Source organism: Chenopodium album, chromosome 8 (assembly GCF_948465745.1).
Source record: "Chenopodium album chromosome 8, dcCheAlbu1.1, whole genome shotgun sequence".
NCBI lineage: Eukaryota > Viridiplantae > Streptophyta > Magnoliopsida > Caryophyllales > Amaranthaceae > Chenopodium > Chenopodium album.
Genome location: NC_137841.1, coordinates 9,569,182 through 9,641,049, shown reverse-complemented (window position 1 = coordinate 9,641,049; position 71,868 = coordinate 9,569,182). Strand labels below are relative to the sequence as shown.

Below are 71,868 nucleotides of genomic sequence, written 5' to 3'. Positions count from 1 at the left end.
AGTAGCTTCCGTCTACAAATAAACGATTCTAAGTTAGATAATTATACGACTATATATAAAAAAAATTAAGGGTGTGATTAATTTATCACAATCTATAATCTAGTCACCCCAAAAACAAAATATAAACAACTAATTATAGAGTTAGATGGATCGTATTATATCATCATCATCTCCACCATTATCATCATCACCATCACCATCACCATCACCATCACCATCACCATCACCCATCATCATCATCACCGACATTATCATCATCACCATTATCACCAATCTTCTAACCCCAAGATCCACGCATACCCAACTCAAAGTCTCCTTTTTTTTTTTTTTTTGAAATCAATAAACACAAAGTCTAAATTCAACGGACCACAACAAAACAAGATGGAAGACGAGTTGCAGATTTTCTGAAATGGCAATTCGGCTTCAAATATTATTATTTTTTTTAAGACCTCCATTTGAGTAGAAAGGAATTGAGAGAATTGAAAAGGATTTAGTATACCATAGCTTACCAAGAATTTTTTTTTTTGGAATCGTGGTGACAGAGAATTGAAAAGGATGAAGCATATATTTATAAATCAATCTTGAGAGTCTTGAAGGTTCATGGGATAGGATCAAATTTTAAAAATTGAAACTGATTTTGTTACCAGCCTTTATCCGTGAAACCACTTTTGCCATTTTTTTTTAAATCCGAAAATAAAAATAAAAATAAAAATCATACAATTTGAAAGTAATAATAATTAGTTTAAAAGTTTATTTTTGAAAAGAAATTGTTGACTAAAAGTACTCCAAAATTAATACTCCAAAATTTGGGGTATTATAGAGACCCCTTGTGAACTCATGCCCTGAAATTTATAGTCACTGATAGCTTTCTCAAACTTTCTTGCATAAGGTTCATTTGTCGTTGCTTCACAGGATCATCGACCTTAAGTGTGAGGAGCTTCAGTGTTTCAGTCATGGTAACCAGTTGGTTCCTAAGCTCATTGACTTCTTCTTGAGTTGCCATTATCTTCTTAGCCTTCCTCTTTTGACGAATTGTTTTATCGAAAAGTGAGACTTGAATAAAGAGGTTGTCCTTGATTAATCGTCCTTCTCTCCTGGACCAAGTACTGTGGAAAAGGAATTTGGGGATATTTATTGTTAATTATTTGACTCAAACTTTATTCAACATGCAATGGACGGAAGAAGTGAAGAAAGATTGGAATAGAATGTGAAGAAAAATGATGTAGATGGAGGGATATGAAGAATTAGGAATAGGATGTACCCCCAACTTAAATGACGGAAAAAACCGACTCATGCATGAACCTAAGACATGGTCATGGTGATATGTGCTCAAAGTGTGTGCTAAGACTAGTGAGCGTAGGTGACATGTTAAGGCTCGTGTCATGACCATGTGGCTAGACTATGTGATTAGACTCAACTAATGACTCGACAAGGTGTTATTGACAGCGAAAATCAGCCGAAATAATTAGCAAACTGGTTAATTAGACACTAGGTGATGACTCGACCAATAATCCGAATTGTCGGCAAAATGACTGGACTGACGTCGCACTGTGTTGCGTAGCGCCAGACGACAGAGCTGTCGCCAGGTGCCACACTCCACAGAGTGGCGCTACAGTCCAGAATTTGGCGCTAATGCTGGAGCTTCAGTCTGGGACTGTTTTCGGTGTTATTAATCAACATGGGTATGCCTAAAGTCGTACTAGGTCAATTCTGATTAAAATATTAGACTTTATTTACTCAAATTAATTAATTAATTAATTAGGCAAAGTTCTTTTAGTCAATAATTTATTAAATCTCAACACAAGTCAAACAAACGGTTAAGAAAACATAGAATATATGCACAACAAATAATGCATAATTAGTCAAGTAGGCACAATATGATGCAATGAGTTTGCAACCTAACCATGGCTCTAGTTCTCTAAAGTTCGGGTTATGGTTTAGTCAAAGAGGGTCCATGGTTAATTGTCCGGATGCACCGCGTGAAAGCCTAACCGTGAAGGGTTGGCGCGAGTGGATGGGACACCGCGAGTTTTAGAAAAAACTCGCTTCCATGGTTTGGTGAATTCAACATTCTCGGATGTACCCTTTGTTGATCAGAGCGTTCAATCAGGTAGATGGAGCATGAATTCCCAGAGGGTTATGTCCATATGTAGAACACATATGGGTTTCAGAAAAGTGAGAAAAAATTCAATCAGGAAGTAGGATCGAGCAAACAATACGAAAAACTGGTCGAAATTAGAACGCATATTTCTGGCTCGGTATTGGAAGAATTTGGCGCCAGCAAACAGAGACTGGCGCCAGGTTTTAGCTGTAGCGCCTGGCGCCAATACTAGCGTCTGGCGCTACAGTTAAAAATCAGGCGCCAATGCTCTGGCCCCTGGCGCTAATTCCTACATGCCTCAGCAGCTTTCTGTGCTCGATAAAATTTTCCAGTTTCGCGCGGTGTTATTTCGGTCCTAGTTGTGAGAGATATTTCTCAAATTTCCTACGTGTAAAATCCTATGTTTTTAACTCATTACGGATGGTCTTTCCAATGAGATTTTTTTTATGCATATGACAATAATGTTAATCAAAATTACGCACATGAAATACTTAGAACGTTTCGAGTCTCATCCACTCATTCTATATCATTGCCGAAACAAATTCAGGAATTAAAATAGAAATCCTCCCTAGTAGAGTCGCCAAAAACTGTAGGGAATATTTTCAAGTGTTAACCTCTAGCTTGAACCCCACTGTGATCATACACTAAAGTACGGTGGCGTCCAAAAGGGAAGAAGATAGAGCAAAAGAGTCGCCAACAAGTTTTAGGAACTTGTAAACCGTTCACAGGGTGAAGGTTACACCCCTTAACGATCCAAGAGATCGTCAACTCCATAAGGTCTTGAACCAAATAAGGGTTCGGGGATGAAGGTACAAATCCAACCTAAAAGAGATTGAACCTGCCCTAATATATAATAGGCCTCTACTTTATTCTGATCGTATTCATGTGCGCTTTCTGACTAACATGCAATCAATAGGTTTAACCCTAAACCTGTTTATCTATGTTGGTTGAATTTAATGCACAAATAAACTATTATTGGCGATCACTTGAATTATAATCAAATTGACCCTTAACAAGATTATTAATTATCTTATTAAGCGTGATTACAAGTACAAATTCCCTTTAAACATATGCATAAAAGGTGTGATCAAGCAATAACAATAAATATCAAGCAACATAATAATCATAACAATAATAAAAATAACAAAATTATAATCATAAATAATAAAGGATAATCATAACAATAATCATCATAAAAATAATCATAATTAATAATAATAATAAGGAAATTTTCACATTTGCTACCACCTAAAGCGCCTCGCTTTAGATTTGCTACCTATTTAATTTTTTTTTTCACTTTGCTACCACCTAAATCAGACTTTGTTAAAAATCACTACCACTTAACGGAATCCGTTAGGGTTTCCGTTAAGTTTATTTTAAAAAAAAAAAGAAAAATTAAAAAGATTTTTAAAAAATTAAAAAAAACCAGCAACCCCACCCACCCCCTCCCCTAATCTGCCACCCTCTCCCTCCCCTAATCTGCCACCCTCCCCCTCCCCCCTTCCGGCGGCCAGCGCCTAAAGATTCGGTCGGCGCCGGCGACCTCACCCCCTCCCTTTTCCCCACCCAAAATTGACAATCCTAATCCTAAGCCGACACCCCCAAACCCAGATCACCACCGCCACCATAACCCCCAAAACCCATACCAACACCACCGTAACCCCCTTTCCCCTTCCCTCCACCGGAAATCGGCCCCCCTCCCCTGATTCCCCCATCGAAATCGACCCCCTCCCCTTCCCCTACCCTTTTCGGCCATCCCTAACCCAAAACCACCACAACCGAAACCCTAAAATTCGTTTAGGGTGGTTTTGGGGTGGTGGTTTAGGGTTAGGGACGGCCGAAAAGGGTAGGGGAAGGGGAGGGGGTCGATTTCGGTGGGGGAATTAGGGGAGGGGGCCGATTTCCGGTGGAGGGAAGGGGAAAGGGGGTGGTTTTCGTTCGGGGTGGGGGTCGGAGCTCAAGAACGGGAAAGGGAAAGGGGGGATTGGATGCGCATAGGGTGGGGGAAAGGGAGGGGGTGGGTTCGCGCGGCGGCGCTGGCGCCGGCAGGGGGAGGGGGGAGGTGAGGGGTGGCAGTGAGGAGGAGGGGTGGCTGCAAGGTGTTGGAGGGGTGGCTAAACGATGGAGTGGGCCCACTAACGGAAATAGTAACAGAATAAGGCATGTGGCAGTGATTTTTAACAAACTCTGTTTTAGGTGGTAGTAAAATAAAAAAAAAAATTTAACAGGTAGGAAATGTGAAGCGTGGTGTTTTTAGTGGTAGAAAATGTGAAAATTTTCTAATAATAATCATGTTAAGGCATAGCAAGATCCTAGGCATGATACTAACAAAATTAATAACAAACCCTAGCATGTCACTAATAATAAAAATCAAATATTTAGCCCTAACATGATACTAACAATGAATATTAGGAAGAACATAAGAGACATCATAATAATCATATTTAGCATTAAATTTACCCTAGACATGATATTAGGAATCATAATAACAATCTAAACATGATTTCTACATCATAACATCAATTAAACCATTAAAGCACTTACTTTGATGCCTCGTACCTCTTTCTAATAACAAAATACACACGTTAGTAACTTCAAGGAAGATATTAAACAAAACAATTAAATTAAATAATTGAAATAGAGATTTGGGACCAAAACCTCAGAAATTAAACCTTTCACGTCTAGGGCGAAGGCAACTTCGAACTTAGCTAGGTGTTTCTAGATCTTGCGAATGCGGAATTTTGTATGTAAAAAGCTAGTTAAGAGAAAGAAAGAGAGATGGCGAATGATTAGAAGAGAATGAGAGAGAATTGATGAATGAAAACTGGTTGTAGGTGAATCAAAACGGAGTTTTTACGACGTTATTTATAGAGAAAATCAGCCAAAAAGATAAAAATATCAAAACAGAGTCTGGCGCACGTGAAACAAGGTTGGCGCCAACGCTAGCTATTGGCGCCTAACGCTAACCCTGGCGCCAGGCGCCAAGGCTAGCGCCAAGCGCTACAACTAGCGTTTGGCGCTGACCTGGAAATTTACGCGTTTTCCTAAAATCAGATAAAAGTTGCCATACAGGAGGATAAAATCGTATTTCCCTCAAAAATGCTCTTTGATTTTAATTAAAACTCTGAAAAGTCAACAAAAGTCAATTTATCAATGCTAATTGAATTAGGAATGAAAAGAACCTTCTAGAAGAATCTAGAAGACTAAAACCCATTAGGAATGATAAATCTATATTAGGCCCTCCCCTAGATCATTGGGCCGCATATAAGGCTCAAACCGGGCCCAGTTTAGTAAATTGGCCATAACTTCCTCAATATTCATCGGAATTGGGCTTATAATATATCGTTGGAAAGCCCTTGTCAAGCCCCATCCAACTACACTACTATTGGACCCATATCATGGACCAACCAAACTGGATTGGTTGTTTTCTTAAAATAAGTTTTTAGAAAACAGAGAGAAGACAAAAGAAATTAAAACTATCCGCAACACTAGACTTTTCACACTTTCACTTCATTCGATTATGATTTGACGTGAAAGGTACTCATCACTGGGTTTGGTTTTGGGGAGACACAAATGGGTGTCTACAGTATGCAATGTAACATGCAGCTTGTTTTATGTATTTATAGAAGGTGAGAAAGAAAGTTCGAAGAAAGCTTATTTATGGATCTTAGGGTATCAAACTCTTAAATCATCTAATCTTTACTAAAGAAACGAGAGCTGATACACATACAATAATTGTATGCGGTCCCTACATACAATACCATTAGAAATTTATGGATTTGTTGAAAATTGTGCCGGAATAATATTGAATCATTGATTTACATTTATTATTTGTAGGATAGTGAATATAATATTTTTTGGTGTTCCACCCGGTTCACCCTATGGGCTAATCCAGATTATTTCTGGGTGGTTAGGTTTCAGACCTCTCCCAATTGTTGTTGTGGGGGATCAAACAGATGGTCCTCCCTATCAAGTGCAGTTCCAATCACCACTGCATCTAGGGGTGTTTGCGGTGCGGTTTGTAATTTTTCCAAACCGCAAAGCAAGATGCGGTGCGGTTTGCAGTTTAACCGTATTTTATTAAAATTGTAATTATCCTTTTTAAAACAAAACTTTTATTTTATATTATAATTATTAGTTGATACTTTAAATATTAAACTCTTTATTAACCTTTAATTAACTAATAGTAAAAAATTAGCTCATATATTTTAGTTCTTTTATATAATTTTAACGAAAATATAGTATAAAAATCGCAAATCGCATTAAAGTGCAGTTTGCGGTATTGTTTGGTCTCAATAATTTGGGAAACCGCAAACCTCGGTTTGGTCATTTTAAAGAACCGCACCGCAATTTTCAAACCGCACCAAACCGCAAAATTGCGGTTTGATTTGCGATCTAAACCGCACTCTGTATAGCCCTAACTGCACCAACAACCAATGATATAACTTTTATTTTGGGCTGTTTTTGTTTGGAATATTTAATCTAAAGAGAGAAACTTTGATTGTAAGTATTCTTAAAAATATAAATATGTATGGGATATTATGAGATTAATTTCAATGTGTGATTCAAAATATGAACTTTTACTATTGTTTTTTGCTTCATATGTGTTATGCTTTTTTAAATTTTTTGATGCTTATATATGTGCATTATAATTAGGGAAAAAAAAGTAGAGAAACAGATAGTGTGAAAATTGGTTACGATTGACATATTTTGATTCATACTTACCTCCGTTTTTTATTAGTTGACACGTATTCCTTTTTAGGAAGTTTTTTTTAGTTGACACGTTTTCTTTTTGGGTAATTTTTATACATTGCTTTTTAAGTATACCCCACTTGCTTCATCATTCTCTCTCACTCTCTCTCCCCTCAGAATAAATGCTGCTTGAAATGGTGAGGTGTTCTTTCAAAAAAAAAAAAAAAAAGAAATGGTGAGGTGTTGTAGGGTTAAGTGAGTTAACTCAACATTTGTGCTCTGGAATAGTAGATATGCATACCAACAGAGTATGACTATGGGCCGTTACAGTTAACTTATTGGAGTATAACTTAAGGTTAAGGTTCAGGTTCAAAGCATAATTATTTGTGGTTATTGGGAATTGATAAAGAGGATAGATGTTTCATGTTTGGTTAACACACCGAAATCCTCATCCTCAACCCTTAAAATGTTCCCTTATGAATAGTGACCACATGTGTGGGGGACATGTGTGACTGTTTTGCTGGTTTTTTTTAGATAAACTCACACGGAGTCACGCCTGTAACTATTTCTCTGATGAGTTTCCTACTTTCCCCTCTCCTTTCTTTGATTTCTCATCAAACTTTGTCTCTAGAGCTTTCATCACTCATCTCATAGTATAATTTAAAGTTTTTTTTAACCCATCTCTAAATATGTTCCAAAATTTGAAAAAACCTAATTTTTCAGAAAAAAAAAATCCCATATTTGAAGAAATTGAGAGAAGATGAGGCCTTAGAGAAAGACAATTATGGCGTGGTTTAGAAGGCAACCGCTGAATTGAAGGCGTTTCTTTTGGTTATCAAGTCAAAGAACACAATTGATGAAGGACGTCGAATTTGCGCTAGCTTGTTAAAATCCTACTCGCAATGAAATTGGAGATTGCTGCAAGTTTCTCAATCTTCCTTAACATTAAGAGGTTTGATTTGAATAGGGGTTTTGAGATATTGGAGTTGAATACATTTTTTTCATTTGATTTTTTTCATTTAATTTTTTTCAAAAAGATTTGATATTTAATTGATAAGAACTTAATTGAGGAAAATCTGGGTTTAATTGGATTGGGGTGTAAAAAAACTGATTGTTGTTATAATTGGATTTGTTAGAAATTTTGATGATCTTTTGATTGGGTTTATTTGGATTTGGGTGAAAAAGCTGGGTTTAACCCAATTGAATACAATTTTAACCAACTTTTTTTTTTTGGGGGTTAGAAATTTGAGAATTTCCACACTTGTATTTTGTCAATTTGTTTGTAAATTCGGATTTTGTATCAATTTTAGTGTAAATTTTGTTAATTTCGTTGAATGTTACTAACAAAATACAATTATGAAAAAAAACTAGGTTTAATTGGATTTGGGTGAAAAAAAAAAAACTGATTTTGGGATTATTTTGTTGGGGGTTGGTTAACAAGTGCATTTTTTGTGCAGTGATTGATTTTCTGGATTTTGTGATAGAAATGTGGATTGTTGATGGTAGTTAGTTTTAATTTGTGGGTTGAATTTTGAATTGTGCATAAAAAAGGAATTTACCCCCACAATTTAACCCCCAAACCCTCACTCCCTTTTCTCTCTCCTAAAAACAATTCACTCTCCACACCACCACCACCACCACTACCACGTCCTTTTATCACCCACAACTTTTAACCACCTTGAAATTCAAGCTTTTATCACTACCACCTCCTCTTTCAACCACCCACCACCACCTCCTTATACCTCCAATTTCTCAATCTACACCGTTAGCCGTGGAAATAACGAGGAAGAACAAGGGAATGGCGGTCGCTGGAGACAAGCTTTTTTTTTTATTCTTAAATCGGGTTCAAACGCCCAAAAATTTCGACCAATCTAGGCTCAAACACCCAGTTTGTTCGAACGACCGTATGGTTGTTCGAAATTTCTGGGCGGTTGAGATGAAACGCCTAGAAATTTCAAACAACTGGGCGTTTGAGCCTCGGTGGTTCGAAAAATTTGGGCGGTTCCCCCTTTTTTTTAGAAATTGGTTTTTAATTAAATGGTTTTTAGTGTTGTTGTTTGATATTTATAATGTCTACTGGGATCTATGATGAGATACGAATTAATTGATGTAAATCAAGGGTAGACTTAGAAATATGAGGGAAAAACTAACGATTAATCTATGATGTAAATCATGCGATTAATCTATGATGTTAATTTTGGTAGTATCATGATATACGAATTACTCATAGTTTGGCGTTAGTTTTGATGGTGTTTGATATTGAATTATATTAAGCACTAAAAATCTGTTGTTGTTTGAGATTAGTTCATTGTGTTGTAAATATATAAGCTGGGATTGAATGTTGATTCGTATCACCACTTGATACTTGATAGTGTATGTCAATATGGAAAAATCTTGAACCTTTGGAGACCAGTATCAAATTCTATTTGAGGGGAGTAATTTTTTTTAAATAAGGGTAAATTTGTAATTTTATTTTATTTTGTGGGCATTAGTTATATATTCGAGGGCGACGTTTATCTTTCCACTAAAAAATTCTTGATATTTTTTTGGGGGTTGATTTTTATAAATTTTGGGTTTGCAGACTTTTAACTTCACACCAAACGTGGGAAGTAAATTCCTTCATTAAGAAATTATCTTCCAAGAAATAGAATTTTTTTTTAAGAATTTAATTCAGTTATTGGTCAAACAATACTCTATTGTTGAAATCATTACAAAATGAAAACAGTAATTTGAAAGTTGGTACTAGCAAACAGGAAGTCAATGGAATATAGGGTCTTTGTTCCATTACTTAGTGGGGTCCAGAAAAGCTGTGATGCATTTAAAAATCTATGTGGTGATTAGTTGTTGTTATTAACCATAATTAATTATATGAGGTTGTGGTTCAAGTTCAAGTTCATAGTTGTGATAATTTCTTAATGCAATCTTAAAAAAGCTGCAACTACTTAGTAGTATTGTTTCTGCTTTCTTTGTTCCTTTATTTCCCAATTTATAGTTCAACTAGTGATTGTTGGTGTTTCTTGTTGAAGCTAAGGAAATGGCAGCTGACGCAGAAGTAGATTTTAAAGGTCACTTGGAATTATGGGAGGATCTAGAGGCATGGATTACAAATAACCCTGCTTCTCGTCTAGCCTTGGTTACAAGCTTGAAGTTGAATTTAAGGTTTAAGGATGTGAAAGAGATAGGAGAATCGATAGGTGAGCTCACACAGCTCATCCAGATCCCTGAAACGTGTGCCTAACGCCATCACTAGGCTTCACAAATTGGAGCACTTGGTATTTTATGGTTGTGAATGTTTGTAAGAATTGCTTGCAAATATAGGGCAATTGGTGAGCCTTACCCATCTCAAACTTAATTTTTGCAAAAAAAATCAAGTTCCTTCCTAGTACCATTTTAAATCTATCCAGTTTAATATCTTTATCTCTCGAACACTGTGTATCCCTTGTTGCATTGGCGGCAAATATAGGCCAATTGGCGAGCCTTACCCATTTCAATCTTAAATATTGCACGGATATAAAGTCACTTCCTATGAGCATTGTAAATCTACCCAAGTTGTCTTCTTTATCTCTATCCTCTCTTTCTCTCTATAAAATACCTTCTAATTTGGGACTCTTGAAAAAAAGCCTTAACAGTCTCGACCTTTCTTATTGCAATAACATCAAGTACCTTCCTAATAGCTTTGCAAATCTATCCAGTTTGACATCTTTATCTCTCCAATACTGTGAATCCCTTGTTGAATTGCCGGCAAATACAGGCCAGTTGGTGAGCCCTACCCATTTCAATCTTAAATCTTGCAAGAACATAAAGTCACTTCCTATGAGCATTGCAAATCGATGCAAGTTGACATCTTTAACTATCAATAATTGTAAATCCCTCACGGAGCTACCTTCAAATCTAGGAAAAATGAAGAGCCTTTCTCATCTGGAGCTTAGTAATTGCAACAAAATCAAGTCCCTACCTAATAGCATGAAAGATTTATGCAGCTTGGATACTTTATCCATCATCAGATGTGATTACCTCACACAATTGCCTATTGATTTGAATGTGTTGCACCTTAGGGTTATAGATTGCTGTCCCCGCTTCCTTCCTACCGGCCTAATCAACCTAAAGTACTTGAAAGTCACCGTCTGTAGCTGCTCAAATGGATCCATAAAGCCTACAACACCTCGCCATTTTAAGCTGCTCAATGCATCACAATTTCATAATAAAAGTACCGGCCAGTTTAAATCAATTCGTCAACCTTCAGATTCTCTCTCTTCATGGTGATAAGAATACAAGGTTTGTTGAATTGCCGGAAAATTTGGATGGGTTGGCCCATTTATGTCTTCTCGATATTCAATATTCCAGTATCTATCGTCTTCCTTGGAGCATCATGAAGCTACACAAACTCCGACATCTAATGTTGCCCAAATATTTCAGACTCGAAACATTGCCATATGACTTGAATGATTCGGTCATCATTTCTGTTAAACATAGGCATGTTCGCAAATCCTTGGGAGAACTTAAAACAGAGATAGGACAATTGCCTGATCCTTTTGGTGGAGGTAAGTGTTTCAATACTTTTACTTTCACATTTTTCTCCAAATTTGTTTGCTCTGCTAGTTACAGTGTTACACTATGTAATACTCCGTATTTTAATAGTCGAGCTTATCTCTTCTCTCTCCCTCTTACAATGGCAGAAAAAGGAAATGATGCTGCTCAAAATCCTTTTATTATATCTCCTCCCAGTTATCTCCTATTGGTGGGGGATCCTTCGCAATGGAATATGAACAACAATAATTCACAATTGGTTCGATTTTTGGACGTGGAATATGTTAATGAGGAGTTAAAAGATTCAATTACGCAATTTAATGAGCTCACCCACCTCTACCTCTACATCATTGGTAATATTTTCCTTCCGGACAACTACTTTGTCACATTGACAAGGCTTACACATCTCTCTCTTGACTTTAATGTGGTTAAAATTGATGAGTCCATTATTCATAGCTTGAGCAAGCTATCCAATTTTAAAACTCTACATCTGGATTTGTGTGATATTGAACTACCAGAAAATTTTAGTTTGCTTGTCAGTCTTACATGTCTCTCTTTACTATTTTGCAAAGATATGAGTTCACTCTCTGATAGCTTAGCAAAGTTATCAAACTTGAAGAATCTGAATCTCTATCACTGTCAACATTGCGAGTCATTGCCACCATATCAGAATCTTGACAAACTCAGGCTTATTAATTGCTCCTTCAAGTCACTTCCTATTGGCCTACATCACCTGGAAATCTTAATTTTCTATCCATATATTGAATTGAAATGTATCTTTGAAAAATGTTGGAATCAGTTGGTCAACCTAGAGACACTCTCCATTACATGTTCTAAAATGGAGTTCCTTCCTGAAGAAATAGCAACACTCTGCAACTTGCAAAAATTACAACTCAAAGACTGTGTCAGACTAAAAAAACTGCCGTCAAATCTACATGAGTTAGTCAATTTGCATACTCTTGATATCAGCGTTACCGGAATCAAGACCCTTCCTCTTAGTTTTGTAAAACAATGCAAGCTGCAACACTTAACTCTCCCCAAGTGTTTAAACATGCAAAGTTTGCCTGGGAAACTAAAAGAAGTGTCCATCATTAGTGATACAAAGGAAGCATATTACAAGTGCATGGGCTACGATGCTTCCCTTTACCAAACCTCAGCAGATACCTCGGATGAAAGCAAAGACCAAGAAATAGAACTATGTGTTGTTCCTGGAGGTAATTAAGTGTTGCCAGTACATTTCATAATATGTGTTGCAATTCTTTTATCTTTCATCATTGATGACACGGATGATGCATACTACTCACATTTGAACAACTCTCGTAACAAAATGTCAACAGAAAGCTGCAATGAAGACAATAATATTGTGTCAGCAGTGGAAATTCATGAAACTGTTCCTGATGAGCAGACATCAACAGATCCTTACAACAGTATAAGTACGGGTGAGCACATCACAACAGAACAAGGTGGTGTTTCACGGATTTATAAAGGTACGTGTGCTTCCAAGCAACACTCCTAATGATAATGGTAAACCCTGCATATAGCAAGTTTGAAATCATCAGAAAGTGATAAAGCCTTCTTAGGTTGAAAACTTTACTTTTTTTTTTTTATTTTTTTGTGCAAACAGATTCTCATTCTAATGTCAGTAAAGATCCGATTGATGAGAACTTACAGCATACTGCTTTATATTCACAAAATCAGTTCAATCCTTTGGGAAATGGCGGATTCATGATAAACCTGCCTGAAACATGTTCTTTCGGTGTGAACAACCAACATGCTATAAATGGTGGACATATTGCCACCCTGACTTTAGAAAATGAACATGGGATTGCTCCAATTTATCAGCATGTAGCTTCGTGTGGTGATAATAGTTTTATTGCTTCATGGAACAACGATCCTGCTTTTGAATTTGGACATAAAAACATTACCTCTAAAAGTTATGATGCTGATGCTGATGCTAATGCTATTAGAGAAGGGAGAGAAATTGATGCAATTCTAGAACTATTGTGTACCAACAAGAGACTTGATGCTCCTGAGAACCTTGATGGTTAGTTATTTTCTTATTTTCCCAACCTTATATAAAGAGAATGAGGGAAAGGTGAAAGGTTGTTCTCTTATGAGAAAGTCTCATTATGAGGTCTAGTAGATTTCTAATTTGATTTCTCTGTCCAAACAGATAATTGTTCCAGCAGAAGAGAAAATACAAATCCAGAAGGTCAGAGTATCCCTGCTACACATACTGATCAAAATGACATTATGACTACAGAAATTAAACAAGGAAATGGTGATAACAGTCATCATGATTCAGAAAACGAGTAGAATCAGATCCCTCAAAACAATAACGTTAAGGGTAAGAAAGAAAAAGAAATTATTTTGGAGACACTACAACCATTTTGGCCCGAAAACATGACAGTGGAAGAAGCTGCAACTAAAATTGGAAGTGTGTTTGCATTTTGTTTATAATAGACTTGTAAATCTCCGAGACCATGCATTTACATACAAATTTTAAATATTTACTCTTGCTAAAACTGTGTAGTGTGCACTCATCGAAGAATATTAAGTTAGTTGCTGTTAAAACTATTATATCATTATTAATCAGTATACTTACCCTCGGCTAGTGGTTCAGTAGGAATAATCAGGCCATTGATAGGAATTTGGAACTAAAATAATAAAGAACATTATCCTAGAGCAAACCATAAAAACAATGATTGATGAGTTATCATGGACATACACTTATTGGTTTGATGAAATCTTGCGTTGTATCGTCTGTAATCAATCACATTGTTTTTAATTGGAAACAGATTCTTAGTATATTGGCAGTAAAGATCTTATCAATGAGAACAACAAATATGTCACTTGCAATTCCCAAAATCAGTACTCTACTTCAGGACGTGGTGATTTTGAGACAATCTTTGATTATCACTTCAGAAAGGTTAATGCAGACAAGATATGTGAAGGTATGTTTTCATAATTTACAATGTATCAATTAACTTTACCAATAGATAGTAAGGCAAATATTCTTGTCTTTCATTGGAATGCTAACCAAGCTGACATTTTTAGGTCTCACAGGATATAGGCTGAAGTATAATTGTAGCATGCAATCCCCTCCTACTTATCTGATCAGTGCTGAAAACTTAGATATGTCACTCTGCGTTTGGTTAGAAAAATTACTTTTGAATTTGAAATATTTGCCAAGCCTACGCCACCTAGCCATTAAGGATTGTAAGCAACAACATCATGTCAAAGAATTGCCTGCAAATTTGAATAAGTTTTCCAACCTTCAGACACTTTTTATTCGGTGTAGCAATATCAAGTCCCTTCCTAGCTTCATTGGACTACAAAACTTGCAAAAATTATACATTGGAGGAGACGGTGCCAGCAGGCTCAATGAGCTTTCTGCAGATTTGGATAAGCTTTACAAATTAGTGGCTGTTGATATTCATGATACCAAAGTCAGGTGCCTTCCTTGGAGCGTCATGATGCTTCAAAAGTTGCGATTTCTATTCCTGCCACTGGATTTCAGACTCGAAACCCTGCCATGTCAATTGAATGAGTCTGTTGTAATTACATTGGACAGTATGCACATTCGAAAAACCTGGAAAGAGCTCAGAAGTGAGTTGAGCCCATTGTCACTTCATGGTGTTGGAAGTAAGTGTTTGCCAATGCTAAATTCTTTCACTAATGATAGTTTTGTATGGTCCACTCTTGTGTTTATATCAGCATTCGTGATTAGTATTTTTGTGGATTCTCTGCAATTGTTTTTAGTTTTTCCCTTTTTCTGTAGTAATTGATTAATAATTTGTGCTTCTTCCTCTTCGTTTGATGCAAAAATGGCAATGAAAGCATCTCAGAATTCTTTGAGTTTTTCTCCTTCTAGTTACCTCCTCCAAATGAAGGAGGATCCTGAGCAATGGATTAAGATGAACATTGATTCATGTGAGTGGGTTCAAAGCTTGGAGTTGGAATTGCTTGATACTATGGAGAAGATGGGAGATATCATATGGAAGCTTTCAAACCTCACCTACCTTTATATCTCTGGCAATTGCCGTCTCCACTTGAAGCACCTTCCAGACACAAGTATGACTCTTAGACATCTTTCTCTTCAGAATTGTAACATCAAATCCCTTCCTGATAGCCTTGGAAAGTGTTTTGGGTGTTTTTGTCCCTCGGGAGAGTTACAGCACGAAGACTGATCCGGTGTGAGTTGTACCTGCAAAACAAACGGAGACACCGGTTGGCTGGTGCTCCGCCTCCGACGAACAAGTTAGTTACTTGAAGGGAGAGAAAAAAGTGCGGAAATTTAGGTGGGTATCTGCTCGGATTCCAAGCTCAGATGTCTCTATCACAAGGACAGTGTGTAATAAATGGTAAAACGTGCCCTCTAAAAGAGGGAAATCTCCCTATTTATAGGGTCCTCGGGATTTGTGCCCTTGATTTGGGCCTGAAGGCCGCCATTTTTCCCCTTAATTTCTGGAGTGACACGTGTCAAGCAGGAATTGGTCCACTTTGGACCACCCTAAGGCTGACACGTGTCGTCCTCTGGTTGGACCACGTGGCGGGGTAAAATTACCCTAAACATTTGCCCCTCACAGATGTGACGTGGCACGCCACGTGGCATCTGTGACACATGTCACGCTCCGATTGGTGGTAATTTTACCACCAAAGAGTAACCATTCGCCTTCCAAGTAAATTACGGGAATGCCCCCGTATTTACCCTCTATATATAGCCGTTTACCCTCATAATTTTGTACGTTTTCAAAAATTTTCTAGAGAAAGAACTTTGAGAGAGCAGAAGTCATCCGTTTGAGTCAGGCGCAAGCAAGGAAGCTCGTACTCCATCAACCCAGCCGGACCCGTCTATCTTCAGATATCAAATCCAAAGGTACCGTCTCTGCCTCTCTCAGCTCTTTTTCTTGTTTCACCGCTTGTACATATTTCTTGCAATAAATGGATGCATCACCAACACACACGGCACAGCCTAGGTTAGAGTCCAGCCGGTCACCTGGGACGGCTGAGTCTAGGACTGGGAGTGCCGTCTCGGGGTGTTGGGACCACCCTTTGCCTTGGATTCCGACCATTTATGTTTCTATGCAGGACACAATGGCTCGGACTATGCAGACGACCACTGATCCGAACTACAAAAGCGAAGGCTCAGGCGGCCAAACGCCTGAGGGAGAAACGTCTGGTCAGGGAGACCAGACGGCTCTGGAGAGATCCCCTCCGCGCGCCCTTCAACTCCCGCAGATTCCTTTTTGGAAGAGTGCGACCAAGGCGGCCATGAGGCCGTCTCAGCCCCTTTGACCCAAAATGAGGAGGAGACGGAGAGCGACAGCTCCGCCTCCACATCTGAGAGCAGCGACGATTTACCCCCGCTTGAGGATAGCGAGGAGGAGAAGAGGAAGAAGTGAAACGAGAAGGATGACCCCTTCAACATCCACGTCTCCGCCAAGGACCGGATCCAAATGGATGAAAACTTAAAGAACTTTACGCAAATGCACCCGTTAGGAGACAGGTATAGAATCAGGGTGCCGCCTGAGAACGGCACCATCGCCTGGGAGAATGATCAAGAGAACGCCAACAGCTACTTTGGCTGTTATGAGGCGGCGTTCAAGGTTGGTCTTCGCTTCCCCCTTCACTAGGCGGTGAAGGCAATATTGAGAGGCTACGGCCTCAGAGTCTGGCAACTTACCCCCAATTCTTGGGCAAACATTTTAGGGTATGTTGCCGCCTGCGAGTTCCAGGGGCTCAACCCCGGCTGGGAGGCTTTTGCTAGTATGTATTACCTTAGCAAAAGCCCAGGCGGCTGGAGGGCATGGTACACTCTAACCACGCATCCCCAATACATGATGACCTTGGACAAGGTCTCCAAATTCAACGGCTGGAAGCACAGGTTCTACCTGATGTTAGCTCCCAGCAGGCGGGAGAATTATGAATTCTGCCAGTACAATAAGAAGCCCGACCTGATGGGCAGGAAGTGCGCTCTTCCCCGGATCCCAGAGGAGGATTTTGACAAGATCATTGAGGCAGACTTTTTCGGCCTCACAGACGCAACCTTGTCAACCGGGGAAACAATAAAAGTTCCCAAGAACTGGATCCCCAAGAGCGCCTGGTTAAGGGATGAGTGTTTCCTAGCCGCCTGCGGGCTAGGACACATGTTTACCAAACGTATGCGCCTGAGTTTATATCCGCCTGTAGTGCTTTCGTATCGGAATTGATTTATGATATTGACCAATCTTTCTCTTTTTTGCAGAAGAAGCTTTAAACGTGTTGCAGATGGAGAAGACTCCCAAGCGGTCCTCTACAGTCATCCGCAAGGAGTTTGCGGAAAAAGCTGCGGCCGCAGTCAAGGCCAAGGTAAAAAACGCCTGACCCTTTCTTAGATTGGTCTCAAAGATTATTTTCCCCGGATGCTAACTTTAACTTGGTTATTTTCGCAGGGGGGAGAGGTTGGAAAGACGTTTGTGAAAAATCTCAAACGGGCTAGGGAGGAAACCCCCTCCATTCTCAACAAAACCAAAAAATCCACCTCCGCCTCCACTGCTGGCGCCTTAGCCGGGCACCAACAGATGCGGTTAGGGGGACGAAACGAGAGGGTAGGCGGCAGCCTGGGCCTCGACCTCGTCAATCCCGTAACAGCAACCGGGGGGTTCACCACGCCTGCAATGGCCGGCTCTGAAGGTAAGAACCCTTTTGAATCCCCGTTTGAGTTAGGGTGGCCTTTGCTAGTGAAATCCCACTCCCAACAGACGTCATCCTCAGACGGTCGACAACAGATAGGTGCTGCCTTAGTTTCGCACTCATCACGTATTGATTATTTTGCAGATCAATCTCCCCGCTGGCCAGACGTCCAGAAGCATGCCAAGGCCATGTTTGACGCCGTCCAGAAGAGGGATAAAGACAACATCCCTGGGATAGAGACGTTCAATCTGGAACGCATTCTATCCCTTCTGGCTGAGGTAAGAGACTTGACAATTTTATTTTTTCCAAGTGCTTTACCCCGCCTGCAATATTCACACCGCTTGCTTTTTTGCAGGCTATGCTGCGGGTAGACGGGCTCAAGCGTCCTTATTCCCGCAAATGGGAAGTGGTAAAAAGGGCCAAGAAGTTCGTCACAGACGCTGATAATGTTGCTTTATACTCAACTATCGTAAATGAACTTGAAACTAAAGCAATCATAATGACACATGCGTCAAAAATCCAGCAGCTGGAGGCGGATCTGAAAACGGCCAACCAGCGGGTGAGCGACGCTGAGACGGCCCAGAAGAAGGCGGAGGAGGCCCAGAAAAAGGCGGATGAGAGCGCCAAGAAGGCTGATGGGGCGCTCAAGAAGGCCCAAGCGGACCTTGGCACACTTCAAGGTGTTTCTGAAGAAAACACCAACCTGAAGACCAAGGTTGAGAGGCTGCAGAAGGAGGCTGCTCAGGCTCAGACAAACTTTGCAGCAACCCTGGAGGCAGAGCAAAACCGCCTAGTTGCTGAGAGTGATGCTGACAATGAAGCCCGCATGAAGATCGCCTAGGCTGCCTTGTACCCAGACACGGATTACAGCATCTAGGCACTGGCTCACAGTTACGCCGAGTACGTGGTGTACTTGAGAGATAGAGGTGAGCCAGAGCCTGAGTCTTTTGATGCCTGGGTCAACTCCAACAATGAGCCCCCTGCGCCTGAGCTACCTGGTCCGGGTGTAGCACAAGATATTCCCTCAGATGATGACTAGGAGGCACCGTCTGCAGGCTAGAAGTATTCTTTCAGCGGCAATATGCCAATCTCTCTTTTTTATCTTTTCTTTAATTCTGCGGTAGTATGCCAAAACTTGATTTTACGGCCTGCATGCCGAGTATATTTGTATTTACCGGCTAAGGAGCCGGGTTAATTAACAATTTCTCTTTTCTCCCGGACGGGGTCCGGTTAACATTTGATCCACTACAACCGTTTGGTTGGGTGGACTTTTAATGAATGCACCGACTGAGTCGGTTTTGATCATTTTGCGTTTGCGTTTGAATTTCAAGTTTTGCATTTTTGCCTAACTTATCAAAAGCATACGACGATTTTTTGCCTAACTTGTCAACAGCCTGGCTGTCATTGCCCCTGGACGGCTGTGTGTTGGTTTCAAATGGAGTTGGTTGATTGACTTGGGAACGTCTGATGCTGCAAGGAGCATGATGCGTTTGTAAGTCAATCAATCACAGTAGTGATTGCCCCAAAGCAAGTGCACAGCCGTACACCAACAGGCGTTCCAGTCACTAACCAGACGGAGTTTTTCCATCTTGGTAGAGATTTCATAGCCATTGCATAATTATTTTGCCCCAATGGGGATAGAAAGTGCAACTTTGGAATAAATAACCTAAGTGAGAACTTCAGCCGGTGACCGACTGATTCCCTAGGGCATCCGGTATTCGATAACTTATCGTTCTTCACAAATCATTCTGGTCAGGCGGCTACGAGTTGACCAACCTGGTCATTCGATTTCTGTCGTCTGCATAGGTACGTAGAACCGACACATAGTCTGTTCTCTGCGAAGATTGCACCCGGATGGGTGTCGCCGGACGCCTTTGTCCATGTTGGGACAGGAGATTTTATAAAATGATCAACCATCCGGCCATTTTAGCCTTTGGTCTTGTTTGAGACCGGTTGTATAGCCACTAAGCATTTTTATGCTTAGTTTTTAATCGGCGCATTGGCCGAACGTTATTGAATTAAACTAAGTATCGAACTTAGTTAATTAAACAGAAAGTCCGTCTAGGTCATTACCCAGGCGAACATATAATTATTAAGTCAAACTTGTAAAATAAGGAATCCATCTGAGTACTACCCAGGCGGAAAAACAAAACAAATTTGTAAAAAAAGTCTGAATTCTCATTAATTGACTCATTGTTTACAAAAAATTTACATTCGGTAGGGGCCTTCCCAGTTTGCCTCTTCATCATATAGCATGACTCTGAGAGTCCGCTCGTAATGTTCGATGGGCAAGACGGCTTCAGCACCGTAAACCATGAGAAATGGGGTTTCACCGGTTGCCCCCTTTGCTGTTGTCCGGATGGCCCATAGGACATGGATTAACTCTTCTGCACACAAGCCACCGGCTCTTTCTATTTTCTTCTTAATGCCGTCTGAGATGAGTTTGTTGAAGGCTTCAACTTGGCCGTTTGCTTGGGGCCGGCCGACAGATGCAAAACAGCTTGAGATCCCCTGATCTCCCAACCAGGTTTTTAGCTGAGGCGTCTTAAACTGAGGACCATTATCAAACACCATAGACATAGGTACCCCATACCGGGTGATAATTTTTTTCCAGATGAAGGAAATTACGTCTGAGGTCTTGATGTTCTTAACCGCCTCAGCCTCCACCCACTTGGTGAAATAATCCACAGCCACCAAGATGTAGCGTTTTCCACCTGGAGCAGGCGTGTAAGGACCTAGAATGTCCATGCCCCATTTTGCAAACGGGATTGGGCTGTGAATGGTCGTCAGATCAGTAGCCGGACGGTGAATAAGTTTGCCAAATTTTTGGCACTTGTCACATTTCTTCACCAACTCCTTGGCGTCTGCCTCAAGAGTGGGCCAAAAATAATGTCGTCTGGCTCTGACGGCTAGGGACCTGCCGCCTATGTGGCAGCCGCATAATCCTGAGTGCAAATCTTCGAGAACTTCCTTCCCCTTTTCTGGGGTGACACACTTCAACAAGGGCTTAAGAAACCCCGCCTTGAAGAGTTCTCCGTTTCTCAACTCGAAGCTTGCAGCTCGCTTCTTCAGGACGGCTGCCTCCTGTGGCGAATCAGGAAGTGTACTGTCTGAAAGATAGGCTCGGATGCCATCCATCCAGGTAGAGCTTCGGTCAAGAGTTTCAATGGGATCTTCATAGATGCTTCTTTTTTCAAGAATTTCCCAAAAGACTGACCGAGGCGTATCATGGCAGGCGGAAAATGCCAGTTTTGACAATGCGTCCGCCTGGTTGTTTTCCAACCTAGGCACTTGATTCAGATGGAATTTCTCAAGTGCCCAAGCCTTTTCTTTGACTGCCTGAAGATATTTGATCATAGCCGGATGAGTTGCCTCGTAGCTCCCCTCATACTGGCTAACGACCAATTGTGAATCAGAGTAGGCGTCAATTTTCATGGCCCCTGCCGCCTTACACATACGGATGCCGGCTAGCAGGGCTTCATATTCCGCCTCATTATTAGAGGCCTGAAACTTGAAGCGTAGTGCACACTCAAATCTGTCTCCTTCAGGACACTCGTAGATTACGCCTGCACCACAACCGTTCTTTGTAGAGCTCCCGTCTACGTACACTTTCCAAACCTGGTCAAGATTATCCAGAGCCACCGGACGGGTCATTTTAAAATGAAGTCGATAAACGTCTGACCTTTCACTGCCTTTCTTGGTTCGTAAGTGATTTCAAGACTTTGCATTTCAATAGCCCATTTCAACATTCTCCCGGATGACTCCAAGGTAGACATTGGCCGCTTGAGTGGCTGGTCGGTGTAAATCACCACCGGATGTGCCAAAAAGTAAGGCTTCAGCTTTTTGAATGCCATATACAAAGCAAGGCCAAAATTTTCAACCATGGGGTACCGGAGTTCAGCATTTTTTAGAATATGGCTAAGGAAGTAAACCGGGAGCTGCACGCCGTCTCGCTCAGCAAGGAGAACAGCACTGAGGGCATGATCTGAGACAGCTAAATACATGTACAACGTCTCCCTAGGCAAAGGACTGACCAACCTAGGTAGAGAATGTAAATGTTCTTTCAACTTCTGGAATGCCGCCTCAGCATCATCCCCCCATTCAAACCTGGTCTTCTTCCTGATTGCTTGGAAGAAGTAAAGGCATTTGTCGCCTGACCGGCTGAGGAATCTCCCCAAGGCGGCCAGGCAACCGGTGAGTCTCTGAACTTCCTTGACAGATCGGGGTGACTTCATGTCAATCACCGCCTGTATCTTTTCAGGGTTAGCCTCTATCCCCCTTTGATCAATAAGGAATCCGAGAAACTTCCCAGACTCAACACCAAAGACGCATTTCTTTGGATTTAACATGACCTTATGCCACTTGAGGGTGGTGAATGTTTCTCGAAGATCAGCAAGGTGATCCGTTTGTAGCTTGGATTTGACTATCATGTCATCAATATTAATGTACGCCTCCACATTCCTCCTAATTTGATTAATGAAGACCGTGTTAATCATCCGTTGGAAAGTGGCAGGTGCATTTTTCAAGCCAAACGGCATCACGGTATAACAGAATAACCCCTGAACAGTGACGAAGGCCGTCTTCTCTTGATCCTTTTTCCAAAGGTGTATCTGATGGAAGCCGGAGTATGCATCCATAAAGCTCATCAAGGCGTGACCGGCTGTAGAGTCGATCAGACTGTCGATCTTTGGAAGCGGGTAACTGTCCTTTGGACACGCCTTGTTGAGGTCTGTGTAATCAACACACATGCGCCAGGTCCCATTCGGTTTCTTAACGAGGACCATATTGGCCACCCAGTCAGGAAAGTTACAAGGCCGAATGAACCTGGCGTCTAGCAGCTTTTTAACTTCGGCAGCTTCCGCCTGAATTCTTTCCTCGCCGTGGTTTCTTTTCTTTTGCCGGATGGGCTTCTTTTTGGGGTCCACGGCGAGTTTGTGGACAGCGAGATCCGGGCTGACGCCTGACATTTCTTCCACTTCAAAGGCAAAAATGTCTTTGAATTCCTTCAGCATAAGGTGCAAGCTTGCACCCAAGGTAGCATGAGAAACCGTCCCAACCTTTACAGTACGTTCTGGACGGCTAGATTAATGTTTTCACCAGCCGGTTGGGGACGAAGCTCGTCTGACCGCTCACCGGTCAATGATTGCTATTTTTTCTCTTTCTTCACCTCCACCAACATAGGTGCCTTTCTTTTCTTCCCGACTGCTGGTGGGGTAGGGGCTGGGTCGGCATCCTTGACATTGTCAAGGTCTATTGATTCTTGACCGCCTAGGGCCACAGTATCTTTGACGGCTTAGAGGTAGCACTCTCGGGCCGTCTTCTAATCCCCATTCAGGGAACCAACAGAGCCGTCATCCCTCTCATACTTGATGAGCATGAGAGACGTAATGATAACTACCTTGGCTTCGTTGAGGGTTGGCCGGCCAAGGATAATGTTGTAGGCGGTTAACTCCTCAACGACCAAGAATCTGACGACAATATGTCGTCCTTGGCCTTTCTCTCCCATCCGGATGGGTAAGTCAATTCTTCCGGCTGGGTAGACCATCCCTCCCCCAAAACCAACCAAGGGGTGGGTGACCGGATGCATGCTGCTGACATTGTATTTCTGCGTTTGCAGGCACCGAAGGCTGATGATGTCTGAGGAGCTGCCGGTGTCAATAAGGATCCGTCCAACCAGATGGTTGGCCACCTTACATTCAATGACAACCGGGTCATCATGCGGACGGCGGACGCTGCCCTTGTCCTTCTCTGTGATCAAGACGTCTGGGAAGGAGGAGCTTGCAGACGCCTGCTCATCATCATCTTTGTCCATCTTTCGAAGATGGCTCTTAATGCCCCGGATGGTAGGGCCACCACATGAGAAGTCGCCTGCTATTGTGTAGACCGGCTCTTTGTCAGTATCCGAGCTACTAGCAGGCTGGGGGGTAGTCTTGGAGGACTGACCCTTGTTCTTTTTTTTTGCCCCGGCTGGGGACTTAGAAATGTAGGACTTTAACAGCCCTTTGTCAGCCAAACGGTCCAACGCCCGCTGAAGACTGAAGTAGTCGTTGGTGTCATGGCCAACCTCCTCATGGAACTGGCAGAATTTATTTTTGTTCTGTGACTGAACGGAACTCTTCATTGGATTCGGCTTTTCAATGGACAGCCGGTCCTTTACCTCCATGAGGATGGAGTTGCAGTGTTTATTAAACTCGTACTAGGGGACGTACGGTTTAAACTATTGCTTTTTTTTCTGGGACGGCTGGTTAGAGTCATTAACAGCCCATATTTATTTTCTTTTCTTGCTCTCTTCTTTATTTTTTACCGGCTGAGCAGGCCGGCTGTCTTTTTGCTTATCGGACTTCTTGGAGTCCGACTGGCTACCAGGCGAGCTGAGGTCAGTAGCTTGAGTGTAACTTTCCGCCTCCCTTAGGGCCGCATGTAAGGTGAAAGCCCCTTTTCTGACTAGGTCGAACTTAAAGGTCGACTCGTCTCTCAGACCCTTGAAAAAGTCTGTAAAAGCTACCTCATCAGACAGTCCTTGAATCTGAATTCTGATCAGATTGAACCGCCTGACATATGAGCGCAACCCTTCTCTCTCTCCCTTCTTAACAGTGCTCAAGTCAAGGCTTGTTTTCTTAGCAGGGATGTTCATTGAGAAGTTGGAAGCAAACAGGATGGCGAGCTTCCTGAAATTGTCAATGGACCCGGCTGGCAAGTTGCCAAACCATTGTTGGGCAATGCCCTTCAATGTAGCCGGGAAGCATCGACACCAAGTAGCGTCATCCGACCCCTGTAAATACATGAGGTTGGTGTATGCCATAAGGTGGTCTTCCGGGTTGGTGGTACCATCATAGGTACCCACCAATACATTCTTAACCTTGTCGGCTGTGCCGCCACGGTTATCTCCCGGGTGAACGCAGAAGGTTGTTCACCCTAGCGTAGCAGACGGAGCTGTCAGTCCAGTGGCTGGACATTTTGGTATGTCGCCTGACCTCCGAAGAGAGCTGGCTGCATGAAGTGAGGGGGATACTGACCGTAAACCTTAGTAGGTACATACGGTACAGTACCAATCATCTGAGGGCCAGAATGGACGGTATTACCGCCTGTCTGGCTCTCATGCAAGGAGAGTGCATTCCCTGAAGAAGTGTTGTTAAAGCTGTCAGGAAAGTTCGACGTTGAAGCCGACTCAGACAGCTACTGATTCCTCTTCCGGGTGATTATTTCCCGGGCATCAGGAGTTGATGTTTTACTTCCCCCCGGCTGTTGAGTCTGGCGGGTATTATTGTTATTCCTCTTAGGAAGAAGAATCTTGGACCAATAAATTGTCCCGGCTGCCTTCTCCTTTGGATGGGGAGTTGGCTGCCGATCTTTGACTGACTTCCCCTTTTCCAGAGGAGTCTTCTTGGCCGACTGACCTCTACTTGGGCCAGCCCGGCTCTGGGTGATCAGCTCTTTGATTTCACCCTTGAAACTTGTCATGAACCTCAAGAGTTCGTCTCGGGTGACAGGGGCTGATCCTGCGATCGTATGGGTTTCCCCTTCCGGCTGCCCAGGGGGTCGACTTGTACCCGCCTGGGAGGCACCCCGCTCCAGAATATCTCTCGCCCGGATGCTCTTGATTATGAGCGAGCCATCATCGGCTGTAAAGGTTTCGACCTGAAGATCCTCTTCCTCCTGGTCTGTAAAGACTTCCGAGTCATCGCCTAGACGGTTAGGGGGTGGTACAAACTCCTGAACCATCTTTGAGGTACTCTCCCCACAGACGGTGCCAAATGTTTTGGTTGTTTTTGTCACTCGGGAGAGTTACAGCACGAAGACTGATCCGGTGTAAGTTGTACCTGCAAAACAAACGAAGACACCGGTTGGCTGGTGCTCCGCCTCCGACGAACAAGTTAGTAACTTGAAAGGAGAGAAAAAGGTGCGGAAATTAAGGTGGGTATCTTCTTTGATTCCAAGCTCAGACGTCTCTATCACAGGGACAGTGTGTAATAAATGGTAAAACGTGCCCTCCAAAATAGGGAAATCTCCCTATTTATAGGGTCCTCGGGATTTGTGCCCCTGATTAGGTCATTGATCCCTAATCATTGGTGGGATGCGCCGCATTGCGGCTTTCTCGGGATTTGGGCCTGAAGGCCGCCATTTTTCCCCTTAATTTCTGGAGTGACACGTGTCAAGCAGGGATTGGTCCATTTTGGACCACCCTAAGGCTGACACGTGTCGTCCTCTGGTTGGACCACGTGGCGGGGTAAAATTACCCTAAACATTTGCCCCTCACAGATGTGACGTGGCACGCCACGTGGCATCTATGACACGTGTCACGCTCCGATTGGTAGTAATTTTACCACCAAAGAGTAACCGTTCGCCTTCCGAGTAAATTACGGGAATGCCCCCTTATTTACCCACTATATATAGCCGTTTACCCTCATAATTTTGTACGTTTACAAAAATTTTCTAGAGAAAGAACTTGGAGAGAGTAGAAGTCATCCGTTTAAGTCAGGCGCAAGCAAGGAAGCTCGTACTCCATCAACCCAGCCGGACCCGTCTGTCTTCAGATATCAAATCCAAAGGTACCGTCTCTGCCTCTCTCAGCTCTTTTTCTTGTTTCACCGCTTGTACATATTTCTTGCAATAAACGGATGCATCACCAACACACACGGCACAACCTAGGTTAGATTCCAGCCGGTCACCTGGGACGGCTGAGGTTAGGACAGGGAGTGTCGTCTCGGAGTGTTGGGACCACCCTTTGCCTTGGATTCCGACCATTTATGTGTCTGTGCAAGACACAATGGCTCGGACTATGCAGACGGCCACTGATCCGAACTACAGAAGCGAAGGCTCAGGCGGCCAAACGCCTGAGGGAGAAACGTCTGGTCAGGGAGACCAGACGGCTCTTGAGAGATCCCCTCCGCGCACCCCTTCAACTCCCGCAGATTCCTTTCTGGAAGAGTGCGACCAAGGTGGCGATGAGGCCGTCTCAGCCCCTTTGACCCAAAATGAGGAGGAGACGGAGAGCGACAGCTCCGCCTCCACCTCTGAGAGCAGCGACGATTTACCCCCGCTTGAGGATAGCGAGGAGGAGGAGAGGAAGAAGTGGAACGAGAAGGATGACCCCTTCAACATCCACGTCTCCGCCAAGGACCGGATCCAAATGGAGGAAAACTTAAAGAAATTTACGCAAATGCACCCGTTAGGAGACAGGTATAGAATCAGGGTGCCGCCTGAGAACGGCACCATCGCCTGGGAGGATGATCAAGAGAACGCCAGCAGCTACTTTGGCTGTTATGAGGCGGCGTTCAAGGCTGGTCTTCGCTTCCCCCTTCACTAGGCGGTGAAGGAAATATTAAGAGGCTACGGCCTCGGAGTCTGGCAACTTACCCCTAATTCTTGGGCAAACATTTTGGGGTATATTGCCGTCTGCGAGTTCCAGGGGCTCAACCCCGGCTGAGAGGCTTTTGCTAGTATGCATTACCTTAGCAGAAGCCTAGGCGGCTGGAGGGCGTGGTACACTCTAACCACGCATCCCCAATACATGATGACCTTGGACAAGGTCTCCAAATTCGACGGCTGGAAGCACAGGTTCTACCTAATGTCAGCTCCAAGGAGGCGGGAGAATTATGAATTCCGCCAGTACAATAAGAAGCCCAACCTGATGGGCAGGAAGTACAATAAGAAGCAAGATCATTGAGGCAGACTTTTTCGGCCTCACAGACGCAACCTTGTGAACCGGGGAAATAATAAAAGTTCCCAAGAACTAGATCCCCAAGAGCGCCTGGTTCATGGATGATTGTTTCCTAGCCGCCTGCGGGCTAGGACACATGTTTACCAAACGTATGCGCCTGAGTTTATATCCGCCTGTAGTGCTTTCGTATCGGAATTGATTTATGATATCGGAATTGAAGAGTTCTCCGTTTCTCAACTCGAAGCTTGCAGCTCGCTTCTTCAGGACGGCTGCCTCCTGTGGCGAATCAGGAAGTGTACCGTCTGAAAGATAGGCCCGGATGCCATCCATCCAGGTAGAGCTTCAGTCTAGAATTCCAATGGGATCTTCATAGATGCTTCTTTTTTCAAGAACTTTCCAAAAGACTGACCGAGGCGTATCATGGCAGGCGGAAGATGCCAGTTTTGACAATGCGTCCGCGTGGTTGTTTTCCGACCTAGGCACTTGATTCAGATGGAATTCCTCAAGTGCCCTATCCTCTTCTTTGACTGCTTGAAGATATTTGATCATAGCCGGATGAGTTGCCTCGTAGCTCCCCTCATACTGGCTAACGACCAATTGTGAATCTGAGTAGGCGTCAATTTTCATGGCCCCTGCCGCCTTACACATACGGATGCCGGCTAGCAAGGCTTCATATTCCGCCTCATTATTAGAGGCCTGAAACTTGAAGCGTAGTGCATACTCAAATCTGTCTCCTTCAGGATACTCGTAGATTACGCCTGCACCACAGCCGTTCTTTGTAGAGCTCCCGTCTACGTACACTTTCCAAACCTGGTTAAGATTATCCGGAACCACCGGACGGGTCATTTCAACAATGAAGTCGGCAAACGCCTGACCTTTCACTGCCTTTCTTGGTTCAAAAGTGATTTCAAGACTTTGCATTTTAATAGCCCATTTCAACATTCTCCCGGATGACTCCAAGGTAGACATTGGCCGCTTGAGTGGCTGGTCGGTGTAAATCACCACCTAATGTGCCAAAAAGTAAGGCTTCAGCTTTTTGAATGCCATATACAAAGCAAGGCCAAATTTTTCAACCATGGGGTACTGTAGACACCCATTTGTGTCTCCCCAAAACCAAACCCAGTAATGAGTACCTTTCACGTCGAATCATAATCGAATGAAGTGAAAGTGTGGAAAGTCTAGTGTTGCGGAAAGTTTTAATTTCTTTTCTATTTTCTCTTTTTTTGAAAACTTATTTTAAGAAAACAGCCAATCCAGTTTTGTTGGTCCATGATATGGGTCCAATAGTAGTGTAGTTGGATGGGGCTTGCAAAGACCTTTCCAACGATATATTATAAGCCCAATTCCGATGAATATTGAGGAAGTTATGGTCAATTTACTAAACTGGGCCCGGTTTGAGCTTTATATACGGTCCAATGATCTAGTGGAGGGCCTAATATGATTTATCATTCCTAATGCAATTAGGAATGGTTTTAGTCTTCTAGATTCTTCTAGAAGGTTCTTTTCATTCCTAATTCAATTAGCATTGATAAATTGACTTTTGTTGACTTTTCAGAGTTTAAATCAAAATCAAATAACATTTTCGAGGAAATTATATGATTGTATCCTCCAGTACGGCAAACTTATCTGATTTTCGAAAACGCGTTAAAACCAGGCTTGGCGCCTGACCCCAGGCTTTGGCGCCTGGAACCAGGCCTGGCGCCTGGCGCTAGCCATTGGCGCCTGGCGCTAGTGTTGGTGCCTTGCGCCGGTTAGCCAGGGTTTGCGCCAACTTTGTTTTTTGAGCGTCAGACTCTGTTTTGATATTTTATCTCTTTGGATGATTTCTCTATAAATAACGTATTAAAAACTCCGTTTTCATTCACGAATTCTCACCTACAATCAGTTTTCATTCGCAATCATTAATTCTCTAATTCTCTCTTAATCATTCACCAATTCTCATCAAGTTTTCTTGATTACTTCATCTCTCTCTCTTTCTCTTTTCTAAACCTTGCTTTTTCATACAAAATTCCGTATACGCAAGGTCTAGAAACACCTAGCCATACTCGAAGTTGCCTTCGCCCTAGACGTGAAAGGTTTAATTTCTGAGGGTTTGGTCCCAAATCTCTATTTCAATTATTTAATTTAATTGTTTTGATTATTATTTTCCTTGAAGTTACTAACGTGTGTATTTTGTTATTAGAAAGAGGTACGAGGCATCAAAGTAAGTACTTTAATTGATTTTTATTGATATAATGATGTAGAAATCATGTTTACATTGTTATTATGATATTCCTAGTATCATGTTTAGGGAAAAGGTTATAATATCAAATATGCTTATTATGATTCCTGCGATGCTTCCTATGTTCTTCCTAATATTTATGATTGTTAGTATCATGTTAGGGTTAAAGATTTGATTTCTATTTCTTAGTGACATGCTAGGATTTGTTATTAATCTTGTTAGTATCATGCCTAGGATCTTGCTATTTTTATTATGCTTTAATATTAACATGAACATGATTATGATTATAATTGTTATGATTTATGATGATTATGAATATTATTATTATTATTATTATTTTGATGATGATTATTTTATTTATGATGATATTATTATTATTATGATTATTATAATTATTATTCATGATATTTATTGTTATTATGTTGCTTGATATTTTATTTTATTGCTGGATCACGCCTTTTATGCATGTTTAAAGGGAATCTATACTTGTAATCACGCTTTATAAGATATTAATAATCTTGTTTAGGGTTAATTGTGATTATAATTCAAGTGATCGCCAGTAATAGTTTATTTGTGCATTAATATTCAACCAACATAGATTAAACAGGTTTTGAGTTAATCCTATTGATTGCATGTTAATCAGAAAGCGCACATGAATACGATCAGAATAAAGTAGAGGTCTATTATTAGGGCAGGTTCAATCTCTTTTAGGTTGGATTTGTACCTTCATCCCTGAACCCTTATTTGGTTCTAGACCTTACGGAGTTAACGATCTCTTAGATCGTTAAGGGGTGTAACCTTCACCCTGTGAACGGTTTACTAGTTCCTAAAACTTGTTGGCGACTCTTTTGCTCTATCTTCTTCCCTTTTGGACGCCACCGTACTTTAGTGTATGATCACAGTGGGGTTCAAGCTAGGGGTTAACGCTTGAAATATTCCCTACAGTATTTGGCGACTCCACTGGGGAGGATTTCTATTTTAATTCCTGAATTTGTTTCGGCAATGATTTAAAATGAGTGGATGAGACTCGAAACGTTCTAAGTATTTCATGTACGTAATTTTGATTAACATTATTGTCATATGCATAAAAAAGATCTCATTGGAAAGACCATCCGTAATGAGTTAAAAACATAGGAATTTACGCGTAGGAAATTTGAGAAATATCTTTCACAACTAGGACTGAAATAACACCGCGCGAAACTGGAAAATTTTATCGAGCACAGAAAGCTGCTGAGGCATGTGGGAAGTAGCGTTAGGGACCAGAGCTTGGCGCCAGCATTTTAGTCGTAGTGCCAGACGCCAGTATTGGCGCCAGATGCTAGAGTTAAAAGCTGGCGCCAGTCTCTGATTGCTGGCGCCAATTTCCCCCAATACCGAGCCAGAAATATGCGTTCTAATTTCGACCGGTTTTTCGTATTCTTTGCTCGATCCTACTTCCTGATTGAATTTTTTTCCCACTTTTCTGAAACCCATATGTGTTTTACATATGGACATAACCCTCTAGGTTTTCATGCTCCATCTACCCGATTGAACTCTCCGAGCAACAAAGGGTACATTCGAGATGTTGAATTCACCAAACCATGGAAGCGAGTTTTTTTCTAAAACTCGCGGTGTCCCATCCACTCGCGCCAACCCTTTACGGTTAGGCTTTCGCACGGTGCATCCGGAAAATTAACCATGGACCCTCTATTGACTAAACCATATCCCGAACTTTAGAGAACTAGAGCCATGGTTAGGTTGCAAACTCATTGCATCATATTGTGCCTACTTGACTAATTGTGCATTATTTGTTGTGCATACTCTATGTGATTTTTCCTAACTGTTTGTTTGACTTGTGTTAAGACTAAATAAACTGATTAATGACTAAAGGACTTTGTTTAATTAATCAATTTGAGCTAATAAATAAACATAAAATCGAGTCATAGTTCCTTTAAGTCGACCCGAATTTTTATTCCCGTATACTGCACAAGCGTCAACCTGTTTTGGTCATAGCCGGAGTTCTAGGAAGAACTACGAGTCTTACAACCTATGGATCTGTAGCCCCGAGTTTTATCTTTAATTTGGCGTTAGTTTCATCCAAATCAGAGTCACAAATAAAAAGTTATGACTAAAATACCACAGTCTGTCCAGTTTAATGCATATACATGAGGTCTTAACTTAGTCTTTGCTTGAGTCTAGTCACATAGTCTAGCCACATGGTCATGACACGAGTCTTAACGTGTCACCTACACTCACTAGTCTTAGCACACACTTTGTACATACTCTTTTCACACCATGACCATGTCTTAGGTTCATGCATGAGTCGGTCTTTTCCGTCATTTGAGTTGGGGGGTACATTATATTCCTAATTCTTCATATCCCTCCATCTACATCATTTTCCTTCACATTCCATTCCAATCTTTCTTCACTTCCTCCATCCATTGCATGTTGAATAAAGCTTGAGTTAAATAACTAACAATGAGTATCCCCAAATTCCTTTTCCACAGTACTTGGTCGAGGAGAGAAGGGCGATTAATTAAGGATAACCTCTTTATTCAAGTCTCGCTTTTTGATTAACCGATTCGTCAAAAGAGGAAGGCTAAAAAGATAATGGAAACTCAAGAGGAAGTCAATGAGCTTAGGAACCAATTGGTTACCGTGACTGAGACACTGAAGCTACTCACACTCAAGATTGATGACCCCGTGAAGCAACAACAAATGAACCTCATGCAAGAGAGTCTAAGCAAGCTATCTAGCCACTATAAATTTCAGGGCATGAGTTCACAAGGGGTCTCGCTGGACAAGGAACTTATTCCGCATAAGTTCAACGCCACTGACATCCCAAAATTCAAGGCAACAGATAATCCTTACTTTCATCTAAGAGCTTTTGAAACCATAATGAGTATTAAGGGTATCAATAAGAAGGTTTTTCCCTCTCTGTTCTCACTGATATGTCTATTTTATATAGTGTTTTACCCCCGTCCCTTGGTCATAATTAGTAGTATTTTTGGCTCTTTCGGGCCACTTTTATTACTAATATGTGTTTTCTAGTGTTTTCGTAGTTTTGGTTGAGTTTTGCAGGGAATTACACCTTTGGAGCATTTTCCCGGGATTTTTATGAAGCAACTACGAGCATTGGAAGAACACGACCACTTATGGAGCCCAAGGCCGGTTTGAGCCATCGAGCCGGTGATTAAGGGCTCGGTTATATGGATCACGAGGCAATTGGACCACGTATTCGAGACCCGAGAGGAAATATGGATTGTGCCGAGAAATCTAGCCCAATCGAAGTCCAAAACCTTGAAGATAAAGACCGGGCCCGATCGGGCGGATGCGCATGGGAGTGCTATCAAGGAAAGGCGCGCCCGATCAGGTGAGCTGCTAGCTCGATCGGGCGCGGAACTTTAGGCTGGGCAATGAGAAAAAGGCGGGCCCGATCGGGCGCCCCCTTCGCTCGATCGGGCGCGTGTTTTTCTAGAACCTGATTAAGTTTAGTTAATTCTTGTTTTAGGAGAAGTATATATTCGTTTTGTACGGATTAATTACGTATCTTATTTCTCTTAGACTTTCTCTCTCTACTTAGTATTTTTCTCTCTCTTAAATTCTCTCTAACTCTTGTTCTTAATTCCTTCATTAATTCCAGATTTAGTTTGGTACAATTTCTTCCCTTTTTAATTTCAGTTATTTTTAATTGCTTTCTTGATCATGTTCTTATTTACTTATTTGCTTGGTTTAATTATGATGATTAGTGAGTAGTTTAATTCTAGGGTTTATGGGGATCCATAATTAATATGAAGAGATAGTTTGTAATTATTGATTGTTGATATTGCATGATAATTTCCTATTGAATTGTTTTAATTCTTTGCAATTAGATTATGAATCGAGCAGATGTAATTTGATTGTGAATGTTTAGCAATATTGAATTGATGAATCGAGCAGATGTTAATTTAATATTAAAGGCTATTTTTAATAGGAACTTAGGTCTAATAAATTACGAGAGCCTGTTAGATCCATGTTGGTTAATAAATTGCGAGAGCTTGTTAATCATGTTATTGATGCATTGTTAATTATTAATTGCTTCGTTCTATCCCGGAATATTAATTATTGGTGAACCTGTGACCCTAGGTTTCCTTATTATTGATTCTTTTCTCCCTAAACTCATCCTTCGTAGTATAGAATTCATATTTAAAATATTGGTTACTTAATTTAGATTATAATAATTAATTAGAATTAAAAAGACTTGTTTCCCTGTGGAGTTCGACCCTACTTCCCTATCTACTGTAGTTAGTGATTTAGGTAATTATTTTTTATTAGGGGATACGACTTTACCCTGTCAAAATTTGGCGCCGTTGCCGGGGAAACGGTTTTATTTTTATTTCTAATTATTATTAGAGTCTAGATTATTTTTAATTATTTTTTTTTATTTTTTTTTTAATGTTTAATTTTTTTTTTTATGAGTTGAAAATATCCATGCTTATGTCACTACAAGAATTATATAATTTTTATGCAGCACCTAACTACTGTAGTTGTCAACGTCTTTATCATGAAAATCCTGAATGCCCTTATAGTGAGTTTTTTGTGCGTGCTCCGGATGATTTTAGAGTCTTTCCATATACATATGATCATATTCGGAAACGATTAGTTGCTAATGAAAGTTATTGGAAGGCTCTTGATGAAAAAGTCTATGGACACTATAATAATATGAATGTTATTGAGGATGAAGAACCATCGGTTATAGAATTTGTGGTTGAAAAATCATTGGTTGACGAATCGGTGATTGAAAAATCATTAGTTGTAGAAACGGTGGTTGATAATTCCTTTGTTGATGATGAGGTTATTTGTGAGGGTAAAATTTTAAAGTCATTATTGGATGATAAAGACAATGACTACCTCCATGTTCGTTCTATTAATTCTAAATTTTTAGCGGAGGAAGTAGAAGGTTGTGGTGTATTTTCATCTCCCTCTTTTGATTTTTCTTTCTACCTTGAGTTCTCTTTATGTACTCCTAACTTTTTCTTTGTAGGGATAAATGTGCTTGCTATTAAGCCCTATATAGTGCTTAATGAAATGTTTGCAGGAGCGTTTGATAAGTTACTCAAGGCATTGAATTCTTCCGATTGAGAGAAGGAGTATGGTCGAGCGGGACCTTGATAAACTAGCGCTTTGCGGGAGGCAACCCGTATTTTGTTGATTTTTATTTAGTTTTATTTATTTATTTATTTGTTTGTGTGTTTTCTTTTTGTTTTGTTTTAGAGAGGTAGAGGAGAGTATATCTTATATTTGTGGGAGTGTGATTTTGTGCACAAATACTAGAAAAGTTGAGAAAAGATCGAAGGGCTAAAGAAATCCCGGGGCAATTAGCAGCAGCAAGCTGCCCCGTCAAATCAGTAGCACGGGCCCGATCGGGCAGAGCTAGCCCGATCGGGCGCGCGTACGCGTCAGCAAACTTAGTCAACTTAGACAGGCCATAACTTTTGCGTTTCTTATTCGATTTTCGCGTGTGACCTTTCGTTGGAAAGCTCTTCAAGTCTAGTTTCCAATGCAATTGAAATCACTGTATTATCATTTATACATCAAAAGTTATGATCATAATAGTGCACCTGACTCAAATTTGAACTTTTTCCCACTAACACTTTGTTTCTTTCTTGCCCAATTTTGTTCCAAAGAGATGCATTGCAATCCTCGAGGCTTTGGTGACATTGATGTGGTGATGATGAAGAGTAGTCACCTTGACTACTAGCTTCCCTTTAAGACAATGAGGACATTGTCTGATTTAGCTTGGGGGGAGGTTCTCGTGTTCGTACGGTACATCTTTCACTCTCTCTCTTCTCTTTTTATTTTTATTTTTCTTAGTATAGATTTTATTACTTTCTTAGGTTAGTTTTGTTCCAATGAATTGTAAATCATGCTTCCCTGTGCCCCTTACTTGAGAAAAATTGTTTTGATTCCTGGTATTTGATGATAAGCATTGTGGATTAGTTGATCATGATTTGATGTTTGATTGTCTTGAAACCTTAACATGCGTCAATTTTGTCCAACTATTTGTGAATATAGTGCTTGACTAGTTAATTTGGTAAGAAATGTGTGATAGTTCCATAATTCCTGGTATGTCAATGAATTTGAGTATTGGTTTGCTACTATAAGTAATGTTTATATGATTCATTATTATGCACATTGTGGAGGACGAAGGAATTTGTTCATTTAGGTAGCTTTCAGATTTATTTAGATACATTTGTTCCCTTCTTGCTACCCATGTTGTTGCCTTGACTCTTTATTGTTTATAGCCACATTACAAGCCTTAATTGCCCCATTGGTTACTAGTCCCAAGCTTGGCTTGGGGGAGCTATTAGTGAGTGAGGTGAGGGAGTTTGTAGTGTGCACATTATTTGCACAATTTGTTCTTGATCATATTTTTGTTTTTATGAGTTTAAAAGTTGTATATATTTGAGAAAAATAAAAGTGTGATGGAAAAAAAAAAGAAGTTCAAAAAAAAATGAGAAATTTGAATAAAAGAAAGTGAACTTCTAATAAAAAAAAAAGAAAAAATGTTTGATGTTCAAATGTTCTAAGTGAAGGTTAATCAAAAGAAAAGAAAGAAAGAAAAAAATTGAGCCTCAATGAAAAAAATTCAAGTTTGGAAAATAAGTTTGTTTATTCACTCTATTACTTCATTATTATATCTTATGAGTGAAATTGTAAGTAATGGGATTATTCATTATGATTGGAGTTTATTTGGTTGATGTTAGAGTTGGTTATGTAGGAGATGTGTGATCATTATTTATTTTGATCATGGGTTTTATTAGGATATGGCTCCTTTAAGCATAGCTTCTCTCTCACTTATTCCCAAATTTATCTTACCCTTTACCCTAGCCTTACATTACAAGCTTTAAAGACCTTCCGACCTTTGTGCATAGAATTGTATGAATGTGAAAGTGTTGTTTATCAATGCAAGTTATGATTTGGCATATTTCGAGTCGAGTAGTAGGATTGAGCGTTCATTGTTTTATACACACGAGAGTGTGAGTTGGGAGGGCATTGTTCACATTAAAGGGGTTGGGTGGAGAGCGATCGAGTACATTCTTTACTCGCCACATAAATGAGAGTCGAGTGTGTAAGCACTAGTCTTGAATTCTATATGCTCTTGTGGTTTGCTCTACTTGACAATTGTTGGGGAGGAAGGGTGATTAGATGAATAAGATTGATTGACGTTGAAGCATGTTTGTTTAGTTTTACCTTGAATCGTTGGCTTTTGATTTGTTGATTGGGGTGAAGTATATATGTTTTATATGTTCATTGATGAGCTCTTTGCTTAAGGACAAGCAAAGGTTTGGCTTGGGGGAGTTTGATATGTCTATTTTATATAGTATTTTACCCCCGTCCCTTGGTCATAATTAGTAGTGTTTTTGGCTCTTTCGGGCCACTTTTATTACTAATATGTGTTTTCTAGTGTTTTGATAGTTTTGGTTGAGTTTTGCAGGGAATTGCACCTTTGGAGCATTTTCCCGGGATTTTTATGAAGCAACTACGAGCATTGGAAGAACACGACCACTTATGGAGCCCAAGGCCGGTTTGAGCCATCGAGCCGGTGATTAAGGGCTCGGTTATTTGGATCACGAGGCAATTGGACCATGTATTCGAGACCCGAGAGGAAATATGGATTGGGCCGAGAAATCTAGCCCAATCGAAGTCCAAAACCTTGAAGATAAAGACCGGGCCCGATCGGGCAAGCAATCGGCCGATCGGGCGGATGCGAATGGGAGTGCTATCAAGGAAAGGCGCGCCCGATCAGGTGAGCTGCTAGCTCGATCGGGCGCCCCCTTCGCCCGATCGGGCGCGTGTTTTTCTAGAACCTGATTAAGTTTAGTTAATTCTTGTTTTAGGAGAAGTATATATTCGTTTTGTACGGATTAATTACGTATCTTCTTTCTCTTAGACTTTCTCTCTCTACTTAGTATTTTTCTCTCTCTTAAATTCTCTCTAACTCTTGTTCTTAATTCCTTCATTAATTCCAGATTTAGTTTGGTACAATTTCTTCCCTTTTTAATTTCAGTTATTTTTAATTGCTTTCTTGATCATGTTCTTATTTACTTATTTGCTTGGTTTAATTATGGTGATTAGTGAGTAGTTTAATTCTAGGGTTTATGGGGATCCATAATTAATATGAAGGGATAGTTTGTAATTATTGATTGTTGATATTGCATGATAATTTCCTATTGAATTGTTTTAATTCTTTGCAATTAGATTATGAATCGAGCAGATGTAATTTGATTGTGAATGTTTAGCAATATTGAATTGATGAATCGAGCAGATGTTAATTTAATATTAAAGGCTATTTTTAATAGGAACTTAGGTCTAATAAATTACGAGAGCCTGTTAGATCCATGTTGGTTAATAAATTGCGAGAGCCTGTTAATCATGTTATTGATGCATTGTTAATTATTAATTGCTTCGTTCTATCCCGGAATATTAATTATTGGTGAACCTGTGACCCTAGGTTTCCTTATTATTGATTCTTTTCTCCCTAAACTCATCCTTCGTAGTATAGAATTCATATTTAAAATATTGGTTACTTAATTTAGATTATAATAATTAATTAGAATTAAAAAGACTTGTTTCCCTGTGGAGTTCGACCCTACTTCCCTATCTACTGTAGTTAGTGATTAAGGTAATTATTTTTTATTAGGGGATACGACTTTACCCTGTCACTCACTATCTCTTGAAACCGTTTGCCAACAATGGTACTTCTCCCTTGATAAAGAGAAAACCTCTACCTGGGAATCGATAGTAAACGCTTTCATTGATAGGTACAAGTGCGATATTCAAGTTGAAACCGATCATAGACAACTTGAGATGCTAAGACAAAAAGAGAATGAAGGCTTTACTTCTTTCTTTAATAAATGGAGGGAAACTTCAGCCAAGATGATTGAAGTACCCACCGAAAAAGAATCTGTGAGGATGTTTATCAAGAATCTCCAAGAGAAGTATTCGAAGCATTTAAAATATCAACATAATCTGAATACTTTCAAGGCCGTTCATGACATCGAAATTGAAATCGAAGATGACCTCGCAAAGCAAAAAGCTACTAACAATAGTAACCACGGTGGCTGGAAAGGAAAGATGAACGACAATCCTTCTTCTTCCGAAAACGCCCACTCTAGTAACTATGTTAGTACCTTTGATCTCAGTGAAGTTTTAGCCATAGATAACCAAGGATCTAAGAAGCAACTAAGGAAAGACTTCACCCCCATTGGGATGAGCTACGATACTGCCTTCGATCGACTCCATGCCAAAGGACTCATTACTCCCATTGGACCTATTCAAGATCCCGCACCTGAAAAGAGATTGCCTAGTTGGAATCCAGACGAACACTGCAAGTACCATCAAGGTAGGGGTCATACTACTGAGAGCTGTTGGAAGCTAAAGGAAGCTATCCAACATTTGATTGATAATAACAAGCTTCCCATGCCTCCAGTTAACAAGAAGAGCGAGTGATGATAAAGGAAACAACACAAGACAAGAGGCGAGCTTCAACGACAAGATTTCGTGACCTCTTTTTCTATTTCTTTTTCATTTTTTCCTTTCCCTAATAAGTCTAGCATAGGCACCTTTTCCTTTCCTTAGATTTATTTTGTAGGATCATTATATATTTTCCTTTAATAAAATGAGCATTTATTTCCTTGCATATGATCATTTCATTACATTGCAAAAAAAAAAAGAAAAAAAAAAATCCATGTCAAATTAAGCTCAAGGTATACCAATGATTTGAGGCACCCCTTGTAGCCACATCATATCTCCTTTCACCTTTCAAATTTACAATCTTTTCTTCATAAACCACTTTGAGCTTCGTCTAACGATAGACCTTTCTTTTTTCGACCTACATCTACCTAACCTTGGGATGGGATGGTGTGTAACTTATGCAATTCTAAAAAGGCTTGAGTAATTCAAAATATAGCAAAAATAGCATAAAATAAATAAAAGTGTACAAAAGGGTAAGTGTTCCAATGTCTTTGATGTGAAAATATCTTTGATAAGAACACGTCTCAGATTGCGTCTCTTATCGAGTGCTCGGTACCGTGCCTGAGAAACATGAATGCCAAGTGAGTGATAGACCGCATGATCGGGATTGCCCACACTTATTAAAATAAAATAAATGCTAAATCAAAGAGAGCTAAAAAAGAGTAGAAACTCAAGCATAAAAATACAAAGATTTAAAAGCAAAGTTGCACACCTTGGGGGGCTTATCTAGGGTCTTGAGCCTTTATCCCCTTCTTCTATAACCTTTAGCCTAACCGCGTTACAACCCTTAAAAGACCTTTTTGAGGTATACACACACTTGTGCGAGGTTCGGCTAGAGCTACGTTCGGCCTGATTCCTAACAGATACGTAGGCAACCTCACATTGAGGTGCGGCCGTAATAAAAATGCATTCACATTCACACACTTAATTACACCATGATCATATCAAGGGATCTCCAATGCTCATCCCTATTCATTTAGAGCTAGACTTGGGGACTTGATCCCTATATCATTAGCTTACCTAGCCTAAGAGTCACCATCATTTGACTCTTCTAAAAATAATATTTTCCCACACACTTAGCTCTTGTGGCCTAACTTAAGTGTCACTTTCACACACTGCATAGATACATGACCAAATATACTTCCCTTAGGAACCCTTTGTCATGAAATCTTAACGCAACATTGAAGCATGCCTTGTCATATCAACATCACTCATCAATCATAATCATCATTGCATCGAAGTATGAAGTGCTTAGCCTCTGTGCCTAAGTTACCCAAATACTTTCATCATTGAGTCAACCATTGAGATAGCCTAGGATAGGTTAATCCTTGAGAGATAGTATCAAACAACATTTGACTAAGCTCATTCAACATGCATCTTCACACTTTCGATTCTTTTTCGCGTCTTTCTTTTTCGGGAGAAAGTCGGTACCCTCCACAAAAATGACGAAAATTTTTTGCTTTTTCGCATTTTCGAGTCGCATAATCAACACTATGCACACACGGGTCATGAGTCACACGTGTCATTTCACTTTGATTTGAGTCTAACACATGTGTCAAACAGTTTGAGTCGAGTCAACCTCGAGTTAGTCAATCACAGAGAGTCAAGTTTATACATTGAGTCGTGTCAAGTCGATGAGTCAAGCAATGTTAAACCTTAGGTTAACCCTAAGATAATTAAAGAGATTGGCAAAGTTCTACAGTCAAAATAAATACAGGTGCAGCAGAATAGGGAAGACCCTACTCCAATTCTTGGCGCCAGAGATATTTCGGTAGCGACAGAGCTCGAAGCCTCTCAGAAAGGTGATTTCGACCTCATACAACAATTTCGGGTACCTTGGTACGCCAGTTAGCCCCTATGAGCAATTTAACATGATTAAGTAGTCGGTTTGATTACAACAGCAAATAAGTGATCGACCTGATGAAAGATCGTCTCACTTAGCTTAAAGAGCCTAAGCATTGGCTCAAAAGCAGAAAAGGCACCGACGTATAGGTTCAAAGCAAAACAAGCGCCGACGTATAGGCATAGCGGAAGCAAAGTTCGAGCGAGCTTTAAAGATCGACAAGTGTTGGTCTTCGGTAATTTTCTTCGGAATATTATCGCAACAACTGAGGATGACTTCAAGTAAAGTTATTTTTGACAGCGTTCGCTAAGGTTGTGGAGGTTGTCACTAAAGATTTGATAAGATAGAACTAGATGGGCGGTCTTCGACAGCGTTCGCTAAGATTGTGGAAGTTGTCACTAAAGATTTGAGAAGATAGCACGAGATGGGCGGTCTTCGACGGCATTCGCTAAGATTGTGGAGGTTGTCACCCAAGATTTGAGAAGATAGCACGAGATGGGCGGTCTTCGACGGCATTCGCTAAGATTGTGGAGGTTGTCACCCAAGATTTGAGAAGATAGCAAGAGATGGGCGGTCTTCGACGGCGTTTGCTAAGATTGTGGAGGTTGTCACCAAGATATGAGAAGAGTGGTTCATGATGAGGCGGTCTTCGACGACTTTTTCTATGATTGGAAAGGTTGTCACTATGATTCAAGAAAAGGCTCAAGATGTAGCAACATTGATCGACGGCGTTCCCTAGATTGCGAAAGATTGTCAAAACAAGCAGCAAGATGGCGTCCCCTAGATTGTGGAGAGTTGTCACAAACAACTGAGGATTGTTTCAAGAGAAGCAATCTTCGATAGTATTCCCTTGGATGTGGATTATTATCAATGCGGATGGGGATTGTTTCAAGAGAAGCAATCTTCGGTAGTATTCCCTTGGATGTGGAGTATTATCAATGCGGATGGAGATTGTTTCGAGAGAAATAATCTTCAATAGTATTCCCTTGGACGTGGAATATTATCAATGCGGATGAGGATTTGTTTCAAGAGAAGCAATCTTCAATGGTATTCCCTTGGACGTGGAATATCATCATAGCGGAGGAGGATCGTTTCAGGCGAAGCAATCTTCTAATTTGGAAGCAGTTACAGGCGTAGCAGTTTTCAAGAAGGATGGCATTCTCTAGCTTGTAGGAGGTCATCAAAACAACAGCAAAGCAGCAAATCGGTTACTTTAAGAGACGTGTGCTCGACGGTGCAAGATACGCGTTTCTTAACTCTTTTATCTGTTTAACTAACGCTAGTTTGCAGGTATCGGCGTTGCAAGAGTGATTTCGGATCGCAGAACGTTCTGAATCATTCTCCGTCCCTATCGCTACTTTGACTTTTGTTTTCGAAACTCGCGTTTCTCCAAACTCAGTCAAAGTGGGGGCTTCTGTAGACACCCATTTGTGTCTCCCCAAAACCAAACCCAGTGATGAGTACCTTTCACGTCGAATCATAATCGAACAAAGTGAAAGTGTGGAAAGTCTAGTGTTGCGGAAAGTTTTAATTTCTTTTCTCTTCTCTTTGTTTTTGAAAACTTATTTTAAGAAAACAGCCAATCCAGTTTGGTTGGTCCATGATATGGGTCCAATAGTAGTGTAGTTGGATGGGGCTTGCAAAGACCTTTCCAACAATATATTATAAGCCCAATTCCGATGAATATTGAGGAAGTTATGGCCAATTTACTAAACTAGGCCCGGTTTGAGCCTTATATACGGCCCAATGATCTAGAGGAGGGCCTAATATGATTTATCATTACTAATGCAATTAGGAATGGTTTTAGTCTTATAGATTCTTCTAGAAGGTTCTTTTCATTCCTAATTCAATTAGCATTGATAAATTGACTTTTGTTGACTTTTCAGAGTTTTAATCAAAATCAAATAGCATTTTCGAGGAAATTATATGATTTTATCCTCCAGTACGGCAAACTTATCTGATTTTCGAAAACGCGTTAAAACCAGGCTTGGCGCCTGACCTCAGGCTTTGGCGCCTGGAACCAGGCCTGGCGCCTGGCGCTAGTGTTGGTGCCTTGCACGAGTTAGCCAGGGTTTGCGCCAACTCTGTTTTTTGAGCGTCAGACTCTGTTTTGATATTTTATCTCTTTGGATGATTTCTCTAAAAATAACGTATTAAAAACTCCGTTTTCATTCACGAATTCTCACCTACAATCAGTTTTCATTCGCAATCATTAATTCTCTAATTCTCTCTTAATCATACACCAATTCTCATCAAGTTTTCTTGATTACTTCATCTCTCTCTCTTTCTCTTTTCTAAACCTTGCTTTTTCATACAAAATTCCGCATACGCAAGGTCTAGAAACACCTAGCCATACTCGAAGTTGCCTTCGCCCTAGACGTGAAAGGTTTAATTTCTGAGGGTTTGGTCCCAAATCTCTATTTCAATTATTTAATTTAATTGTTTTGATTATTATTTTCCTTGAAGTTACTAACGTGTGTATTTTGTTATTAGAAAGAGGTACGAGGCATCAAAGTAAGTACTTTAATTGATTTTTATTGATATTATGATGTAGAAATCATGTTTACATTGTTATTATGATATTCCTAGTATCATGTTTAGGGAAAAGATTATAATATCAAATATGCTTAACTAGTAGAAAAAACGCATTAGGCAGCGGTTCAAACCCGGTCTAAGGCACCGGTTTGAACCGCTGCCTATTTGAGGGGTGCCAAAAACCTACTTTTTGGCACCGGTTCAAAACCGGTGCCATAGGGTTTAATAGGCACCGGTTAACCGGTGCCAAAATAGCCCACTGAAAATTATTTGAAAGTCTTTGGCACCGGTTAACCGGTGCCAAAAAGCCCCAAAAAATATTTTTTTTTTTTTTTTTGTTTGTCATTTTTCACTTAAAAATAAAAGTTAACGATCTCTTAGATCGTTAAGGGGTGTAACCTTCACCCTGTGAACGGTTTACTAGTTCCTAAAACTTGTTGGCGACTCTTTTGCTCTATCTTCTTCCCTTTTGGACGCCACCGTACTTTAGTGTATGATCACAGTGGGGTTCAAGCTAGGGGTTAACGCTTGAAATATTCCCTACAGGTACCGGAGTTCAGCATTTTTGAGAATATGGATAATGAAGTAAACCGGGAGCTGCACGCCGTCTCGCTCAGCAAGGAGAACAGCACTGAGGGCATGATCTGAGACGGCTAAATACATGTACAACGTCTCCGTAGGCAAAGGACTGACCAACCTAGGTAGAGAATGTAAATGTTCTTTCAACTTCTGGAATGTCGCCTCAGCATCATCCCCCCATTCAAACCTGGTCTTCTTCCTGATTGCTTGGAAGAAGTAAAGGCATTTGTCGCCTGACCGGCTGAGGAATCTCCCCAAGGCGGCCAGGCAACCGGTGAGTCTCTGAATTTCCTTGACAGAACGGGGTGACTTCATGTCAATCACCGCCTGTATCTTTTCGGGGTTAGCCTCTATCCCCCTTTAATCAATCAGGAATCCGAGAAACTTCCCAGACTCAACACCAAAGACACATTTCTTTGGATTTAACATGACCTTATGCCACCTGAGGGTGGTGAATGTTTCTCGGAGATCAGCAAGGTGATCCGTCTGTAGCTTGGATTTTACTATCATGTCATCAATGTACGCCTCCACATTCCTCCCAATTTGATTAATGAAGACCGTATTAATCATCCGTTGGAAAGTGGCAGGCGCATTTTTCAAGCCAAACGGCATCACGGTATAACAGAATAACCCCTGATCAATGACGAAGGCCGTCTTCTCTTGATCCTTTTTCCACAGGGGTATCTGATGGAAGCCGGAGTAGGCATCCATAAAGCTCATCAAGGCGTGACCAGCTGTAGAGTCGACCAGACTGTCGATCTTTGGAAGCGGGTAACTGTCCTTTGGACACGCCTTGTTGAGGTCTGTGTAATCAACACACATGCGCCAGGTCCCATTCGGTTTCTTAACGAGGACCACATTGGCCACCCAGTTGGGAAAGTTACAAGGCGGAATGAACCTGGCGTCTAGCAGCTTTTTAACTTCGGCAGCTGCCGCCTGACTTCTTTCCTCGCCGTGGTTTCTTTTCTTTTGCCGGATGGGCTTCTTTTTGGGGTCCACGGCGAGTTTGTGGACAGCGAGATCCGGGCTGACGCCTGGCATTTCTTCCACTTCAAAGGCAAAAATGTCTTTGAATTCCTTCAGCAGAAGGTGCAAGCTTGCACCCAAGGTAGCATGAGCAACCGTCCCAACCTTTACAGTACGTTCTGGACGGATGTCATCCAGAACGAGATAAATGTTTTCACCAGCCGGTTGGGGACGAAGCTCGTCTGACCGCTCACCGGTCAGTGATTGCTATTTTTTCTCTTTCTTCACCTCCACCAGGAGAGGTGCCTTTCTTTTCTTCCCGACTGCTGGTGGGGCAGGGGCTGGGTCGGCATCCTTGACATTGTCAAGGTCTATTGGTTCCTGACCGCCTAGGGCCACAGTATCTTTGACGGCTGAGAGGTAGCACTCTCGGGTCGTCTTCTGATCCCCATTCAGGGAACCAACAGAGCCGTCATCCCTCTCATACTTGATGAGCATGAGAGACGGGATGATAACTGCCTTGGCTTCGTTGAGGGTTGGCCGGCCAAGGATAATGTTGTAGGCGGTTAACTCCTTAACGACCAAGAATCTGACGACAATATGTCGTCCTTGGCCTTTCTCTCCCAGCCGGATGGGTAAGTCAATTCTTCCGGCTGGGTAGACCATCCCACCCCCAAAACCAACCAAGGGGTGGGTGACCGGATGCATGCTGCTGACATTTTATTTCAGCTTTTGCAGGCACCGGAGGCTGATGATGTCTGAGGAGGTGCCGGTGACAATAAGGATCCGTCCAACCAGCTGGTTGGCCACCTTACATTCAATGACAACCGGGTCATCATGCGGACGGCGGACGCTGCCCTGTCCTTCTCAGTGATCAAGACGTCTGGGAAGGAGGAGCTTGCAGACGCCTGCTCATCATCATCTTTGTCCATCTTTCGAAGATGGCTCTTGGTGCCCCGGATGGTAGGGCCACCACATGAGAAGTCGCCTGCTATTGTGTAGACCGGCTCTTTGTCAGTATCCGAGCTACTAGTAGGCTGGGGGTAGTCTTGGAGGACTGACCCTTGTTCTTCTTTTTTTCCACGGCTGGGGACTTAGAAATGTAGGACTTTAACAGCCCTTTGTTAGCCAGACGATCCAACGCCCGCTGAAGACTGAAGTAGTCGTTGGTGTCATGGCCAACCTCCTCATGGAACTGGCAGAATTTATTTTTGTTCCGTGACTGAACGGAACTCTTCATTGGATTCGGCTTTTCAATGGACAGCCGGTCCTTTACCTCCTTGAGGATGGAGTTGTAGTCTTTATTAAACTCGTACTAGGGGACGTACGGTTTAAACTCTTTCTTTTTCTTCTGGGACGGCTGGTCAGAGTCATTAACCGCCCATATTTATTTTCTTTTCTTACTCTCTTCTTTATTTTTTGCCGGCTGAGCAGGCCGGCTGTCTTTCTGCTTATTGGACTTCTTGGAGTCCGACTAGCTACAAGGCGAGCATAGGTCGGTAGCTTGAGTGTAACTTTCCGCCTCCCTCAGGGCCGCATTTAAGGTGAAAGCCCCTTTTCTGACTAGGTCGAACTTAAAGGTCGACCCGTCTCTCAGACCCTTGAAAAAGTCTGTAAAAGCTACCTCATCAGACAGTCCTTGAATCTGAATTCTGATCAGATTGAACCGCCTGACATATGAGCGCAACCCTTCTCTCTCTCCCTGCTTAACAGTGTTCAAGTCAAGGCTTGTTTTCTTAGCAGAGATGTTCATTGAGAAGTTGGAAGCAAACAGGATGGCGAGCTTCCTGAAATTGTCAATGGACCCGGCTGGCAAGTTGCCAAACCATTATTGGGCAATGCCCTTCAATGTAGCCGGGAAGCATCGACACCAAGTAGCGTCATCCAACCCCTGTAAATACATGAGGTTGGTGTATGCCATAAGGTGGTCTTCCGGGTTGGTGGTACCATCATAGGTACCCACCAATACATTCTTAACCTTGGCCGGCTGTGCCGCCTTGGTTATCTCCCGGGTGAACGCAGAAGGTTGTTCACCCAGGCGTAGCAGAAGGAGCTGCCAGTCCAGTGGCTGGACATTTTGGTATGCCGCCTGACCTCCGAAGAGAGCTGGCTGCATGAAGTGAGGGGGATACTGACCGTAAACCAGAGTACGTACATACGGTACAGTACCAATCATCTGAGGGCCAGAATGGACGGTATTACCGCCTGCCTGACTCTCATGCAAGGAGAGTGCATTCCCTGAAGAAGTGTTCCTAAAGCTGTCAGGAAAGTTCGACGTTGAAGCCGACTCAGACAGCTGTTGATTCCTCTTCCGGGTGATTATTTCCCAGGCATCAGGAGTTGATTTTTTACTTCCCCCCGGCTGTTGAGTCCGGCGGGTATTATTGTTATTCCTCTTAGGAAGAAGAATCTTGGACCAATCAATGGTCCCGGCTGCCTTCTCCTTTGGATGGGGAGTTAGCTGCCGATCTTTGACTGACTTCCTCTTTTCCAGAGGAGTCTTCTTGGCCGACTGACCTCTACTTGGGCCAGCCCGGCTCTGGGTGATCAGCTCTTTGATTTCACCCTTGAAACTTGTCATGAACCTCATGAGTTCGTCTCGGGTGACAGGGGCTAATCTTGCGGCCATATGGGTTTCCCCTTCCGGCTGCCCAGGGGGTCGACTTGTACCCGCCTGGGAGGCACCCCGCTCAAGAATATCTCTGGGCTGGATGCTCTTGATTATGAGCGAGCCATCATCGGCTGTAAAGGTTTCGACCTGAGGATCCTCATCCTCCTGGTCTGTAAAGACTTTTGGGTCATCGCCCAGACGGTTAGGGGGTGGTACAGACTCTTGAACCATCTTCGAGGTACTCTCCCCACAGACGGTGCTAAATTTTTTGGTTGTTTTTGTCCCTCGGGAGAGTTACAGCACGAAGACTGATCCGGTGTGAGTTGTACCTGCAAAACAAACGGAGACACCGGTTGGCTAGTGCTCCGCCTCCGACGAACAAGTTAGTAACTTGAAGGGAGAGAAAAAGGTGCGGAAATTTAGGTGGGTATCTGCTCGGATTCCAAGCTCAGATGTCTCTATCACAGGGAAAGTGTGTAATAAATGGTAAAACGTGCCCTCCAAAAGAGCGAAATCTCCCTATTTATTGGGTCCTCGGGATTTGTGCCCCTGATTAGGTCATTGATCCCTAATCATTGGTGGGCTGCGCCGCATTGCGGCTTTCTCGGGATTTGGGCCTGAAGGCCGCCATTTTTCCCCTTAATTTCTAGAGTGACACATGTCAAGTAGGGATTGGTCCACTTTGGACCACCCTGAGGCTGACACGTGTCGTCCTCTGGTTGGACGACGTGGCGGGGTAAAATTACCCTAAACAGAAAGCTATCCAACTTGAAATCTTTATGCCTAGATTTACAAAACTCAAACTTGCCAGATAATTTGGATTTGTTGGTCAACCTTACACATCTCTCTCTACATCATGGCAAAGAACAATCTGATTTTGACAACATTGCAAAGCTGTCCAACTTGAAAGCTTTGGAACTCTTTCAATGTGATCTCGAATTATTACCTGAAAATTTGAATCTTGCCGCACTTAAGCTTTCTGGTTCTGACATCAGATCACTTCCTATAAGTCTTCACCGCTTGGAAATCTTGCACGACAAAGAAAGGTGTGGAAGAACAGATTGTGATGTAACTTCATTAAATTTGAAACAGTTAATCAATTTGCAGAAACTTTCAGTTACATGTTACTCCATGAAGTTGCTTCCTAGCATAGAAAGATAGCAAAATATGCAAGAATTGCAACTCAAAGATTGTTCCAGCCTTGAAGCATTGCCAAATTATCTGGGTAAGTTGGTCAAGTTGTGCACTCTGGATATTAGCGGTACAAGAATCAAGTCACTTCCCGATAGCATCACAAAGCTATCCAAGTTGGAGAAGTTAATCCTTCCAAAATGTCTCCATCAGGACAACTCTCATAAGTATCCTAATAAAGGGTTCATTAGTGTTACCATTGATGACATAGTTGAACTATATTGGAATGACATGAGCTATGATGATGATGATTATGAAGCCTCAATAGAAACCAGCAATGAAAGCAATGGGATTGAACTAGATTCCGCAGAGGGAAATATTGAAGCAATTTCAAAAGAATTTGAAGAGGGCAACATCAATGTGCAGTCATCACCACACGGACTACATGCCACTCCACTTATTGGAGGTACGTGCTTATACTGGTCCTTATACATCATTTTTATATTGCAACTTCTTTCTCTCTAAAAAGAAGTCCCCTGTTAAAGTTGTAAGTACTTTTGTGCCTCTACTCGTCTCGTTAAGCCTCAAGGAGGGTAGCATAGCTCTGTAGACTGTAGATTGTGTTGTTAAAATATTTCATTTCTCTGCACAAACAGAATTTTGTTCTAACAGAATAGGAAATTCAAATCTAGAAGGTGATAGTATCCCTGCTATACAAAATGACTCTACAACTATGGAAACCGAACAAGGAAACTGTGAGCATGAGCAGACCCTTCAAAATGACATCAAGGGTAAGAAAAGAAAAGAAATTTCTCTAGAGACACTACAATCATTTTGGTCCAAAAATATGACACTCGAAGAAGCTGCAGGAGAATCTAGAGGTATTTTAACTTATGAGACCATGCACTTAAATATCATGTCGTATGAATAGACTTTTGGTGTGAACATGAATATACTCTCTCTAAAATCTGTACTCATAGAGGATTAAGTTACTTGTTAAAAAAATCATGCCATTATAATCAATAAAAGGTGCGTAGTTCACTCACTTTTATCTTCGGCTAGTAGTTGAGAAAGGGCCGGCCTTTATATTTTTATGGGTTCCATTGAGAGGTCAAATGGAATAATAATGCTGTGAGCAATGTGAAACATCAAATAGAGAATTTTTCCTAGAACAATTTTCTTTGCTTTTAATTTCATGAATATTTTTAGCAAATTATGATTAGCATTGAGGATTAGCTAGTTAACTATTTAGCACTCATGGAGAGTGAGATAAACATCCCGATAAAAAACTGCTAGAGCTTCTTAATGAGGGAACCATAACAAATCCATTGTTTTAGTATATCATGTGCTTGATACCTACACGTTCCATTAGAATAACATTTTTGTAGATGCTATAAGTATTACGTATTGTTGTCATTATGACATTATGTACTTAATTTTTCTAATTTCTTTCCTATTTATGATAATATTTGTATATTTTGTAGTTAAATATAAATAGTTTATGTTTTGGTTCTTGGTCTTTCTTGAATGATATACTTGACCGCAAATTGCAGTATCAAGGTCTACAATGAAGCGAAGATTGAAAGATTTAAAGCAAGTGTGGCCATCAAGCAGAAAAGGGAAGCAACATCTTGATGCAAAGAAAAGGAAACAAAACAATAAAGCACCAATTGGTGGAAGTGATTGCTCACAACAGAGTTTGGTGAATCCTGGTAATTTAGCAGCTCACCCGGAAAATGTGGTGGAGTGTATAATGGGAGCAGACCAGCTTGCGCTGCCTAATCATGTATCATCTACCTCCAACGCTGTTAACAACTTGACCCCAAACACAAGAATGGAAATCATAAGAGAGAATTTAATGGAAACTCAAGGCAATATGGATAGTCATCAACATGCTGTAGAGCATTTAGATGGTGTCAATGAGCGTATATTTTAAGATACTTTGCAACAAAATGAGGATTCAAGCAAATTCATCGTGAAGGCTACTTATAAGGAAGATACAATTAAATTTGATTTCTCATTGAGTTCTAGTATTGACCAACTCAAGGAAGAAGTGGCCAACCAACTAGAACTTGAGGCTAACACATTCAAAATCAAGTATCAAGATGAAGATAAAGATTGGATACTAATGACCCGCATCTCTAACTTAAAGGATGCCTTAAATTTGTCAAGGTCTAATAATAATAGTAGTGCTGTTAGATTGTTCATTATTGATCTGAAAACTTGACGTCAGTTTTTGTTTAAAATATCTACTACCTCCGTTAACAGTTATTTGCAACAAAGGGGGGTAGCACGGACTCCTAGGCAAAACTTTTAGAGGATAATTATTAAAAACTAAGGGCACTTGATTAAGTACTATTCCTACCTTAAAAAAAATAAACAAAAACCTATAACCACATAAACCCAGAACCAGAACAATCAGCGACAACCACCAGACCACCGCCGACAACCAGCGCAGCCAGAGACACCAAAACCCAACCACGAACCTAACAAACCACCCACGAACCCATCAAACCACCACGAACACATAAAAACCCATAAAACCTCCACGAAGAAATTTTCGAAAACCACCAGACCACCGCCGACAACCACCAGACCACTGCCGAAAACCATAGTGTATGGGAAGAGATCGTCAATTTTCGAAGAAATTCCATCGCCACCTTCAAAGCGAATTCGGTTTTCTTCTTCTTCTTCTCCAGTTCGATAACCACCACAAACCAGACAAAACCACCACAACCCAAAAAACCACTACGAAATCTGATTAAATCGAAACCACCACGAATTGAATTTACTCCCAATTAAGCCACCAACATGAAACCAGATCTAAAACCAACCCCACGAAACTCACGCCACCCCTACAAACCAGATCTGAAACCCATCCCCATGAAACTCACGCCACCCCCACGAACTAGAACTGAAACCCCTAAAAACCACCCCCACGAACCAGACGAACGCAATTCCATGAATTTGAACCCACGACCACACGAACCCAAATCGCAAGAGAAGATAAGATGAATGATTTTGATGAAATTGATTTTGATGAGAAATTAAAGAAGGGTGAGGGAGATGAATGATTCTGATGGATATGAATGGTGAGGCAGATAATGATTTTGATGAAGATGAATGATTTTTGGTGAAAATGATTACAATAATCAGATTCATTAGGTAAAGAGTTAAATCAAGTTAGTGATTTAATTAGATGTTTAAGTAAGGGTAATATGGTCATTTAATTGGCAAAAAGTTACTAAAAGTGGAAAGAAAAAAAAATGTTGCACATAATAGATAGCAACCGAAAATGGCAAATGTTGCAAATAACCGTTAACGGAGGTAGTATTTCTTTTGTATAATTGTTGAGTCAATTTTGCAACACTTCATCACGTATCTTTCAAATCTCCAATATTCAAATTTTATGTATTTTACTTTTTTTTTTAACACCATTAACTATCCATCTCATTATTTTTTTTAATGGGACTCCAATAATTACTACGAGTAACATTTCACTTTTTGCCATTTTTTCGCGTATAAGATATCATGGGCATTAGCACAAGTATGCTCTAGTTAGAAGAATTTAGAACGTTGATTTAATTTAGCATACGTATCGGCGTATATACTAGATTAAGTCTTGTGCAATGCACAGTTACTAAGGCCATGTTTGGTAGTTGGCTTTTTAATGGCTTTTTGGTTAGCTTTTGGCTTTTAGCTTTTTTAGGTGGTCAAACAACCAAAAAATGTGTTTGGTAATTGGCTTTTTAGTCAGCGAAAAAGCTGGCTTTTAAGCCAAAATGAAAAAGCTGCTTTGAGTAGCTTTTTTGTTGGCTTTTGGCTTGTTGGCCCACAAATTATCTAATAAACAGCCAACAACCAACAATTAATTTACCAAACACTTTTATAAACAGCCAGCTTAAACAACCAATTTCAAAAGTCATTATAAACAGCCAAACATTCCAGCTGGTCAAACAAGCCAAGCCAACCGCCAACAACCATTTGCCAAACAAGGCCAAAATTTTATTGGTTTTAATTTGGCATATATATTGGCGTATATACTAGATTAAGTCTTATGCAATGTACGGTTGTTACTAAATTTTATAGAGTATATTATAAAAAAATCCTAAGTGAGACCAAAACAACAATTTTGCACTTTACAAACCCAGCTTATGAAGAGTAAAATAATTTAAATGATGCAAAGGGAAAACAGATGAAAAATACAGAAGAAGATAGCAGAGGAATTTTTAGATCATTTCTCATTACTGATATTCTGATGCATTGCATCTTAAATATACAATAAGACAAATACAGGCTTTATTACACAGCTCATCAAATAACGGCTTGAGAGAATCTTTCTAGAAAGAAATCAGCCAATCATAAGCTTACATTAGCTGTCACAAAATAGCAGAAATAACAAACTTGATTCCCTAGGAGAAAAGTCTAAGGTACCCCTGCTTAACACCCCCCTTCAAGCTGAGTGCTAGAAATGGAAGGGCTAGAACCAAGCTTGTGAAGGATGCTCTGATGTTGCTTAACAGAAAGACCTTTAGTTAGAATATCAGCAAGCTGTTCTTTGGATGAGACATGAACAGGAACAAGGTCACCAGACTTCACCATATCCCTCACATAGTGGCAGTCAATTTCAATGTGTTTAGTTCTTTCATGAAGAACTGGATTGGCAGCAATGGCAAGAGCTGCTTGATTATCACAATTCAGTAAAGTTGGACCAAGATTTGCAATGCCAAGATCCTTGAGAAGAGCTTTCAACCAGGTTACTTCACAAGATGTCAGAGCCATGGCTCTGTATTCTGCTTCAGCAGAGGATTTGGCAACAACTAACTGCTTCTTGGCCTTCCATGATATTGGTGATTTACCAAGGAGAATGCAGTAACCAGTTGTGGACCTTCTAGAGGTTGGACAGCTAGCCCAGTCACTATCACAGTATGTAGTCAATTGAGCTGCAGATGAATTTTCCAAAAGAATTCCCTGAGTTCTTATGCCAGCCAGGTATCTCGGGAGCCTTTTTGCAGCTTGTAAGTGAGTGGAAGTGGGAGAGTGCATGAATTGACTAAGGAGCTGAACTGTGAATGAAATATCAGGCCTAGTAATAGTCAAATATATCAGTTTTCCAAGTAATTGCTGATATATGACAGGATTAGGCAAAGGAGTGTCCTTATCAGCAGCAAGATGTAAATGAGAGTCTATAGGAAGTTTCAAGGGTTTAACCTGAAGCATTCCTTGCTCTTTCAAAATGTCAGTAACATATTTTCTTTGAGAAACAAAGATACCTTGCTCTGTATGATCAATTTCCAGGCCCAAAAAATATCTTAGAGATCTAAGATCCTTCATATGAAAGTGTGAAGAGAGAAGTTGCTTCAATTTCATGATTTCACTACTGTCATTGCCTGTGATGAGCATATCATCAACATAAATTAAACTAGCACAACAGTTATAGAGTGACCATGAGATTTAGTAAACAGGCTATAATCTGATTTAGATTGAGTGTAGCCAAAAGAAACAAGAGAAGTGGGCAGTTTTACAAACCACTGCCTAGGAGCTTGTTTAAGTCCATATAAGGACTTGTTTAGTTTGCAGACAAGATTTGTGGTCTTCAAAGGAGATTTTCCTTGAGGATCAATCATGATTCTACTTCCTTGAGTTGTATATCCTTGAGGAAGAGACATATACACATCTTCATCCAATTCACCATGCAGAAAAGCATTGGTGACATCCATTTGGAAAGTCAACCAACCATTCATTGCAGCAACTGCTAAAAGTGCTCTTACAGTTGTCATTTTGGCAACTGGGGCAAATGTTTCTCCATAATCTAACCCATACTGTTGTCTACAACCCAAAACAACAATTCTAGCCTTGTGTCTTTCAATTTCACCATCTGATTTATATTTTGTTTTGAAAATCCATTTGCAACCAATGACTCTTTTTCCAGCAGGAGCAGTAGTGACAGTCCAAGTTTCATTCTTTTCACATTGTTCTAACTCTTGATTCATTGCATCAACCCAGTGCTGTTCAGTACCAGCATACTTGTAGAAAACAGGATCCTGAGATTTTTCTAAAGATGTCATGAAACAGTTGAATTCAGGAGCAATTTCCTAAAATGCCAATTTTGAAATCTGTATGTCAGTTTTCTTTCTTGGCTGTATATAGTCTTTCATCCAGAAAGGAGGTTTAGAAGGTCTAGATGTTTTTCTAGGGAAAGTTACAGGAACTGTATCCTGATCATCAGTTACATGAATGTGATCATTAGTAATAGAGACAGGAGAAGAAGAAGAAGGAGAAGAAGAGAAAGAAGGTTGAGAAAAATTATCTTGTTCTGTATGAAATTTATTATTGACTGTAGAAATGGGATTAGAATCAGAAATTTCATCAAGGTAAGTGGAGTTGAAATTGGATTTTTGTGTGAGAGCTGAAGGAACAGGATTCATGTAAGAATCCAGAGAAGAGAGTTGAAAGGGAAAAATTGTTTCATGAAAAATTACATCCCTTGAAACAAAGATTTTCTTGGTTTGTATATCAAGTAACCTGTACCCTTTTTGAGTAGTCGGATACCCCAAAAAATCACAAGGTATTCCCCTAGGCTGAAATTTATCAGATGTGTTAGAAGGGTTTGCTGCAAAAGCCAAGCAGCCAAACACCCTTAGATGAGAGTATTCAGGAACAGATTTGAACAACACTTCATATGGTGACTTGTTTTTCAGAATTGGTGTTGGCAGTCTATTGATCAAGTGCACTGTTGTCATTACACACTCACCCCAATAATTCAAAGACAACCCTGCTTGAAATCTGAGTGCCCTTGCAATCTCCAAAATGTGTCTATGCTTTCTTTCTACCCTAGCATTTTGCTGAGGTCTGTCCACACAAGAAGTTTGGTGTATTATACCAAGATTAAGAAAGAATTCCTGGCAATACTGATCATGAAACTCAAGTGCATTATCTGATCTCAGATATTTAATCTTGAGACTGAAATGAGTCTGAGCATAATGAGAGAATTCCTTAAGCTTGGCAAGGGATTCAGATTTTTGCTGTAAAAGATAAATCCAAGTAGATCTAGAATAGTCATCCACTATTGTAAGGAAATACCTGTATTTTCCTCTAGTACAGACTCTATAAGGGCCCCAAATGTCCATTTGAATTAATTCAAATGGTAAAGAAGCATGGGAACTACTAAGATCATATGGCAATTTTGAGAATTTTGCCATTGGACAAGTAGTACATACTTGACTATTTGAACTAATGACATCCTTCACACACTGAATGTGTTGAAGTTTTCCAAGAGAGGCATGACCCAATCTATGGTGCCATATAGCAAATGAGACTTTTTCGACAGAAGGATGAGGTGTGAGACATGACAGAGAAGAGTTATTTGCAGAGAGATCATCAAGAGAGTTGTTCACCAAATAATATAGACCATTTTTAGCTTTCCCAATTCCTTTAACCTTTTTTGTCACTGTGTCTTTTATAACACAATGAGTTTTGCTGAAAGAAACTTCACACTTAGAATCTTTCATCAATTTATGAACAGACAACAGATTGTGTCTGAAGTTTGGGACTACAAGAACATTCTGGAGATAAAGAGAGTTGGGAAGCTCTATAGTGCCTATATGAGAAACTTGAGCAGTAGCACCAGTAGGGAGATTGATCTTTAGGTGATCATTGCACACTCTAGGGTTAGAAAGAAATTCCAAGCAAGATGTCATGTGATCAGAAGCTCCAGAGTCTATGATCCATTCTCTGTTGACAGATACAGTAGTCTTGTAGGAAACCATCCCAGAAAAACTGTTGTCTAGATCATCTTCAGTATCACTGCCTTTTGCAGCAGTTGGTAGCTGTTTCAAAAGCTGCTCAAATTGATGTTGAGTCAAGGTGATATTACCAGAATTTTGTCCTGCAGGCACAGCATTCTGAGCAACAACAGCCATTTTGGGTATTGGTTTGCTCCATTTCTGATCTTGAGATCTAACACCTGGTTTGGCAGAACCAGATTTATATTTATGATGCCAACTGGGATAGCCTATCACCTTCCAGCACCTATCATGTCCATGACCTTTCACACCACACACACTACACACAACAGGTCTGTTGTTGCTCCCTGCACCAGCACCATAGAACTAGAGTTTCCTGGATTACCAGAGTTTCCATAGTTTCTACTGTACATAGCAGAAATATCAAGCTCAGGTTTAGACATAAGCAATACCTCTCTTTGACTCTCCTCCTGTTGCAACATTGAACAAGCTGATTCTACAGTTGGTAATGGTGTAAGCATGAGCAGTTGGCTTCTCATAGGACCAAAATGTTCATCCAATCCATTCAAGAACTGGAAAAGTCTATTCTCTTCCTGATACTTTGCAATAGCATTCATCAAGTTTCTAATCTCAGCATTAGATTCATTAACAACAGGCAAAACATTCATAGCATCTATTTCTTCCCACAAACTAGTCATGCTAGTGTAATAAACATTGACAGAGCTATTATTCTGTTTCAGGTTGTACAAGTCTTTGTTCATCTTATATTTTCTAGAACCATTAGACATAGAAAATCGTTTTTCAAGCTGAACCCAGGTTTCTCTAGCTCTACTAACATACAACACTGATTTTTAATAGTATCGGACAAACAACTGTGAATCCAAGAAATTACCATGGAGTTGCATGTATCCCATTGCTCTGCCTTGGCTGGATCAGCAGCATACGTGGATCTGAACACCGTTCCATGAACAAAACCAACCTTCTTCTTAGCTGTCAAAGCTATTTCCATAGATCTCTTCCAGGATCTATAATCAGCAGACCCAGTAAGTTTGTCAACACTGATGGAATAAGACCCATCATTGGGGTGCAGATATAAAACACTGCTTGTATCAGCTGCCATGATTTGAATAAAGAGAAAAGATAATAGAAGAAACAAGGTAGAACAAGAGAAAGAAGAAGAATTGAGAAGATCAGAAAAGAAAGGGGATCAGAGGAGAAAAGATGATCAGGCAGCTATAAAAAATTTTAACAAATGAGAAAGAATTCCAATCTGCCGGATTTAATCCCAATTTTGCATCGACGCTCTGATACCATGAAGAGTAAAATAATTTAAATGATGCAAAGGGAAAACAGATGAAAAATACAGAAGAAGATAACAGAGGAATTTTTAGATCATTTCTCATTACTGATATTCTGATGCATTGCATCTTAAATATACAATAAGACAAATACAGGCTTTATTACACAGCTCATCAAATAACGGCTTGAAAGAATCTTTCTAGAAAGAAATCAGCCAATCATAAGCTTACAGTAGCTGTCACAAAATGGCAGAAATAACAAACTTGATTCCCTAGGAGAAAAGTCTAAGGTACCCCTGCTTAACAGCTTAGTGATCATACTATTCCAAGAAACAATCTTTTATAAGACTTTTCATCGAACACTAGGTGTGCAATCCCCAAAAGAACACATTCTTCATTCCAATAATAGCATTATTTTATTTTTCTACAATATAACAAACTTTAATTCCAGCATTTTCCTCAATCATGTGGTGAATGTGACTGTTTTCTTTAAAACCTGCATTTTAAATTTTGGAGGGAATAATAAAGAGGGAAAAACTAGACAACTTCTACTTCGTATAAGTTAACCCTTAAACAGAAAGAGAATTTATCAGGACCCAGATATTTATATACTATTTGGGCCCCCAAAATGAAAGAAATTTGTTGGGCTTAGCCTTATAAGAAGATTTCCCCATATTTACTCTCTCCTCGTTTCTCTGCAACTACTTCTGCTGCTGAATGGTGTTAACGAATCATGGTTAATGGAGAAGACAAGCTTTATTCTTTAAGGTATGCATATTTTCTCTCAATTTCCTTTTTTGGGTAGTGTTTAATTTTTCTATTGCTCAATTATTTGAGGATTTTGTGTATTTGTTTGGCATGTATATGGATTTATGAATGCAATTTACTGTTTAGTTTCCTAATTAATCAAATGTGAAATTGTGCAATATTATGTATTTTTGTTGAGTATCAACCATTTTATGTGACAATTTTTAAGGGACAAAATGAGAGGGTAGTGGTGCTCTGGAGGTGTCTATTATATACTCGGGTGTCAATTTATGTTATCTTGGGTCTATAATGAAAATTGTAAGTTTTGCTAGTTGATGGCGATGTTGGGGACTCGAAGTAGGAGTGATATATTTGTTCTTAAATTTTTATAAACTTGAATGAAAATGATGATATAGGTAACGTCTTTATCACAATTATCCCATTAATTTTGTTGAACTTGGTCATTATTAAAGTTAAAATTTACTCATTAATGGATCGAGTTTTGAAAGCTACATATTTCCCTAGAAACACTTTCTAGGATGTTGAAGTTAAACCAATGGCGAATTATAGTTGGTGCTGCATTGTTTCTGCTAGAATTTTTGCTAGAAAAGGAATTAGTTGGAGTGTGGGAGAGGGTTCACGGATTAAAATATGGGTCATGGGAGATGTTTTGGTGACAACTTGTTAGACTTACAAAGCAATGTGCGAGATTGGATTTTGGAAGCTCAGAAAGATACGAAGAATAGAATATTTTCATAAGTTCATAGTGGTTATAAGTCCAAGGAAGAAAGGATGGCTCTGAGTCTGAGTATAGGTCAGGGTTTGGCTTTATAATGGCTGACATTCTGATTATAGCTTCCAAATCTGATTAAGTCCTGTTTTTCTCATGTTAAACATAATGTCAGCGCCCATTGCTTAGCTAGCTTGAGTCATAATGTTTTAGTGGAGAGGCTTTAGATGGAAGAGGTCCCCTCAGAAGTTAACACTCTTGTATGCAACAGTACTATATTCATGAATGATGATTAGAATCTCCTTTCTCGTAAAAGAAAAAAAAAATCTAACAAAGTTGATTTAATTTTATTGAAGCTCAATTTCTTTTAATTCCCATCCATTTAACCTTTCTCATTAGCTTGATTGTTTCCATGTTTATTCATAGGCTCGCTATCAATTTTTCTAATTGCAAGTTGCAACATATCAAAACTTTACATTGTCTGTAAGAATGTTAATTTTTTTTTAGTAGCTGATTAGTCTAATTATATTGTCCTTAAACCAACGACTTGTCATTAGGTTCCTGTAAAAATTTCCAACGGTTTGCAAGCTGTGTTTATTTGTTTTGTGCATAATCAGTGACTGCTCATGTAAAACTTTCTCCATTATTTTATTTGTACTCATGAATCAGGATTTAGTTGCAAACTTGGCTGTAAGTATTATATGATACGTTCCAGTTTCTTCTCCACCTATTCTTCCTCCTCCAGAAAGTTGTGAGAATGATAAGTCTCTCACTCTGTCATTCTGTAGTGAGAAAAACACGGTGACAAGGGAACATAGGTGGGAGTGTCTTACAATCATCAAAAGGATCTATGGGGATGGCCCAGGCGTGAAGGGTGATTTTGTTTTGATCAATTTTTTCGCTTTGGAAGGATGGAGTATTGTTGAACTGTTTCATGTTCAGTGTGTTGTTGCGGCTCCTTGTGTCGTAAGTTAAACTGCTCCTACTCCATTTCAGAGGCAGTTCAGGCGAGAACTTCCACTTCTCGACCTGGTAGAGGGCTCCTAATTATTAACTTGGATGGAAGGATGTAGCCGCTTTTTACACAAGATTGGGATCATGGAGGTGCGGTGAACTGAATCTTAGCCCTTTGTCTTTTACAGACCCAATGACAGGTCTTCCTATGTGGCATCAAAGGTCGTTGTCTCCCTTACTGTTGTATGGATTCAGTAGAGAGGTTGTTGAGTGCCCCGATTATTGGCCTTCAAATTCTTAGGTTTCTGGGTTTTGGTTTCTCCCTTCCAAATGCCAGTTTTCATGATGCAGCTACAGCGATATGATTGATTCAGGGGGCGAACTCTATTCAGCACAATAGCACATACAGGGCTACAAAGCTTTCTTGATGTTAATTTATCAATACCTCATGTTTTCATTGGTTTGAGCTCAGCTTGTAATTTGGGTTTCATGAGGAATCCTAGAGCATTGCTATGCATCTTACAAGCTGCTGTAGAGATCACCAAGTGTAGATTCATCCGTTTGACAGCTGGATATGAACCACTAGATGTGGTTGTTTAAAATTTTTCTGCTGAAGTGGATCCGTTAATATTAAGTCAAAGTATAAGTTTAAGTTATGGGATATGTCTGTGTAATGACCATTTATTTTGCTTTTCGGGTTCTATTTCCTACAGTTGGCTCTTCCAAAAATGTGCAATTGCTATCCATCACGGAGGTAGTGGATCCACTGCAGCAGCATTGAGAGCTGGAATTCCTCAAGTTGTATGCCCGTTTATGCTTGATCAATTTTACTGGGCTGAAAGGATGTGCTGGCTTGGATTATCTCCTAAACCCTTGAAAAGAAATATATTGTTTCCCAAAAATTGTGATGATGTGAACATCGGGGAAGGTGCTTATGCTTTGAAGAATGCTATAAATCGTGCTATGAGTCCACAAATTTCTCAGGACTCATGAGAATTAAGTCTCAGAGGCTGTCAGAATTCTCACAGAAGAAATAGCTAATGGCAATACTGTAAGTGACTAATTTTGGCCCTTTTTATTTATTATAGCCTCGTAGAAGCATATAGTGGATGATGATTGATATTAGAAGTTGTTCCACTTTCCTTGTTACCTAGGTGGTGACATAGCATTATTCAATGTGAACTATTGACATCTCTGAACTATTAGTGCCTTTTATATTACGAATTAAAATGCATACACCGTACTGTTCACCCGATGCTTGTAAAAAGGGTTTCAGTCTTTCATACTAGGTTAGGAAGGAGTGTCTCTGTGTCTGCTGTACTCAACCTTCCATGTATAACTACAAAGAAAAACTTATTACCCTTATCCTTAAAATTGTTATCCAGCCTAAATGACTAAGGCAAGATATCCTAGAGTTGAGTTCCTTATGCTTCGAGTGTGTTACTACTGTGATGTCCAACTACCCTAACCAAATTACTGGTATGTATACATGTTTATTATAATTGGTAGAACTTGCATGATTTTTTTGGGTTACTTGATGTTGAAAGTTCGTGGTTTTTATTTGATGTAAGTTTTTGCTGCATTCATTTTCTGGATCTTAGGGTATTATACTATGGATTAAATCATCTAATCTTACTAAAGAGACAATTATACTATGGATTTGTCGTAAATTGTGCCGGAATATTACTATTGAATCATTGATTTACATCTATTATTTGTAGGATAGGGAGTATAACTATATATATCTGTTTCCCTGAGCTGTTTTTGTTTGAAATGTTTAAACTGAATTGATTGGAGCTGAACTGAACTGAATAAAGCTGAAATGAATATTTCAAGAGAGAAGAAAATTAGGAGCTAAACTGAACTGAATTGAGCTAAACTGAATAGAACTTAAATTAAGCTGAAGTGAACAGACCCTTAATCGAATCTAAATCCTAAATGTAAAGGATTAAGGTAACACCCAAAATAGAAACGTTAAAAGCATAATTTTATAATTTTTATTTATTTATTTATTTTTTCTGAGGAAGGTTCAAAGCACAATTAGTTAAGGTTAAATAAAATTTAAAGCAGCGGACAAGAAGTCAGTGGAGTACAAAGTATAATTAAGGTCTTTGGCCCTTTACTTAGCGGGGTTAGGTTCAATGCATAACTTGAGTGAATTAAGGTTGATTGTGGGGTCTAGAAAAGTTGTGATGCCATTATAACTTTCTTTGTTAAACACGGAGTCCTAATTTTTCTTGTAAAACTTTCTTCATTTCTTACCAATTTTTTGTTTCATTTCAATTTGAAATTATTAATAAAAAGAGGTTCAAGTTCAGTTGATAGTTGTGATAATTTCTTAATGGAATCTTAACTCAATAGTATTATTTGTTTTCTCTTTGTTCCTTTATTTCCTAAATTATATTTCTGTAATTTGAAATTAAATTGAAAAGAGGCGGTTGTTGGTGTTGGTGTTGAAGCTAAAGGAAATGGCATGGATTGAGGGAGTAGTAGATTCTAAAGGTCACTTGGAATTGAGGGAGGATCCAGAGGCATGGATTAAAAATAACCCTGCTTCTCGTGTAGCCTTGGTTACAAGCTTGAAGTTGAATTTATGGTTTGAGGATGATGTGGAAGTGATAGGAGAATCCATTGGTGAGCTCACACAGCTCATCCGCCTGGAATTCCATTCATGTAGATCCCTGAAACGTGTGCCTAACGCCATCACTAGGCTTCACAAATTGGAGCACTTGGAATTTCATTATTGTGAATGTTTGGAAGAATTGCCAGCAAATATAGGGCATTTGGTGAGCCTTACCTATCTCGCGTTTGTTCATTGCAATAACATCAAGTTCCTTCTTAATACCATTTTAAAACTATCCAATTTGACTTCATTATCTCTGGATTTCTGTGGATCCCTTGTTGAATTGCCGGCAAATATAGGCCAATTGGCGAGTCTTACCCATCTCAAGCTTACTAATTGCATTAACATGAAGTACCTTCTTATGAGTGTTGCAAATCTACCCAAATTGACTTCTTTATCTCTATCCTCTCTTTCTCTCTCTGAAATACCTTCTAATTTGGGAGACTTGATAAAAAGCCTTACCCGTCTGGACCTTTCTTATTGCAATAACATCAAGTTCCTTCCTAATATCATTGTAAGTCTATCCAATTTGACTTCTTTATATCTCTCTCACTGTGATTGCCTTGTTGAATTGCCTGCAAATATAAGCCAATTGGTGAGCCTTACCCAACTCAAGCTTGATTCTTGCGATAACATAAAGCCGCTTCTTATGAGCATTGCAAATCTATGCAACTTGACATCCTTAACTCTCAATAACTGTGATACCCTCATTGAGTTACCTTCAAATCTAGGACAAATGAAGAGCCTTTCTCATCTAGAGCTTTATAAATGCAACAAAATAAAGTCCCTACCTGATAGCATGAAAGATTTATGCAGCTTGGATACTTTATTCATCCACAAATGTAATTCCCTCACACAATTGCCTATCAATTTGAATGTGTTGCACCTTAAGCTTATAGATTGTTTCCCCCGCTTCCTACCTACTGGCCTAATCAACCTAAAATACTTGGAAGTCGTTGTCTGTAGCTGCTCTGATGAATCTTTTGCAAATTTGGAGGATCCATACAGCCTACAACACCTCTCCATTTCAGGTTGCACTAGGCATACCAATCCTATTATAATAAAAGTACCAGCCCGTTTGAATCAATTTGTCAACCTTCAGGTTCTCTCTCTTTGTGCAGTACATACCTTTGAATTGCCGACAAATTTTGATGGGTTGGCACATTTATATCTTGTTGATATTCGATTTTACAGTAGTATCAAGTGTCTTCCTTGGAGCATCACGAAGCTACGCAAACTCCTACATCTAATGTTGCCCAAATATTTCAGACTCGAAACGTTGCCATATGAATTGAATAATTCGATCATCATTTCTGTTAAATATAGGCATGTTCGCAAATCCGTGGGAGAGCTTAAAACAGAGATAGGAGAATTGCCTATTCCTTTTGGTGCAGGTAAGTATTACAGTTTTACTCCAAATTTGTTTGTTCTGGTTGACGTGGTAGTTATACTATGTAATACTCGTATTTTAATAATCAAGCTTATCTCTTCTTTCCCCCTCTTACAATGGTAGAAATAGGAAATGATGCAGCTCAAAATCCCTCTATTTTATCTCATCCCGGTTACCTCTGGTTGAAGGAGAATCCTTCGCTATGGATTATTGACAACAGAAATTTACTCAAGTTGGTTCGTTTTTTGGACTTGGAATATGTTGAGGAGTTTACAGATTCCATAATGCAATTCAGTGAGCTCACCCACCTCTATCTTGACATCACTGTTGATATTTGCCTCCCGGACAACTACTTTGTCACATTCACAAGGCTTACCCATCTCTCTCTTGACTTTGTAATGGTTGACATTGATGAGTCCAATCAGTCCATTACTCATAGCTTGAGCAAGCTATCCAATCTAGAAACTCTACATCTGCGTTTTCTTGATATTAAATTACCAGCAATTTTTAATATGCCTGTGAGCCTCAAACATCTCTCTTTATCGTATTGCAATAATATGAGGCCACTTTATGATAGCTTGGAAAAGTTAACCAACTTGAAGACTCTTGATCTCGATTGTTGTAGATATTGCGAGTCATTGCCACCATATATGTATCTTGACAAACATAGGCTTATTGATTGCTACTTCGAGTCTTTTCCTATTGGCCTACATCATCTGGAAATCTTAATTTTCGAAATTTATAAAGACCTGGGATGTATCTTTGAAAAATGTTGGAATCAGTTGGTCAACCTAGAGACACTCTCCATTACATGCTCTAAAATGGAGTTCCTTCCTGAGGAAATAGCTAGACTCCGCAACTTGCAAAAGTTGCTACTCAAAGACTGTATCAACCTCAAAAACAGCCATCAAATCTACATGAATTGGTCAAATTGCAGACTCTGGATATCAGCATTACCAAAATCAAGTCCCTCCCTCATAGTTTCGTGAAGCCATGCAATCTCCAACGCTTAATCCTCCCCAAGTGTTTTAACTTTGAAAGATTGCCGAGGAATCTAATACAAGTGTCCATCATTGATGACACGGAGGAAGCATACTACAAGACCATGCACTATGATGCTTCCCTTTACCAAGCCTCAGCAGATACCTCCGATGAAAGCGAAGATGAAGAAACAGAACTGGGTGTTATCCCTGGAGGTAATTAAGTGTTGCCAGTACTTCATATGTCATAATTCTGTTATCTTTCATCATTGATGACACGGATGATGCATACTTTTCACATATGAACAACTCTCGTAACAAAATGTCAACAGAAAGCTGCAATGAAGACAATAATGTTGTGTCAGCAGTGGAAATTCATGAAACTGTCCCTGATGAGCAGACATTTGCAAATCCTTTCAACAGTACAAGTACGGGCTATATTGAGCACATCACAACAGAACAAGGTAGTGTTTCACAGATTTGTAAAGGTACGTGTGCTTCCAAGCCTAATGATAGTGGTTAACCCTGCATGTAACAAGTTTGAAATCATCAGAAAGTGATAAAGCCAGCTTATGTTGAAAACTTTACTTTCTCTTTTTTTTTTTTTTTTTTTTTTTTTGTGCAAACAGATTCTCATTTTAGTTTCAATAGTGATCCGATTGATGAGAACATACAACATACTGCTTTATGTTCACAAAATCAGTTCAATTCTTTCAGAAATGGCGGATTTATGACAAACCTGCCCGGAGCTTATTTTTTTGGTGTGAAAAACCAACATGTTATAAATGATGGACAATTTGGCAACATGACTTTGGAAAATGAACATGGGATTGCTTCTATTTGTCAGCATATATCTTCATGGGATGGAAAAAGTATTGTTGGAGGCTGGAACAACCAAATTGCTTTAGATATGGGACATAACAACAACTCTCAGAGTTATCATGCTAATGTTATTAGACTAGAGAAAGAAATTACTCTGGAGGTAATCCTTGAACCATTGCCTAGATTTGTTGATGCTGCAGAGAAACATGATGGTTAGTTTTCATTCTCTACAATGCTATTAAACACTGTATTTTAAATTGTGAGGCACACATTCTTGTTTCCTGGCATACAATTCTGGATGCTTCATGCTTAGTTACTTACTTCGTTTTCCAACCTTGTTTGTTTGATGGTTCAAGTTCTATTATCTGGTTAGTACACTCTTGCTAGCCTACACTAGAAATTTTTTACTATTCTATTTGTGTTCCTTATAGCCTCAAAAAAGTTTTTACAGGATATAATTCACTCAAGGAAATGCCATGCAATATTAATGATGTGAATCAGAGGCTGATATATCACTGTAGCATGCAGTCCCCTCCTAAAGGTCTAATGAAGACTGAGCACTTAAAAATCGCACTCTGCGAATGCTCAAAAGAATTGCTTGCGAATTTGAAAGAGTCAATGAACCTAATGCACCTTGCCATTAAGGATTGCTCTCAGCATCATGTCAAAAAGTTTCCCACAAATTTATAAGAGTTAGCCAATCTTAAGACACTTTCTATTCCGTGTATCCACATCGAGTCCCTTCCTAGCTTTGCAGGACTTTCCAGCCTTTTGAAATTATACATTGGAGGTGTCAGCACTTCTTCCCCAAGGCTTGAAAAGTTGCCTGCAGATTTGGATAAGTTGGACAAATTATTGGCTATTGACATTCATGATACCAAAATCAAGTGTCTTCCTTGGAGCATCAAGAATCTTCAGAAGTTGCGATTTCTAAACTTTCCGCTGGATTTCAGACTCGAAACATTGCCATGTCAATTGATTGAGTCTGTAGTAATTACTGTAGACTGCATGTACATTCGAAAAACCTGGAAAGAACTCAAAACTTAGATGGGGCTATTATCATTTCATGGTGTTGGAGGTAAGTGATTCAAACATTACTTATATCTATGACAGTTTTATGTTGTCAATTATTATTCTCTTCTTAAAATCCCTTTGTGCTAATATACAGTACATAAGTCACTAATATAGTAATATGCCAAAGTATACAAACAGGAAAGGTTAAAGTCTGATTATATATTTATCTATTTATTTAATTTTAGCAAATTCTCCTAGATTGCAAGTTTTGTATGTTTTGCTCTAGATCCTCTATTTTAATTAATGTTCTGCTGCTTCTTAGTCATCCTCCTAATTTAAAAATGGCAGTTGATGAAGCTCAGAATTTTTCAACTATATCTTCTTCTGGTTAACTCCAATTGAAGGAGGATCCTGGGCTATGGATTATGAAAAACTGTTATTTATGTGTGTCGGTGCGAAGCTTGGAGTTAGAATTTCCGGTTTATTTTTCGCAGATAGAAGATTTCATAGGGGAGCTGCCTAAGCTCACTTACCTCTATATCTCTGGTAATATTAACCTCGACTTGAAGTACTTCTCTGGCATAAACAAGATGCTTAGACATCTTTCTCTTCGGCATTGTAACATCGAGTATTCTGATTGCCTCGGAAAGCTATCCAACTTGGAGTCTTTATGCCTAGATTTAGGGGACTCTAACTTGCCAGATAATTTGGAGTTGTTGGTCAACCTTAAACACCTTTCTCTACGTCATGGCAGTAAACATTCAAATATTGATAGCATGGCTAGGTTGTCCAACTTGAAAGCTTTGGATCTCTTTCAATGTGATCTTGAATCATTACCTGCAAATTTGAAACTTGCTGAACTTAAGCTTTCTGGTTCCAACATCAAATCACTTCCTACAAGTCTTCATCGCTTGGAAATCTTGCACGACAAAGGAAGATGCGAAAGAACAAAATGTGATGTAGCATTAAATTTGAAACAGTTAATCAATATTGAGAAACTTTCGGTTACATGTTACTCCATGAAGTTGCTTCCCAGCATAAAAAGACTGCAAAACCTGCAAGAATTGCAACTCAAAGATTGTTCCAGACTTGAAGCATTGCCGAATTATCTGGGCAAATTGGTCAAGTTGTGCACTCTGGATATTAGCGGTACAAGAATCAAGTCACTTCCCGACAGTATCACAAAGCTATCTAATTTGGAGAACTTAATCCTTCCAAAATGTTTCCAACAAGACTACTCTAAGTATTCTAATAAAGGGGTCACTAATGTTACTACTGATGACATAGTTAAACTGTATTTCAATGACATGAGCGATGATGATGATGATGATTACGAAACCTCAATGGAAATCAACTGTGATGAGCAGACATTGCCACATAATCTACATGACATTAAAGTTCGTGGAGGTATGTGCTATGGCATGATTCTTAATTTCTTATACTACGTACGTTATTTCTAATACATCTTTTTTTTTTTTTTTTTTGGGTGTTGTACTAGTCATAAAATTTGATTTCTATGTGCAAACAGATCCCGGTTATAACAGAGGAGAGACTTCAAATCCGAGTGGTGAGAGTAGCCATGCTACGCAATATACTATTACTACGGAAACTGAACAAGGGATTGCACCAGCATGTGACACAAAAAAAATTGATTGCGGAGAGATCAATCATCTTGCTTTAGAAAGTGCGCTGAATGATATCCCTCAAAGTAATAATGCGAGGGTTAAGGTGAAGAGAAAAGATATTACTCTAGAGATGCTACAACCATTCTGGTCCAATCATACAAAGTTAGTAGACGCGGCAGAAGAACTTGGAGGTATGTCATATGTCAAGTTGAGGCGTTAGTGATTTGAAAACTTTTATTGTTGTTTTGTTTTCAATATAAATATTAATCCCTCCATCTTGCGGTTTATGCAATGACTTACTTCACCTGATGTTAAATATAAATGATGCATGTTTTAATTTTGGCTTTCCTTTATGATTAATCATACTTGACTTCAATTTGCAGTGAAGAGGTCTACATTGAAACGAAGAATAAAAGAGTTGAATGTCATGTGGCCAAGAAAAGGAAAAAAACAACAGCTTGATGCAAAGAAGAGGAAACACAACAATAAAGCACCATTTGAAAGTGATTGCTCACAGCAGGATTTGGTGAATCTTGGTAATTCAGCTGCTCACTCTGAAACTGTGGGGGAGTGTATAATGGGATCAGACCTGCATATGTTGCCAAATCATGTATCTTCCAACTCCAATGCTGTTATCAACTTGACTCCGGATACAACAATGGAAACCATCAGAGGGAACTTAATGGAAACCATAGATGGTCATCAAGTCGCCGAAGTTCATTTGGATGGTGCAAAGGAGCATACACTATCAGATACTCTGCCACAGAATGAGAAATCAAGCAACTTCATTGTGAAGGCTACTTATAAGGATGATACAATTAGATTTGAATTCTCTTTGAGTAAAAGTATTGGCCAACTAAAGGAAGAAGTAGGCAAGCGACTAGATTTTGAGGTTGGCACATTTAAATTGAAGTATGAAGATGAAGAAAAAGAATGGATACTAATGACCTGCATCTCTGACTTAGAGCATGCTTTGAATCTTTCAAGGTCATCTAATAATACTAATATTGGTAGTGTTGTTAGATTGTTGGTCGTTCTAAAAGCACGATGTCAATTGTATCCAAGATATTAGAACATTTTAAAATAATGTAATATATTCCTATATTTTTTAAGTGAAAGGTTTTGACTTTTTGCACTATTGACCGTATGATTAATGTTATTTAATTAAATATAAAAAAAAATATAGTCGTGTTGTAAGAATGACCTCAATAAACACAAAGTTTCATATGTAGCTGGCTGCACCGTATAGCCAACCACAATATAATTTATTTATTTATTTTTAAATTCCTCTTCTCTCTCTTCCTATCTCCTCTTTCTCTCTTTTCTTTTAATTTCTTCTTCTTCACTTAGTCACCTAAATCACCCCTTTCACTAAGCTATCTCCTCTTTCTCTCTCCTTTCTCAAAAAAGGGAGACATACTTGCAAAACAAACCACCTGTAGTTACAAACGAAGAACGCATGTCCTCCATCAACCGATGGTCGTACTCCGTCATCATAAAAAATTTATAGGTTTTTAAGGCCAAATTCGGCCATAAAAACTCTAGATCTAGAATTTTCATGGTAGAATTTAGCTTTTTTAGCCATATTTAATGTGAAATTTGAAGCCATTGTTAATTTTAAAGGTATTTGTTTGATTTATTTTTTTAACGATTTGGTTGTGGGTTCGGTTGGGTCTATGTTTGTTTGTGAGTTTGGTGTATGGTAGTGGTGGTGGCATGACGTATTGGGGGTGGGGCTAGTGGCATTTTGGGGGTGGTGGTGGGTCAAGGGTTATTAGGTCGGGGGTTACTAGATGGGTAGGTCGGGATTACTTAAAGGGTTACTAGATAGGTTATTTAAGGGTTACTAGGTCGGGGGTTACAAGTTCGGTAGGTCGGGGGTTACTTAAAGTGTTACTAGATAGGTTACTTAAGGGTTACTAGGTTGGGGGTTACTTAAGGGGTTACTAGATGGGTAGGTCGAGGGTTACTTAAGGGGTTACTAGATAGGTATCTTAAGTGGGGTTACTTAAGTAGGGTTACTTGAAGGGGTTACTTGGGGGGTTATTTATGTGAGGTTACTTGAGGGGTTACTAAGTCGGAGGGGTTACTAGAGAGGTTACTAAGTTGTAGGGGTTACTTAAGGGGTTACTAGAAGAGGTTACTAGATGGGTTACTTGGTCCAGCCAGGGGTTACTTGGTCCAGCCAGGGGTTACTTGATTGGAGGGGTTACTTGGTTGGAAGGGTTACTAGATCAGTGGGGTTACTAGGTTGGTGGGGTTACTTTGTCATTTGCTGATTTGGCACCCTGCCGCATGGTGAATTCAGCCGCACCATGCGGCAGGGTGCCAAATCAGCAAATGACACATTAATCCCACCAACCTAGTAACCCCACTAATCTAGTAACCCTTCCAACTAAGTAACGCACTGCTCAATAAATTGTTTATTACAAAGTAATATTCAGTTATTAATAATTTTACATAAAAATGATACTCCCTCCGTTTCATAATGTTAGTTCCATATGGAATCAATCACATAAAATAAAAAAACAAATATATTTGGAATCAAACATTAGCTAGGTAAAAATTTCCTTACTTAGAGTCATGTGATCAATCCACAATCAATTAATTCCAAATAAAAGTATCAAGTTATAAATGAAATATATTTAATATGGGTAAATCTTTTTAAAACGTCCAAAATAGTATTTGAGACTAACATTATGAAACGGAGGGAGTAAAAGATATCTAGGTCAAAGAATTACATGCTTGAGAGAAATGTTTTCACTTAAAAAATTTAAATACGAAGGAAATACACTTAAAAAATTAGTTCCATATGTAATCAATCACATAAAATAAAAAAACAAATATATTTGGAATCAATTTAAATAATTCCCCTAAGCGCTCCTGTAATACCCGAGATTTTA

At 40.0% G+C, this 71,868-nt stretch overlaps 3 protein-coding genes across 9 annotated transcripts; 2 read left to right on the top strand and 1 right to left on the bottom strand.

Moving 5' to 3' along the window:
* Positions 1-7,010: 7,010 nt before the first annotated feature.
* On the top strand, positions 7,011-16,265 carry LOC145641708 (uncharacterized). 6 transcript variants are annotated; one of them, XR_014115498.1, is made up of 8 exons: positions 7,012-7,745; positions 9,820-11,334; positions 11,470-12,534; positions 12,658-12,807; positions 12,945-13,364; positions 13,494-13,532; positions 14,119-14,274; positions 14,378-16,265. XR_014115498.1 is itself a non-coding variant. In XM_081692628.1 (7 exons), the coding sequence occupies exons 2-7, from the start codon at positions 10,977-10,979 to the stop codon at positions 13,634-13,636; spliced, it is 1,917 nt and encodes a 638-aa protein (XP_081548754.1). In that variant the 5' UTR covers positions 7,013-7,745; positions 9,820-10,976; the 3' UTR covers positions 13,637-14,038. The 6 variants fall into 6 exon arrangements, 3 of the variants coding, with proteins under 3 accessions (XP_081548753.1, XP_081548754.1, XP_081548752.1); XR_014115497.1 differs by having other exon boundaries at positions 7,013-7,745; positions 13,494-13,667; positions 14,387-16,265; XR_014115496.1 differs by having other exon boundaries at positions 7,013-7,745; positions 13,494-13,667.
* Positions 16,266-57,087: 40,822 nt separating this feature from the next.
* Positions 57,088-57,902, bottom strand: LOC145642724 (uncharacterized). The gene is made up of 2 exons (XM_081693900.1): positions 57,675-57,902; positions 57,088-57,588 (listed from the first exon to the last, which is right to left on the bottom strand). Exons 1-2 carry the CDS (start codon positions 57,900-57,902, stop codon positions 57,088-57,090), a joined length of 729 nt encoding a protein of 242 aa, XP_081550026.1.
* A 6,183-nt stretch (positions 57,903-64,085) lies between these two features.
* Positions 64,086-70,059, top strand: LOC145555826 (uncharacterized). 2 transcript variants are annotated; one of them, XM_081617546.1, is made up of 5 exons: positions 64,086-65,720; positions 65,837-67,404; positions 67,689-68,747; positions 68,869-69,156; positions 69,349-70,059. In XM_081617546.1, the coding sequence occupies exons 3-5, from the start codon at positions 67,766-67,768 to the stop codon at positions 70,035-70,037; spliced, it is 1,959 nt and encodes a 652-aa protein (XP_081473672.1). In that variant the 5' UTR covers positions 64,086-65,720; positions 65,837-67,404; positions 67,689-67,765; the 3' UTR covers positions 70,038-70,059. The 2 variants fall into 2 exon arrangements, with proteins under 2 accessions (XP_081473672.1, XP_081473673.1); XM_081617547.1 differs by lacking the exon at positions 64,086-65,720 and having other exon boundaries at positions 65,730-65,992; positions 66,222-67,404.
* Positions 70,060-71,868: the final 1,809 nt, after the last annotated feature.

What these genes read in the sequence shown, in the direction of transcription:
- LOC145641708 (XM_081692627.1), top strand. Translation starts at nt 10,977, where the DNA reads ATGCATCACAATTTCATAATAAAAGTACCGGCCAGTTTAAATCAATTC. An exon ending in GCCTGATCCTTTTGGTGGAG is followed by an intron (nt 11,335 to 11,469) that starts GTAAGTGTTTCA and finishes TTACAATGGCAG; the next exon opens with AAAAAGGAAATGATGCTGCT. An exon ending in ACTATGTGTTGTTCCTGGAG is followed by an intron (nt 12,535 to 12,657) that starts GTAATTAAGTGT and finishes AAATGTCAACAG; the next exon opens with AAAGCTGCAATGAAGACAAT.
- LOC145642724 (XM_081693900.1), bottom strand. Translation starts at nt 57,902, where the DNA reads ATGGCAGCTGATACAAGCAGTGTTTTATATCTGCACCCCAATGATGGG. An exon ending in GGGATACATGCAACTCCATG is followed by an intron (nt 57,589 to 57,674) that starts GTAATTTCTTGG and finishes ACCTGGGTTCAG; the next exon opens with CTTGAAAAACGATTTTCTAT.
- LOC145555826 (XM_081617546.1), top strand. Translation starts at nt 67,766, where the DNA reads ATGAAAAACTGTTATTTATGTGTGTCGGTGCGAAGCTTGGAGTTAGAA. An exon ending in TGACATTAAAGTTCGTGGAG is followed by an intron (nt 68,748 to 68,868) that starts GTATGTGCTATG and finishes ATGTGCAAACAG; the next exon opens with ATCCCGGTTATAACAGAGGA. An exon ending in CGCGGCAGAAGAACTTGGAG is followed by an intron (nt 69,157 to 69,348) that starts GTATGTCATATG and finishes TTCAATTTGCAG; the next exon opens with TGAAGAGGTCTACATTGAAA.